Here is a 58,657-nt window from a genome sequence, read left to right as displayed (position 1 = left end):
GGCTCTGCTGTATCCAGAGATAGATTCCCAGGCTCTGAAAGAGTGGCCAGTTGCTGGATCAATTTCAGGGAGATGCTGGTAGCAGAGTTCACGGTGGCTTAAACGGAACAGCGGCTAATGCAGAACAGATGGGGGAGTGCTTTGTGCGTGAGCAAGCTGAGCAGGAATGGAAGTGATGCCCCTGCTCCCCCCTTTTTTTTTTGGCCTGCTCCACGCTACGGGAGACGTACACAGGTGCACACTCTGCATGCAAGCAGACAGTACAGGTGCCTGCTTGGGCTCAAATCCACCCAACCTTTGATGACGGACATAGAAGCTGAAGCCCCATAGGCTCAATGTGGCCTAAGTTGTGCCAGCGCTCACTGCTAGGAAGAGCCAGCCACCAGCAAAACAGGCTTGCAAGGACTCTTCCAAGGGTCAAGGGCTTCATTCACCACCACCCCTAGACAGATGTGCTTATATTCCCTCCTCCTTAGTCTTTGGGGTGTTGCAGGCACTGTACTTCCTTGGTTTACAGCTGGCCCAAGATCTGGCCATGATCTTGAGGCTTTGATGGGGGCACCGAGAGAAGGATCCAACTGGCCAATCAACTTCTCTCCAGCAGTTATCACAGAAAGGATAAGAACCACAGGCTGTCCATCAAATAGAGAGCACTTCCACAACATTCACCTAGACAGAAGCCCAGTTAAGTTGCAGTAGTCCCACTTGGCCTTGACATACGACTGCTGCAGCCAGGCCAGTCAAGACCCAAGTGGTCTGAGCTGCCTTCCCAGCCCTATGGGAGAGATGATGGTACTTCAAGATCCACTTCCCTAGCAGATGGGTCCCAGCAGAGGCTAACACTTCCTTGGAAGCAGGCCATACCTTTCCCTGGAGCAAAGAAACGGCCTAGGCAGAAGGCTCTATTCCAAAAAAATAATTTATGGGTGTGGATAATTCATGTGCATTAGAAATGATATGTACATAAATATTTATCTCTAGGGTTATGTACAGGGGACAGCAGGAGCCAGGAGGGAAAGGTCACACCCCGCTCAAAACGTCTGTCCTTGTGGTCATGTGTCCAGGTGCGGATGGGGTGGGCCTGAGAAAGCTGGCTGGCTCCTGCCAAATAATGAGATTTCATAAAAATATTATTAAATTGGGAATAGTATCAAACAAACAAGCAGGGCACCCCATGGCTGGGGGGAATGGTCCCATGGGTTGGGTGAAGGGGGAGCCCAGGCATGTCGAGAGTGCTGCTCTCCCTGGGATTAGGTTCCTCCCTGCTTATCTGGTCCTACTTCTCCCCAGACAGCTGGTAGCATCCAAGGCTCAGCTAGAGCAACGGCTTTGAGGGAACCTGAGATGATAGGGCAAGAAGGCACCAGCACGAGTGCTGGGAGCACCTGCAGAAGTTTACAAGGAAAGCATCCAGTCCTCGCCAGGGAACCTTTAAGTTGCGGGTGTCCAGCAGGCTCCAGGACCTTGAGATGCACTCTCAGCCCCTGCTGATATGGCTCCCAGCATTTTCTTCCACCAGGGACAATGTAAGAACTTCTGCTCCCAAGCTGCGTAATCCTCTAGGAATAGAGAGAGAGGAAATCCTGCCCTGGGGTCCACTGCCTGCTACTCTCCTCATGTCCGCACATTGTGGTAGGGGAAGAGGCAGGGGGTGATGGGCAGAGGGTCATGGGTGAAGACAGAGTCGTCAGAGGAGCAGGTGCTGGTCGTGTCCTCGCAGGATGGAGAATACTGTTCAAAGGGCATTGACAGGTCCAGATACTGAAGGGAAAGAGAGAAAGGACACCCAGTCAGCATTCACAAGGGACAAAGGCTTGGCTCCCTCTACTTCTGCTTCAGGGAACTTAAAAGGGTTTCTGAAACAGCTGCGTTCATGCCTCTTCCTGGTGGTCTGAACCTACCTCTTCAGAGACAGCAACCAAGACCTTATCCAGTCCCTCTACCAGCTGCTTGAAGGTGGGCCGCTGGGAAGGCACAGCGTGCCAGCACTCGCGCATCATCATGTACCTGTTTGGGGAAAGGGGAGGGGACATCTCAGGCTAGAGCATCCCATAATATGGATGCAGGTGCTGTGGTTAAGAGGCACACACACTTACAGTTCATGGGTGCAGTTGGAGGGCTTGTCCATCCGGTGACCTTCTCTCAGGAGCTTGAAGAGTTCTTCCACCGGGATGCCCGGATATGGAGAACCACCCAACGTAAAGATCTCCCACATCAGAATGCCAAAGGACCACCTGAAAGCACAGTTGAGGGTCAGGGCAAATAAAGGGACAAGAAAGCCATAAAGAAATTGGAGGTGGATATGTCCAGGTTAGCCCTACACTACCACCAAGCATCAGAAGGTGGACCTTGCCCCCGTGGAATGTGCACTACTTCAGCAAAATCTCACAAAGATGGATTTGTGACCACAGAGGTGGAATGTATTGAAGTTACATATGCTGGAGACCAGTTACAAAGGTGGACCACTTTACAGGGAGCAAGCAACTCTATGCTTCTTGTCATCTTTATGCAGGCAGGAAGGGACATTGCATCCTGGCTTTTCCATGCCACTTATGGTTCATCTAGTAGGACTGACAAATAGGCCCATTTATTCTCCATACAGCCAGGATGGTTGGGAAAGGGCTGTAGCTTGCATGCAAAACACCCCAAGTTCAATTCTTTGCATCTTTAAATAAAAGTAGGAAAGACCCCAGAGAGCTAGTGTATGTCAGTGTTTCTCAAATGTGGGTCTCCAGATATTGTTAAGAGTACAACCTCCATCATCCCTGACTAATGCTCCTGCTAATTAGGGATGATGGGACTTGTGGTCCAACAACAGTCAGGGACCCAAGTTAGAGCAACACTGGTAGGCAGTACTGAGCAAGATGGATCAATGCTCTGCTTTAGTATAAGGCAACTTCTCCCTTTTAAAAACACAGTAGCTCAGCTGCTCTGCCAGATATAGCTGTGTAGGCTGATGTGATTGTGAGAGCCTTGCAGAGTCAAACTTACACATCACTCTGGTGGGTGTACACCCTGTCAAAAAGAGCCTCTGGTGCCATCCATTTTACAGGTAGACGACCCTGTGGGGAGAAAAAAGAAAAGCTCTCAGTTCATTGACACTTTCCCTGGGCAATGTCTCCTCTTTTGAGTTCTACCCTCTAGCATCCACTGAGCAATAGCCACATATCCACCCCCATAGATGTGCTCATCCTAGTTTCCTACAAGACCCTGGATTCCTTGAAAGTAAACAGTAATAAAATTATCTCTCTTTACCAACAGGGTAATGCAGGAACGTGTGTATGCACACACAAAGGGCTATGAAGGTTTCTCTACTACTTTATACTACATTATTATTTAAAAGGTTGATATGCCATCTGTCAGGGTAGCTACCCTCCCAAGTTGCCTTCCATGCATTGTTAACCATTTATTGTTAAGAAATACAGAGCACAGTAATTGCTCTCCCCCAGTGCCCACGCTCCTTTTTCCCCCAACTGCATTGCGTATTTCCAAAGCCTGTTGACAATTCTGAGTCTTCCCCTCCCGTGCCTCTCAAATACCATCTCACTCACATTGCTGGTTTTCTTGTAGTAGTCAATGTCATGAACTCCCCGGGCCAAGCCAAAATCTGCAATTTTCATGACGTTTTCTTCGGTGACAAGGACGTTGCGAGCAGCCAGGTCCCGGTGAATGCACTGCAGAGAGAGAGAGAGAGAGAGAGAGAGAGAGAGAGAGAGAGAGAGAGAGATATGAATCCTCTCTTGAGGATCCGGAGAGCCCACTGCAGCCCAGACTGCAGTCCAATGGAAGACACATCTGGGCTAGTGGGTTGTTGCTGCATCTACCATGAGAGTCAGGAGTAGCTTCGCTGCCTCTCTGCCTTGCCATTCACTCCTTCATCACATGATGGCTGCCCAGGCCTGGTACATACGGCCCCTCTCCTTTGGTAGACCTAACCCTCATGTAGCTGCCCTCGCGGGCTAGTCAAGAGCCCAGCAAAAGCTTTAGCGTGCCAATGCTTGGCTTAGAGCCTTCACTGTTGGCACTCCAACAGAACCTGCCAACGCTTCAGATGACACTTGCCCATTGGCCACCAGTCATTTCTGCTTAAGTAAGGATCCTGCTAGGGTTGGTGAGGGGGCAAAGCCATTTGGGCCAGGCTGCTCTTACCCGCTTGGACTCCAGGTACTCCATGCCACGTGCCACCTGGTAGACACAGGAGACCAAGTCTTTGAAGGACAGCTGCTCCTCAGGCATCTTGGTGATATCAAAGGTGTAGTCTGGCGTGGGAGGGCGACGGGCGCGCAGGTACTCCCGCAAGTTCCCCTTGGCAGCAAACTCCACAATCACATAGAGAGGCCCTGCAGTCAGGAGTTATATGTGAGCCTGTGCTCTCAGGTGCAGTCTTCATAAATCCCGTACAATGTCTGCTCCTATCCTGGAACATCAGAGCTCCATTGTTCAGTTGCAGCATCTTCCTAATGGCCCCACGAAGTTTCTGGTCTCTCCTGACCTCCCAAACATCCCTGCCTCTTTCCTCACAGCACCTGGTACCCTCTGCTTCCCAGCCCAAAGAGGCAGTCACTTACCATCCTGCGTACAGACTCCTAACAGGTTGATTATATTCTTGTGTTGGTCCATCAGTTTCATCATTTCCATTTCTGAGATGAGGTCAGCCAAGTCTTTGTCAGTGGCATTATCTGGCAAGGCAACAGAAGGAGGTCAGACTGGGGTGTCCCATGATCTAAACTAGAATCCAACAGTGGAAGGACTGAAGTCCTTCCACAATTCAGGCTCTCTTAGCCCTGTATATTGTGGTTACCTTTGAGCATCTTGACAGCCACAGTGATGGGTCGCTCTGGCCGTTCTTGATCAATGCCGTAGGCTTCTGCTCTCACCACTTGCCCAAAGCAGCCCTCACCCAGTGGCTTGCCCAGCACAAGCCTGGGGAAAAAGAAGGGTACAAAGCCTCCTTAAAAGGACAACCTCATGTCGTCATGGGTACAGATGCATTTGGGTGGGTGGGACCTAAACTCAGGGCTGTATCCGAAAGCTGGCAGGTCCCCTGCAGTGGGGCAGAATCAGAGGTTAGCACCAGGTGCATCTGCAGGGCCTCAACCTCAACATAGAAATCTGACCCAATGTTCTCTCCCAGGCCCATGCATGAACTATCCCAAGTTGGGAGGTGAGGCGATACGTACAAGCATCATTGGTGGGCGTTCATCAGAAGAAGAAGAAGAAGAAGAAGAGTTTGGATTTGATATCCCGCCTTTCACTCCCCTTCAGGAGTCTCAAAGCGGCTAACATTCTCCTTTCCCTTCCTCCCCCACAACAAACACTCTGTGAGGTGAGTGGGGCTGAGAGACTTCAAAGAAGTGTGACTGGCCCAAGGTCACCCAGCAGCTGCATGTGGAGGAGCCGAGACGCGAACCCGGTTACCCAGATTACGTGACTACCGCTCTTAACCACTACACCACACTGGCTCATCAATGTCTATACAGTGCATTGACTAACAAATTCCTTTCATTTCCAAGAATTCACTAACAAGTTCATTTCCAAGAGACTGTAGCAGCTGGAGTGGGAAACCTTTTCCAGCACAAGGGCAGCATTCCCTTCTAGGCATTCTTCTGAGGGCCATATGCCAGAGACAGTCCATCTTGTCTTGAGTTCTGGAAGACCTGCTCCCTGCTCTGTCTGCCCTTTCCACCTGACCTGGGAAGGTGGGGCCCGGACTGACTCCAGCTACAAAAGCTCAGGCTGCTGAACAGACTCTTGGCCTGGAGTATTGTTTGGGAGGATGGTTGTTGCCATTAGTTTTTTGTATTTTATTTTAGATTTTGTTGTGTTTTATGTGGAAATTGTTCAGTTTGGTTTTGAGTTTTTTATTGTTTAATTTATTGTTTATGACTACTTTTGTTGTGTTGTAGTTATGTATTTTGTTCCGTGTTGTAAGCCGCCTTGAGCATGGTTTGAACTATGGAAAGGCAGCATACAATCAAATTATGTGTGTGCAAAAGTGAGTGAGGCAATGGATGTAAATTTTGCCATTGTATAATAGCTGACGTACACACACACCTGGCCCCTCAGTTTGAGGTTCCCCACCTTTGTTCTACAGGCAGCAATTCAAGAGACAAACTGCACGGCTTTTGATACCGGACAATTTTTATAGCTAGCCCCTTAGTCACAGAGCTAAGCAGGGTTACAATGGACTCCTCTCCAGTTTTGTTCTTTGAAGAAAGCGGTACTCTCATGCACTCTACTGCCTTCCCTCTTTGTGGTACTTGGCCACTCTACTTGCTGTGCTTGCCCTCGCTTGTGAGGGGGAAATAACATGTGAAACTGAAGCACATGCGTACCAGGTGGTATGTGATGGCTGTGATGCCATTTTTGGAGCCACTGTGCTGGTGGGAACAAGAGTCCTGTGCAGCCAGGCACACGTGAACTTCCAGCTTACCAGCTGCTTCCTCTGCGTGAACACAGGCAAGCATGGGTCTAAGGACACTGACAATCTGGCAGCTGGACCACATGTGGGAACTAGCCCTTTGTGTTAACAAACACACATCTTGATACAAGTTTGGTGAGCAGGCGAAGCTTTGCCATTCTGACACTGGGCTTGTGTGAGTCATGCGAGAGCCTGGCCAGCATCCTCAGCGGCACATGCAGAAGGAAGCTACGTTGCACCTCACAAGACTTACCTGTCTCGTGGGAATTCCCACTTGGAGTCCAGAGGCAGCTCCACTTCCATGACCCCGGCCAGCATGGGTGTGCAGCTTGAGGAGAGGCGGGTGACACGCATCAGGGATGTGGTGGACTTCCCCGAGGAGCTGGATTCCAAGGAGAACTGTGGACATATAAAAGGATGTCACATAGAGGAGGGAGAAAGGTTGTTTTCTGCTGCTCCAGAGAAGCGGACACGGAGCAATGGATCCAAACTACAAGAAAGAAGATTCCACCTAAACATTAGGAAGAACTTCCTGACAGTAAGAGCTGTTGGACAGTGGAATTTGCTGCCTGCCAAGGAGTGTGGTGGAGTCTCCTACTTTGGAGGTCTTTAAGCAGAGGCTTGACAACCATATGTCAGGAGTGCTCTGATGCGCTTGGCAGGGGGTTGGACTCGATGGCCCTTGTGGTCTCTTCCAACTCTATGATTCTATGATTCTGTGGAGACAGACCCAACATTCAAGCAGATTGCCCCATAGACACTGCTTTACTCCAGCGCAAGAACGGACTGGACAAGGGCACAAAGGACACAGTGAAACAAGGGACAGGGCAGAACACACACACCTAACACCAATAAGAGCCATCAACAATGCGAACAAGGTCCATCTAGCCAACCAGATGCTGCCCTGACAGTGAACAGGGAAGGGTGAATTTAGCTGAACATGGGAGAGCTGTTTTCAGAGATCTGCATGGTCCGACTGGGATTTTACTACCCTGAATAATTTGTTGTACTCTGAGGATCTGAGTATCTCACTTTATCCATTGCTGATTCTTGGTCCAAGCAGGCAGACAACATTGTGGGCCCTTGAAAACCACTGCAGTGGTACAATGGATCCTTCTGACCCACTTTAAGGTTAGTTCTGGGTCTCTCGGTACCTACCTGCCGAATGAGCGGGAATTTGGAGAGTTTGTGTACGGCCATGGGCTCCAAGGGCTGCTTGCTCGGCTGGGTCTGCATCCGGCACAAGACAACAATGACAATAGCCATTGCGATGGCCAAAGATCCCGAAGTGTAGATAATTATATCGGTATACTTGATTTCAGGGGCATTTGCCTCTTGCACTTCTTCTTCTTCTGCAATAGCAAATAAATCTGCAGTTAGCATGTTTCAGGGGGGTTAAACCTGCTTTGACCACAGCAGGTAGCCAGCTGGGCTGGAGGGAACATGGCTGTGCTGCACGGTGTGTACATTGGCCTGCAAAAACAGCCTGTCTGTACCTGGCTGCAGAGCCTATCAGTACCATAAACAAAATACATCCCACTGATTTCAATGAGAGAGCCTAACATACCGTATGTTTAGATCACTTTGACTGTCATAAATGGGGCGTAAAAAGATAACTCTGGCTAGATCATGCTCCCATCCTTGAGCTATCATTGAGCCATCACATAGCCATTTTAAGGCAGATGCCTTTCAGTGAAAACCTAGAGTTTTTGCTAAACAGAAATTTCCTAGCTCCTGGAATTTCATGCAGTATCTCTTCCACATTTAATTACATATACAGTACAATGTGCTGTTTTCAAAATCTATCCATTCAAAGCCTAGGCAGAATTCATTTCATTACCAATTCCCCACCCCACCCCTTAAGATGTACGTAGGCCTTTTTGTTTTTAATCAGTGGATTATGTCTAATTTGTGGATATTAAAAAACCACCTAGTCTCCACCCATTTATATTACCTGCATCCTTAATAGCTATGCAGGAGTGTTGCTCTACACAACTATTCAAGCTGCAAGGGCCCTGTCTGATTTTTCACCTGCCTGTCCTAATTCTCCATTCAAATCAAGGGATTTAAAAGTGGCTGGATTCTTCCTTGTACAAAGTGGGTCCAAAATCCAGTCTGTCTTTCCAGGATTTATACACTGAGAAGTGCAGCATCTCTTTTGATGGACTGCAGCTGTCATATTGTGATTGATATATTGACAAAAGACAACAGTAGATTGTTCTGTATAATTCTACAGTGAATAGATCTGTCATGTTGACTGATTGATTGGCAACTTAATGCAAGCGAGGCAGTGTGTCTTGCAATTTGTTTTCAGCCATTTATCTGTCTGTCTGTCTCTCTCTTTACCATATTCATCTCATTGGATATTCTACAGGGGTACGACATGCACAGTATAGTCCCACCCCACCCCCAGCGTCTCTATTAGGAAAGGTAATCTCTGCTTCTAGCTCTGCAAAGGAATACCCTACTACCATTATCCATCTTTTCCCCCATCCACTCATCCACCGTCCTTTCTCACCTGGAAGCACAGTGAGCCAAGCTGACTGGTATGACAGGCCAATGGAATTCCCTGCTAGGCAGGTATATTCCCCAGCATCTTCCATGGAGACATTGCGCAGGTACAGCACTTCCACCTCCGAGCTGTTAATATCTGCCGTCTGCCAAAATAAGTCGCCAGTGGGAGGCCGGGAGAAAAGCATTAGTTCTCGTTGACACAAAAAGGTTATTCAAGCTTCTTATTGGAAGGGGAACATCTTGCTTGCTGCCAATATATCTTTCAAGGGTGCATCTTTATCTTATAAATGGCTGATTGATGGTCATGTACCCCAATCTCTGATGAGGATGCCCTAAATAAGTGCACCACAGCCATTGCTAAGTTTTATTACTTCCAAGCAACTCTTCTACAGAAAATCATGTATGAAGCCTCTGGGCTTGAGACACAACAACTCTGCTGTGAGAATAAGCAACCCAACTGGGACAGTGCTAGACTGATGATGCAGCTCTTTGCGTTTGCTTGTTTTCTGGACATATACTCTAAGCCACAGCTTTCCAAACTGTGTGTCATGACACTCGACTGCAGTGTGTAGGTGTGATGTGCTAACACTCCCCATGCTCCTTCTGGGGCTGGAAAGGGGTTAGTTTAACTTCTGGTTTGTTAGTAAAACTGAATTACTTTGTCACATAATGATGCATGTCTAAAAAGTGTGTCACTAGCATGAAAGGTTTGGAAAGCTATGCTCCAAGCTTACAGAGTTGGCGCTATTGAAAGTAGCATCTCAGCCAGTCTTGGACCTCCTCTCTTTCTTTGCAAATAAACACAGCAATCACTCTTGTTAAAGCCTTCTTTTAAGATAAACTTTTGGTTTGAAACTGTTAGTTTAGGCACATATTGTAAAATGTGCAATTCTTAATATGGGTAATGGGCTATATGTGCCCTTGGCTCCACAGATGAGGGGTCAGCAACTAGGAGCCCCTGGTCTAAATCTAGCCCACTGAAATGTGCCACTTCCTATCCAGCCCCTGCTCCCCCCACTCCGTAACCTCTGTTGTTTGTCTAAAAGTGTGGGGGAAAGTGACCTTTCTGGCAATGGAAATCTCTGCAAAAAAAGGGGGAGCTCTGGTTACCTTAAGCACTTGCACATAGGGGACTCCATCTGGGCCGTAGCTGCTGCCATTCACTTCAATGTGCTTGAGCCACTGTATGTGGGGCTGGGCGTCGCTGTACACCTTGCAGAAGAACTCAACGTCGCTGCCCACCACTGCGGTGGTGTTGGCCGGCAGCCCAGCTTGCAAGATAGGCCTGTGCGGAGATCTCTCTGCCAGGAAGAGAGCAGGGAAAGTTGTTGTCCAGCACAGTTGAAGACTGCCAGGTCCCCCCCAGAGGAGCTAAGGTCATGCTCTACAGCACATAAATCACTGCACACGGAGCTGATAGTGCTATCGCAGCCGTCCGGGAGTGCAGAGGCGCAGCCAACTGTCAGGGAGTTACTCCATCTATCAAAGCGCAGCACTTTCTTCTCAAAGCTCCCTAGTACAGCAGTATATGCAGTCCTGCCTAAAGGCCTGGTGTCTCTCTCCCCCCCCACCCCCCACTGCCCGCCATCTCCTTCCAGCCCAGCAGATCTGATATTACTTAATGCCATGGGCTGAACTCCCACCCATGACTGGCTCCAGAGCCTCTTTCCGGTGATTACAAGTAAGCCCAGAGAAGACAGATAATGAGGGGCTGAGAGATAAGGGAGCAAAAGGCTTAGAGCTAGTCCTATAGATCTAGGCAGGGCTAATTAATTTCATCTGACTTTATGGCCTGGGAGATCTCCAACTCCCTTTGAAGTCAAAAGCGGGTTCGGGGCATTTTCCTTCTCTTTGGGGGTGCCTGAGGTCAGGGTGGCGAGGCTTGTTCCTTCCCACAGGAACCTGGCAGGCTGCCAGGGAACTGGGGTCTGGCATCCCACACAGACTCAAAAGCACTCATCGGCAAAGGAGTAAGGAGCTTTTCAGGCTGGAGGTGGGGGAGTGGGGGGGGCAGCCCACTTTCCTTGTCTTTTTTTCACATGTTGATGTCCACATATCTAGATTTGGAGCAGTATGGCAGGGAGAAGTTCACCTCACCTAGCACATCCAGGAAGTAGCTGTAGCGGATGCTGCCAAACTTGTTCTCCACCAGGCAAGTGTAGTTGCCTCGGTCCGAAGGCACCACACTCTCCATGACCAAGCTCCAGTGTTGATGCCTTAGCTGGGTGGAAAGAGGAAAAGGCAGGAGCCAAGGTTATCGCCTTCTTTTAAAAGAGATGTCCATCTCTCTCAGGGCCATAGCTGTCAACGTTTCCCTTTTTTAAAGGGAAATTCCCTTATTCCGTATAGGATTCCTCGCAAGAAAAGGGAAAAGTTGACAGCTAAGCTCAGGGCACAGCTGCTCACAGGCCAACAAAAGTCCCTTGTTTTAGACACAAATCCTTTGAGCTATATACTAAGGCCGGCAAATATTTCTTCATTTACAAAAATATTTATATACTGGTGTATCACATATCAAAGCTGTTTAGTATCTATATATTAAAAAACATGTAACAATTTAAAAAACAGAGACCATCAGCTAACTGTTGTGAAAAGATGTATAGTCATACCTTGGATTCTGAATGCCTTGGTACTTGGATGTTTTGGCTCCCAAATGAGTGTTCCGGTTTGTGAACGTTCTTTGGAACCCAAATGTCTGACAGGGCTTCTGATTGGCTGCAGGAACTTCCTGCAGCCAATCAGAAGCTGCGCTTTGGTTTCTGGACATTTTGGAAGTCAAACGGACTTTTGGAACTGATTCCGTTTGACTTCTAAGGTACGACTGTATTCTGAATTGCCTGTATAATCATGGCAGAATAGAAGTTTCCCACAGGTGTTTAAAGGCTGAGGCAGAAGCTGCCTGCTGAATCTATTGGCAGAACACTCCACAGGCCTGGGCTGATGACACTAAAGGCTGTATTTCATGTTGGTGTCAAATGAGCCTTGCCAGTGCAAGGAACAACTAACAAAACTCCTGTAGGTTATCTCAGTGATTGTGCTGACATATAAGGGTTTCAGCAGCCCCTAAGGTGCACTGGACGTACGTTCTTCAGGGCTTTGTAGATTAATACCAATCAACCTTGAACCTGGCTCAGTAGCAAATGGGTAGCCAGTGTAGCTATTTTAACAATGGTGTTTGCATTATGTGTTCATGCTCCATTGTTAAGGAATGGGGCACGTCCATAGGCTGACCTTTTTTAACAATGCACTGAATCAAGCTAGGGAGCAGAAAGAGGAGAAAGGCGGGCAAAAGAGGTGGAAATGTCTAGCAGCTGCTCTTTTGATGGAAGCAAACTTTTGCAAATTAATATATTGATCTGGCAAGGCTAGGGCAGCCAGAGCAAAAGGGGATCAGGGGCACAGCAAGTGCTGAAGAGGGTCCTGGAGTCTTTGGACAGCAGGCTGAATTCCCCAAACTCACTGCTGAGTGGCTTGTGCAATATTGTGGATTCCTTAAAGCATGCTCCCCTGTGCCCCCCCCTCTCTCTCTCTCTCTCTCTCTCACACACACACACCCCAAATCCTAACTCATAAAAACCTGGTGGGCAAGGCAGCTGCGGTCCCAGCCAGGTGGAGGAAAAGGGAAAGGAGGGCAAGGGGAGAGATGGCAAACCTGTAAGGGGCTGGGCACTTACCCTGATCCCTCCAATCCGGTGCTCCCCTCGGAATTCCCTCCCATTCTTCAGCCAGCGGATTGTTGGGTTGGGGCTCCCAGAGGCTGGGCAGCGGAACTTGACTGTGTTCCCTGCCGGGACTGCATACAGCTTCTTGTCCATTCGGTGAGGGTGCGTCCAGTAAGGTGCTGAAAAAGGCATCACCCTATTGGCTCCAGCTTTTAATTCAGGCTCAGGGGAGGCTCACACTTTAGGGACAAAGGTCTGTGCTCTAACTGATGGTGGGAGAGTTAAAGGGAACATCATAGGGACCCATGGATGTGCCAAAATGCACGACGGCAACCCTTCCACTGGGGAACCTCAACGTCCCATGAGAAATGAGTGTGCTTTGGGATATGCTCCAAGCTCAAGCAGAGCTCCCTAGTTTGAAGGCAACCATTATCAAACAATTTTGGGACACATCGACAGCAGAGGAGGCTTGGGAAGTAAGAAAGGTAGATGTCTGGCCACCGTGAGTCCAAGTACTTACTAAGCACCCCTTCTCCACCCAGTTCCCTCTCCCAGCATGCATCAGCACCCAGGACGGAGTGAAGCACAGCCAAGTAGGCATACTGACCTCGCCGGGTATGTATGGGCTCCTCAAGGGAATCGGCGTGGGCACTCTCCACACCGCTGTCTTCATCGTCATCACCAGATGCCAATGAATCTGAAAACAAAATGGTAATTCTTTGTGGTCTTGCTTCTTAAATAACCACAGGGCACTGAACAAGAGGCAGTTATCAAGGGAGCACCTGGCTACAGTGGACCAGCATTTTCTTAGCAGGAGTGTAGAGTAGCAGGCAAAATGCTAACTGGAGTATGTTCAAAGGTGACTGGGGGGAGAGGAGGAGAAGCACTGTTGGCTGCTACAGTCCTAGCTCATTTGTTGGCTTATTCTTTATTTAGTACATTTAATTACCTGTCCTTCACCAAAGGTCCCTGGGCAGGTGGACAATGCAATACGAAACAGTAAAATGCAATCAATTAAAGCAGCCACCAAACAATAAAAGCATATACAGAAAGTAATCACACTGCACATTTCCAAAAGCCTGCACAAAACTCCAGTGTTGATATCAGGAATACATCAGGAGGCAGAGAGTTTTGAAGTTTGGGGGCCACCACAAAAAAGGCCTTCTCATGTGACACTGTCCCCTGGACCTCTGAGGGTGTCAGCAGACCACCAGTGGGGCCTCTCCTGCTGATCTTAAATCCCAGGGCAGAGTATAAAGGAGGAGGCAATCTATCGGGGTTTGTTTTTGTTTTGTTTTTTTAAACCAAAGTCATTTGGGGCTTTACATGTTGAAGACAAAACCTTGAACAGGCCCGGAAGTGATTAAGCAGCTCGCGCAACCTTCACAGAAGGGGTGTAATCTGAGATCTACCAGCTGTTCCAGGGAACCGCCTAGTTTCATTGTGAAAACCAAGTCCTTTAGGAGGAGCGCCAAGTTAAATAAATCCTTGTTGCTTTGACCAGGGGACATGCAAGGCGGCAGTGTGGCAAGGTCTGTGTTGACTAGGAGCTGTAGCAGAGCAGATGCTTTGCATGCCAACGGTCCCTGGTTCTCTGGCATCTCCAAGTTAGGTGAGGAAGGACTCTGGAGACCCACTGCCAGTCACTATGAACCAAGGGTGGCTGACCTGTGAGTTGTGGGTCATGTCAAGCCTCAGAAATGTTTCCAAGTGGTCCCCTAAGACTTTTTGCCCTTTTTATCTTATTTTTTAAAACCCACCTCTGTTTGCTGCTTACTTCTCTTATGCACTAGTCTTTGCTAGCTGTTTGGGTTGTTTCTGGGTGTGCCTAACATTTCCGTCCCCTTCTTACTCTTAAAAAGGGACCTCTTCTCCCCCTGGGGGGCTGACATGGCAAGAATGTCATAGAGCTGTTTCCTCAGCTCTTAAGACCTTCTTCCAGTGACACCGCTTCTCATTTTTCCATTCCACATTGGACTAGGAGAAGTGTTTGCCCTGAGGAGCAGAAACATTACTGAGCAAACATGTGCCATGCGGCCTTCCCTCAAACAAAAAAAAAGGAGGGGTTGCCACCGTTCTGAAGAGAGGCTGGAACATCTCTTACCCACAACAGAGATGGTGAAGTTGCGCAGGCTTTCCCCGGTGCTCTGCGCTCGGCAGGAGTACAGGCCTGAATCTTCATAGGTGGCTTCCACAATCTCCAGCATGCTCTGCCGCATGTGGATGCGCCCGCTTGGGAAAAGCTGCTTGGCTTCCTTATACCATATGATCGCAAGGCTGTGGTTGGTGCTGCAGTAGAGCTTCAGCAGACTCCCAGGGTCCAGTAGCAGGTGCTCCTCCTCCGTCTCCACCATGTGGCTGTCAAGCATCTCTGTCCAACGCAAGAAGAGGGTCAGTGCAAATGACAGTGTGAGCTCACTTTAGAAACAGCGCGTGTTTAACACCCGTAACTCAAATGCTCTGGAATATGGGATAAGTAGGGACTCCCTTTACCCCAGGCAGATGCTAGAAGACACCAACATATAACCCCCATTTCCTCGCTGGACCACCAGAAGGCTTGCTTGAAAGTGTTGGAGCATGAGGAGAGTGACCCTCTGGGAGATGGTTGAATGAGTTGGGTCTCACAGGCTTCTGGTTGTCCTGTGCACAAGAAAAACCAGCCACCAACTGTGCCACCCCAAGGGCACCCAAAGGGCAAATGCCAGAGCTCAAGGCTGCCTGAATTCTCCATCCTCTAACCTGGAAGCTTCATCGACCTTTCCCACATGGAACAGGATTGGTTTCTTCATTTGGGAGAGGGAAGTACTCTGCATATACAAGGCATCAACCATTTTACGTGCATCCGATTGATGTGTGACTGTGCGCACACTCATTGCGGCAGACCCGGAAGTGGCCTGGAAATGGGGTGCAATGGGACACAACAGGGTGGGGCAGGCTTATGCTCGCTCTGTTGATGTACGCAGGCACCAGGAATTCAACACACACACACCCCTCCCCGTGGAAACAGAGAGTTGCCAGTATGCCCATAACTTTTGCTGTCTCACTTGTTCTCAGAACACAAGTAGGTCGAGCCCCTTACAGGCGGATCTTCAATGTTCCCATAGTGGGCTAGCACTTGGAAGCTGATCCAATTTGGGAGTGTCTGTGCACTGAGCAGACCTGATCAACAGGAAAGCAGCTTGCTCTGGAGCAGAAATGGGAAGGTCTGGAGTAAGGGGAGGAGGGGAAACTGGACTTTGCCTCAACCCCTGGCCTCAACTAGAAATATTAGTGATTTGGGCAGGGGAGCTCTATGCGGAATATTTTCACCTTCAACATGAAAAGTGAAACACTTCTCAAACTTGTGTTTTAAAATCGTTACACAGGCAAAATTATTAGATCCAAGATTCTAAAGGAGTGGTGCCACTTTCAACTGAATTACTAAAGAAGCAACACTGTAAGTTCAAACTCTCAAATGCTTCACAAAACAGAACGTGATCAGGTATTTAATGCGGGAGGGCAATCTGGGAACCTACGGAGCCCATTGCTTCTGCAACATGGTGGCGAGGCATTTGCACAACTAAGTATCTGACGTTTCCTGCTTCAGATTTCTGTATCTTCTACATTGGGAAATAAACTGCTGCTTGTATGCGGACATACACACAGAACTAGCAGCAAAACTGTTTTGAGCTTTTTGCTTCAATTCCTGCAATTTTTCTGTTTTCTGAATATGACACTCGAAATAAGGTCAGAATAAGAAACTATGGATCTTTCAGACATTGATTCTGCTTAGAGAGGTGAAGTTAAGTTGTCATCAATGATATGTTATGAAGTGGGATGGAAACTAATAAATAAGGACAACTTTTTATCTACAGTGACTATGACTCTTTTAACACAGCCCTGTACATATTTATTCAGTCACAAGCAAGTTCAAAAGGACTTACTCCCAGGTAAATATGCAAACAATTGTGTATGATAATGAAATAACATTAACTTCTTCAGTATTCTGGAAATTGCAGAATGTGTCTGTCCAAATATATTGCTAGTCCTCAAACTTCATGTTACGGGTGTTTGTGATCTCTGGAAATATGAGTTAGTTCTGTTTCTGCATGATAGCATGCATGATATTCTGCATGATAATATTGTTCAAAAGTCCAGATAATAAAATCTATTTTTCATTTGCTCAAATGTTGATGTCATCCATTAACAACTTTTCCTATTTTCCCAACTGACAAAAAGATATACTGTACTTGGTTGCAACAACTGCCAATGAGAGCTGTAACCTATAGAAAATACTATTATTGCCAAGGCATTTCATATATTTACCAAACAGCAGTATTTTACATAGCAAGGTATATACAATATATTTTACATCCTTACATCACAGTCCTATTCATGTCTACTCAGAAGTAAGTCCCAATGAGTTCAATGGGATTTACTCCCAGGTAAGTGTGTACTGGATTGCACTCTTGATCCTTGATGGCTAGGCTCAATATTAAAGTATCACATACCCTTCAATTTCCCCCCAAATTTCAGTTCCTCCCAAAGAAAGATCCAACTCTCCCTCCCCCAAAATATACACATGGCTTCAAGATTTCTGAAAAACTTGCAATTTTATTCGGGAGCCTTTGAAATAACTCTAGAACACCAAGTTTACCAAAAACCATGTTAGAAGTGGGGCAGGGGCTCAGAGGAAGATTCTCCTGTTTCATCCCTGACAACTACTGACTCTGTGGGGAAATACTCCAATTTTAGGGGGATTTTAGCTTGTGCTAGAAACATTTTGTGACTGGTTGAACATAGGATACCAGGTGCACAAAAGCCAGTGACTGTATGCAGATTCTACAAATGTTGATTTGGGCGGAGGAAGCGATATATTTGGGGCTGGTGCTCACAGGGTGTTGGCAGAGAGCGACTGCTTAAGACCGAGACAGAGAAAGAATGAGCGGGATTTCTAAGGACTAGGTAGGAATCGCTAAAAGTATGGACTACAGGTTGAGGGAAAATGCAGTCACAATGCGTGCCACCAGCCCCCCCACTTGCCACCTTCCTGGGGATCCTCTGAGCCCAGCTCACAAACCCTTTTGTCCAGCGCCCCCTCCTTCGCCTCCTGTTCTGTGGAGCAATGATGTCATCAAAGCCCCTCTCCTGCCAGTCCTGGACAGGAGAAAGGATCCTGGCGGACACTGATGCATGACTTCTCTGCTTAGCTCTCCCTCTCTCCCCCCCCCCCCCGGCACCACATCCCACCCCGCCCCTTCTCTCTCTGTGGGGGCCCTCGATTGAGTGGTCACTCTCAGCGCCCAGAGTGACTGTTTTGACAGATTCCAAAATGAACATGTCAGGAAGCCCGTGACCGCTGCCCCTCCCCCCAGAGCCCCTCTCCCCCAATCACCATTGTCCCAGCCATACTGCTCCTTTCCCGTGCTCTCTCTGCCCCGACTTACAATAGGGGCCAGTCCCCCTTTCAGCAGACGGGGCTCTGCCTTTGCAGGATTGGGCGAACGATCATGTGGGGGGGGGGAGAGCCGGAAGGATGGGAATGAGATAAGCAGCCTCCCCTCCACCCTCTTCGCCAACAGGAGACTCATTTCCCCTCTCCCCTTTTCATTTAGCTCCATTCCTCCTGCTCACTTCTCCCATGCTCAACACAAAAGGCCTTCCCTCCCCCCCTCCCCATGGCATGAGTGGGAGTGAGAGGTTTCACACTCAGCTGACTCCACAACTTCCCACCTCCCTGTTTGTCTAACCTGGATTTGAACTATAATTGCTTTGGTGACCCATCCTCCTTCTCCAAAGTTAGCCTGGGCTGCGTGGGAGCCCTGCCAGCTCCCCCTTCTCCCCACCCCTCCCCACAATGCCTCGAACCAGCTCAGTCACAAACCAGACCCGTTCTCCCAAGTTTGACTGATGCTAGGTCTTCCCAGCTGATGAATGCTGGCCTCCCTTCATGATGCTCTGGGACAGAACTCTGGGTGGGAGGTGGGTGGGTGGGGTACCCTGATAGGAAAATGCTGCCAACCAGAAGAGACAGCCGTGAGAATGCTGTTATCATAGAACTGGCTCTTTCTTACTTTACATCCACCATCACTGTCCCTCCAGCAGCATCAGAGGCCTAGGTAACCCTGCAAATCTTGGACAGCAAAGGTTCTTCTTTCCACCCTGAACCTTGTGGCTTCTTCATTTTAAAACAAACGAACAGCCATACCGGGCAGCTTCAGATGGCAGCTGGGTTAGATGCTACTTGGAAACTACTAAGAAAAAAATGGTGTGTGTACGGGGACTCCAGACACATCTATTCGCAATTTAGGGAAACTCTTGCACAACCAAGACTGGAAGGCTTTGAATCAGCAACTAATGCAACCTTGTGAATGTTACTACCTGGAGTGGACATCTCGCTTGCTTGCCTTCATCACTGACCCTGAGAATATGCTCCTGTGCAGAGACGGGGGGGGGATATGTTCCCCACAGCTGTTCTTTACTACCGAAGCACTTAATGTAATTGCCAAGGGTAATTTAAGAGTTTTCTACGAATATGGCTTCAGACCGAGAAAACCATTCTGATTGGAAGGGAAGCAAGCCCCCACCTTTAGGAGAGCTTTAAATAGATACAGAGCCCATTTGATTAGGAGTCTTTTAAGAGACCCATAGAGCAAGCAGAGGCTGTTTCCAGAGTGGCATTTCAGAGGGCGAAGAGTGTTCAAACAACAAAGTTTGCATCCTGAACAAATCTGGAAAAGATTTCCAGCTGGATACCAGTTGGATACCATCCTTTCTCTACCTTTTGTCAAAATCGCACTTGAGAATAGCTCACTTTAATTCACTGAAGGGTCTGCATCCTTCTAAACAGTTTGGTGGGCCTCTTGCCCCCATGAGAAAAACCAGGAACAAATATGAAGCCTCCCAGTTCCGCAGGTATAACTTGCACAAAGGGTGAAGATACGCTAAAGGTATCTTCTAAAGGTTGCATGTTTAGCCCTGCCTCCTATGTGACACAGCTCCTCCTATCCCTGGGGATAAACATCAGAAGTGGGGGGAGCCTGCCCTAGGACCATGGGGTTCTAGGTCACATGGGAAGCCTCGCACACCAAACAGGCTCCCCACTTCAGAAGCTTATGACTCAGCATGGCAGGAGAAACCACAAAACATTAGGGATGAGGCTAAACATGCAACCCTGTAGCCACTTTCACAATGCTTCCTTCCTTCACAGAGTAATATCTGAAGAGCGCTTAAGAGAATCAAATACTGACACCTGGGGAAAACACCCAGCCAAATTGACTTCAAGGAATTTCAAGTGCTAATGCATAGGATAGGCATTTGAAGCCCCTGTTCAAAACAACACCCCCACTTTTCATCGCCCACCTTTTTCTCTTGAGTTTATATGGTGCCCTCTTAAAACAGAATACAGAGAATAGCCTATATGCCAACTGCTACAATAAGCCTAAGCCCACTCCCCAGGTAGCCAGGTAGGTGATGGTAGAGCATTACAATGCTCAAGGTGACAGCAGGAGCAGGGGCACCAAGGCACAAATAACAATATCCCCATCTGTTTGCTGGCAGGGCCAACAGCAGGATAAACGCCTTTTCTCAGGCATGAGGGATGGTGCCAAGTCCCTGGCATGGCATTTTACCCTCACTCTGCCAGGGGATGCTGAAAGTACAAAGCTAGACCGAAGGATCAGCAGTCCTAGCAAATTTGATTACTCGGAAGGGGCCAGTCATAAAAAACGCAGACTACATTGGCCAAATAACAAAACCAAACTACACAAATTCCAAATGTTGCCTTTATTACAGGGTTTATCTGACAAGCGGAATGCCTGCATTGTGTGTCTGGCTCCCTTGCAAGGGCTCCACAAGCAGAACAACTGCAGTTATTTTGACAAAACACCAGATCAGTCAACTTGTACAAGCAACATCAACCCTGCTATATATGTCTAACAACGTATTTGTACTATACTCCCATCATACACAAATCCATACACAGCTGTTCGGCTGCGCTTAGTTCCGTCTTCTGGTTACCTACTTAAAACTGATAAACAGAATAAAGGACTAGACAATCAGGAGGGGGAAAATGAAACTAGACCCAAGGGAGAACTTTTGTAAAGCAGGAAAGCACATGACAGAGACACCCAGGGCAGCCAAGGGGAAATTAGGCCCTATCAAAACCTTGCTCTCACAGGCTGGTTACTATGGCAAAATCTTCCCCTTCCCTGGCACAAAGTGTTCCCAGGGAATTTGGGCTAATCTGGAGGAAATTGGTATTTAGATTGTGCCTTAATGTACAAGTAGTCTCTGTTTGAGGCTGGGATCTCTTATACGCTGGAGCACAAAGCAAACACCTATGTGAGCGCTCTTTGTGCCCCCTCCACCAGCACAAGGACAGCCTTTCAAACTGTACTTTCAACTCTGCAGCCATCACCGCTGCCTGCGCTCTGTGTAAATGCAAGGAAGGGGTGGAGGGAAGGAAGAAGCTAGGAACTCAAAAGCACAGTGAGCCATTCCGATTGATTCCAAGCTGATGCCGCTGCCTACACACACCACACCAGAATAGGGTGGACGTGTTGATCACACAGAGAAGTTAAGGCTAGCAGGTTAGAGGAGAGCAGGCTTGCAACACATAGAGGCACTACACGTATAATATGGCTTAGGCCAGTGTAGATGGTGTATTGGATGTGGAAGGGCTGGTTTCCATCTCTGCCACGGATGGATCTCTCTCTCTCTCTCTCTCTCTCTCTGTATTCCCATGTCACGGCAAACACAGGAGAAGACCATACAAGCCTCAGAAAATGAAAAGTGTCCTATAAACACCAAACAGTCATAGCCCCTGAATAGATGGCCACCCTGACTCTTGCACCCAAACACACCCATATCTTTCTGCTCACCTGGTTCCATCATTCCTTCAGCAGAAGCAGCTGCCCAAGCACATGTTGTTGCCACTGCCAGGAACCTGAGAAGGCCACACAGCAGGGCTGTCATCCTGTTGTCTCTTCTTGTCCCACGGCTCCCACTTGGATCCTCCAAGCCTAGATTGAGAAGGGAAAGGGGTTGTCACGCCATCGAGTTTTCCATTGCAATTCAGAACGATGGTGTATCCTATGTCCACAACCATCTAGAACTCCCAATAATACATTGGGGGAGAGGTACAGTTATTAAGACAGCAGCATCTGTAGCCATTCCAGGCTGCTGGACATTTTCTTTGGAAGGAGGGAGTTGATTTGCCAATCAGCACAGAAGAATCTGATTGCAACAATCCCAGAAGATGCCCAGTCCTGCTCGTGAGTGAGCCATTGTACCTCAGTGGTAAAGCCCAGCGGCACCAAGTAGGGCTAGGAGAGATTTCTGTCTGAAACCCTGAAGAGATGCTGCCAGTCAATACTGAGCTAGAGGAACCAATGGGTCTGACTTAGTAAAAGGCAGCATCCCATGAGATGCTGATGTGAAACAAATTCATTTCCTGGATAGAACACTGCCTGCAGCATTGCACTATAATTCTACAACCCTCATCTTGAGCATTAGGTGGCCTCCCAGGGAGATGCACCACAGAGGCTGGGTGTCACCTAGCCAGCTCTTCATGGCCAAAGTCCACCAGATTATCTTAAGATAGTTCCTGCCTGGAAAAGACAGCCCCCATGGATAAAAAATGTAAATAAATAAATCAGGATTCTTGGCCTTTGGCATGACCCTGCCACCCCAACTTGCTGTCCTGCTCCTATTCCTTTCTTCCCCCCAAATCTCAATGGTACAACCTTCTCATGCACTTTGATAATGACCCAAGGAGCAGAACAAACCATGGGGTGGGGAGGAGAAGAAGAAATACAAAGTGGGGCAGCGAAAGTAATTCTCGTGCAGGACGAAAGCGAGTTTAAGTTTGAACACGTGGTGCTTATTGGTACTAAACTCACGGCCGGAGAGTGCGTGCGTAAAGGCACTTCCACTGCCCAGCCCCAGCTGCACACAGCATACAGTCCAAAGGAAAGTTAAGAAGCCGATTTAAAAGTGCCGCCGAAAGCCACGAGGTTCGAGGGCACGGTTAGGAGCACAAGCCCCGTTCAATTAACGCAAGATTTCCAACTGCGCTTGCGGCCGTGGATTGGCGCGGATGGGCAGGCGCGTCCAGGGTGCGCGTGTCGGTGTGAACGGTGTGAGTGCGCCGCGCCTATGGACTCGTGTCTTGCGCGCAGCCTGCATATCTGGGCGCCTGTTCCCTGGGAAAGGAGCGTACGTGGTGCGAGTGGAGAGAGCAGCGCCCGAGAACAGGCTCCCGGGGGCAGCTTAATCTTTAATCCGAGCGACAAAAGAACCTCTGCGCGCCCGGACAGTTTGGTAACAGATTTACAGACCCTCCCGGTCAAAGTCCACCGCCTCCCCGGGCGCGGGGAGAGCAGCCCTTCGCCCCGCCACACCCCGGGGAGCCTCCGGGGTCGCGGCGGACAAGAGACCCGGATCTCTCTCCCCGGGGGCCATTCCTAGCCCCGCAGCGGTCAACGTAGACGGAGCCCACCTCACCTCTTGCCGCCGCCGCCGCTTCAGCGCTGTCCCGCGGCTCCGTGCTGCGGCGCGCTCCGCCCGGGCTCCATCCCTCGCTGGGCAAGCCGGCTGGGCAAGCGAGGCTCCTCCACTCCCTCCCTTCCTCGCTCGCTCCCCGGTGCCGGCGAGTCGCGCGGAAAGTGGCCGAAGAATAAATCCGACGGCCGAGCGCGGCTGGCTCCACAAAGGTTCTTCGCCGGCTTGGTGGGAACGATCAGCCCGGCCGCGCTCGGCTCTCTCCGCCTGCAGCCCTCGCGCCTTCTGTCGGCTCCAGCAACAGGCGCGGGGACTTTGTAGCGAAAGCTCTCGGGTTACACCCCCGCGCCGCGCACCGCCGGCCCGCTCGGAGCCAACAATGGGCCGCGAAAAGAGCCAGGGCCGAGGGGGAGGGTCGCAGGGGCCCCGCCCCGCCCCTTGTCCCCTCCCCTCCCCCTGCGCCCTCCCCCGCCCGCGCCAGGGCCTTTTCACACTCACATTAGCTAAATTCTCTCCCCCAAAGCTCCGGCAAAGGGGATTAAGCGGAGTTCATTCTCTGCCGGGGCTTTGCTTCCTCTCTGCTGGCAGCGGTAACTGGAGACACCACTCATTAAACTCCTGCTCACAAGGAGCGCGTCGTGGAGAGGTGGGGGGGGGTCCTCTCGGAAGACAGAAACGCTGTGCGGGGATGTGTGTGAAAATAATTAAAACCCCATGGAACCCGACGGGGCTGGGGCGGGGAGAGGCAAAAAAAGAAAAAAGGATTGTGCACTGGTGTACATTCAATAATGCGTTTCTTAACTGGCCGCCAAAAAAGCAAGAGCTTGCATTTGTAGGCAGAATGGAGTTCTACCTGTGGAACTCACGGCTGCATGATTTGTATTAAGCAGGGGAGATAAATTCAATTCTTTTTCTTTAAGAGGGCTGGTAATATCCAGATTCCACCTACCAACTCCATAAAGTTTCTAGGTCTGATGGTAACCAGGATCAGAGTTACACCTGTTATCTGCTGCTTGTGAGAGACATGAGTGTTATCCATATGGAGAGATAGAGGCAACACAGAAAAGAAGCTCCTCAGCTTGATGCCAGGAGGCCAGCATGTCTCTGAACGCTGCATAAAGTTTGGACCCAATTAACTACATCACTTAGCTTAGTGGGAGGATGTGTCAGAGATGACTTGTCGCATGTTAAGCCAAAAATCATTATGGGAACTTGGAAGCAGCTGCAGTTACCGGGAAGCAAATGGTTAATATGTACGCAGACAGCTGCACATGGACACAGCTAACTGATTCTTTCTGCAAGACCCTCTGTAACCCAACCAGGAATTCTAGGCTTTGGCAAGGAAGGGCTGGGAGAGTAAGTTCTGGTGGAGAAAAGATGCATAGAAGTTGTTTTAGTGCAGAGCTCAACACACAAGAGCATTGTGTGTCAGAGCATGTGAAGAATGCTTCCCCATTATTACAGCTACAATATAAGCGACTGTGTCTAGCTGAGCTGGAGTAGAAAGTGTGGTTTTTACTTTCAAGCTTTGGGCCTTCTTTCTTAAAGTGGTGTTGTGAGATATACCTCTAACCGACATCAAGACTCTCAGCAACACTTGCCATTTGGCCATGCTAGCTGGGGCTAATGGGATTTGGAGTCCAACATCATCCAGAGGGCCACAGGTACCCCACCCCTGATCTAAAGGATCACAAATTGAATAATAGATTTGTAGAGTTGGGACCTTAAGAACCATCTAGTGCAACCCCCTGCAATGCAGAAATCTCAGCTAAAGCATCCATGACAGATGGCCATCCAACCTCTGCTTAGAAACCTCCAAGGAAGGAGAGTCCACAACCTCCCGAGGGAGTCGGCTGAATAATACTTCCCTTGATCTGGACACTATACATTGGTTGACAAAGTCTAGAATAGCATTAGCTTTTTTTGTTGCTGCATCACACTGTTATTTAAAATTCATTTATTGATAAGTACATCACATTTCCATACAACCACATCACCAATCTCTTTGTTTCTGGCAGCACACATTATCCCCTCATTCAAAAATCTGGATTGGGCAAAATTTGTTTTGATTCTGATGGGCATGTACTGAGAGGATGATGCTTTAAAACAGAGGTCGGCAAGGTTTACCGGCCATGGGATGGATCACTCCCATGGAGATCGTCCCTGGGCTGGACTGGTGCAGCGTGATGCCGGAAATCACTTCTGCACATGCCCAGACGCAGGAAATTGCACCTGCACAGAAGCGATTTTCGGCATCTGGACATGCGCAGACGCAATTTCTGGTATCTGCGTGTGCGCAGATGCCATTTCCGGTGCCACTCGGCGAGTCCCCGCGCCGCGCTGGTTTAGTGCAGTGCACGGGGGACTTGCTGAGCGGGCAGCTCAGTTTTAGGGCGGCTTGTGGGCCGGTAAAACAGTTCTTCATTGGCCGCATTTGGCCCATTGGCTGCACGTTGCTGACCCCTACTTTAAAAAGAACATAAGAGCCTACTGAATCAGGTCAATGACCCATCCAGTTTAGCATCCTCTTTTTGCAGTGGCCAACCAGATGCCTATGGGAAACCCCAAAGCAGCCCCTGAGCACAACTGTCCTCTTCTCACTTGTGATTTCCAGCACCTGGCATTCAGAAACATAGCGCATTCGACAGTGGAGGCTGAACAGTGCCTGCATGGTTAGCTGCCACCAAAAGCCTTCTTTTTAATGGTTTCCCACCCCACCTTTTGGAGAATATACCCTTCCAAGGCAGATTCAAACAAATCAGTTTAAAAAACATTACTATTCCTGTTATACAAAATAACGGGGGGGGGGATTACAATGTTAAAACAGCAATGGAAAATAGTTCTTTAAGCACAACCACCATTAAATCATCCATGCGTAGACTGGATTTTTTTACATATAAAAAGTATTATGTGTGGTCCTAAAGGACAATGGAGATGTGTGCATATAAATTTTCCTAGAAAGAGAGTTGCAGAGAAACTGGGGCTACCAGAAAGAAGTCCCTGTCCGTGGGACTTCTGGAATAGCTCAGTCAGTAAAGCATGAGACTCAGGGCATGGGTTCAAGCCCCAAGTTGGACAAAAGATTCCTGCATTTCAGGACCCTCATGTTCCCTTCCAACTCTACAATTCTATGATTCTCTAGACTCACCAACCTAACCACTTTCAGCAGTGGACCAGAGAGATACCTACATTAGATGACCCTTATGGTCCCTTCCAACTCTGGGATTCTATGGTACTCACCAAACTAACCACTTTCCGCGGTGGGCCAGAAAGATGGTCTCAGATGCTGAGCTGTAAGAACCATCCTACACTTGGGGTCTATGGCCAGGTGCTAATAATCTGGGATTCAGATGCATGTTTGGAAAGGGAAACAATGGGATGACAGTGAATTATCAGACTCTGCCCTCCCCCACCACACACAATCGTTTCAAAAGAAAAAGAAAAACACTAGCAGAGGCTTTCTCTGATGCTCTATCACACCAGGAAGCCTCCAGAGGAGCCACATTGTCTGTGCTTGTTATCACAATGTGGGGACGGTTATCCACATGAAGGAATTTGCCTCATTGCTCTTCCCAAACAGCTAAGCAATGAACCATCCCTATTTCTCACCCCATGTCTTCCTTGTGTTATAAAAATTTAGGTTGCAGACATATAGCAGATACACACTCCACAGAAAACCAATCCTTCACCTGTCAAAATTTAGGGAATACACCCTGAGAGAAATTACACTTTATTTTAGCACACAGAACAATCCCCAAAAAAGACATATTGGCTCTCCTACTGACTCTAAATATTTCTTCCACAGAAGGAAATACCTTGGAGAAACCTTTCCCAATAGTTCTTTCACCCAACCTTTCCCAATAGTTCTTTCATTCAAATCCTGTCTTAAGAGCATATTTTGTGTATGAATAGGGTGGGCCTGTGACTTGGATTCAAGAATTAAAGTATTTATCATCTCAAAACAATGGCCAGACTGCCCAGGTAATGCAATCATTATCACATATCTTGGCAGGCTGGAGAGAAGCCTAACTCTTAATTTTTTGTGGTTGACCACTTCTTTCTGTGATGCATGTATGATGCTTTTAGGCAAAAGGGTTCTTGGCAAAAGGGTTGGGCAATGTCTAAAACCTTTAAAGGTTCCTGCACACTTTGTTCTTGTTTTCTCACCTCCTTGCAAGGAAGGGGGGAACTCTATTGCAACAGAAAAATAAAAATCTGCTTTGCTTTCACTGGATCCTGCCTCCATCCATTCTTCTCTGACCAATCATGGACCTGGGGGACTCAGAGTCCCTTGATGGGGAGTTGGGCTGTAAAAGCCCACCCCCATTTTTCCTACAACACTCGCACTGCATTGCTTGGCAAGCACAACTTGGATGGATTCACCCAGTTTTGGGATATATATAATCTATCCAACAGCAGCTCCGAAGCTTCCAGGTTGGCTGTAGGAAAACCCTTTGGAGCAACTTGCCAATATGCTCTCTGCTGCTGCCTTTGCCCATTAGCCATTGTCTCTTGGTGGCAAACTGCAGATGGAAGCACTGGTGGGGACAGAGGGAACAGTAAGGCTGGTTAATATAATGAGCCAGGGGCAAGCTGCCCCTCCCCTGCCCTGTTTTGTCATGGAAAAGCTATCACAAGATAGCTAATTAATCAACAGCAGTGGCAGCCTCCCAACTCAGTTTTCCATGCTGAACAGGGGCTATTGAAACTGCTGATTAAATCTCTCCCTTAAAGTGAAGTTGCATCCAAACAAACTCACATTCCAAAGCAACTACTCCCCCCTCCCTCCCCAGCTATTCTTCCTGGGCAGATCTTCATCTGTGGAGCATCCTCCTTTCAGGCAAAGCTTTCCATATCAATAGGCTCCCAGAATGGGGGGATTAGCTATGGCTCCCCAGTCCCCAGGTAACTGTGGCCTTTGGGCTTAGTGGATGAGCTTGCTTGCCGCACAGCCTTCCTTGGGTTTTCTTCCTTTCTTAAAGGGTAAGAGCAACTGGCTCAATAGTTTTACCTGGGGTATAATATGGGGAAGATGCCCTCCACCCCTTTACACCCTCCTGAGACCAGGGAAGGGTTGTATTCAGACAGAGATAGCTCAGTTGGTTAGAGTGTGGTGCTGATAACCACCAAGGTTGCAGGTTTGATCCCCATATGGGACAGCTGCATATTCCTGCTCTGCAGGGGGTTGGACTAGATGAATCTCAGGGTCCCTTCCAACTCTATAGTTCCATGGTTCTATGAAAGAGGGAAAGTGCAAGCGCCTCCATCACATTATGGGTTACAAATTTTAGGTGTGTCTCTCTGTGAATTAGCATAAAACGTTAATGTTGTTGTTGTTGTTTAGTCGTTTAGTTGTGTCGGACTCTTTGTGACCCCATGGACTTGAGCACGCCAGGCACTTCTGTCTTCCACTGCCTCCAGCAGTTTAATCAAACTCATGCTGGTAGCTTCGAGAACACTGTCCAACCATCTCATCCTCTGTCGTCCGCTTCTCCTTGTGCCCTCCATCTTTCCCAACATCAGGGTCTTTTCTAGGGAGTCTTCTCTTCTCATGAGGTGGCCAAAGTATTGGAGCTTCAAGATCTGTCCTTCCAGTGAGCACTCAGGGCTGATTTCCTTAAGAATGGATAGGTTTGATCTTCTTGCAGTCCATGGGACTCTCAAGAGTCTCCTCCAGCACCATAATTCAAAAACGTTAATACTAAAACGTTAATACCGAGTCTCAACTGCATGTGTAGGTTATGGCTGTTGTTGTTTCGCTGTACACACCCTAGGAACGTGAGGTCATTTGTGCCTTTCTGTCACATGTACAGCTTCATCACCATAAACAATGACATCTTGTGTGCTTTTCCAAGGGAATTCCTATAGTACAGTCTGCTTTGACTGGCAGTGACTCTCTGGGACCGCTGGCTAGAGGAAGGTCTTTTCCATCACCTGCTACCTGAGATCCCTTTACCTGGAAATTGAACCTGTGGACATATAAAAGGATGTCACATAGAGGAGGGAGAAAGGTTGTTTTCTGCTGCTCCAGAGAAGCGGACACGGAGCAATGGATCCAAACTACAAGAAAGAAGATTCCACCTAAACATTAGGAAGAACTTCCTGACAGTAAGAGCTGTTCGACAGTGGAATTTGCTGCCAAGGAGTGTGGTGGAGTCTCCTTCTTTGGAGGTCTTTAAGCAGAGGCTTGACAACCATATGTCAGGAGTGCTCTGAAGGTGTTTCCTGCTTGGCAGGGGGTTGGACTCGATGGCCCTTGTGGTCTCTTCCAACTCTATGATTCTATGATTCTAAGGTGGCTAACAATCAGAAACAACAGTCACAAAATATAAAGCAATTCACAATAAAACATGAGCAGAAAACCCAAAACCCAATAATAATTACAAAACAGCCATCTGAACGGAAAGATCCAAATACTGTACCCTAAGGAGGAAATATTCAACCAAAGGCTTTTTTAAACAAACACGTCTTCACCAGCCATCTAAAGGTGGAGCTCACTTGGCAAAGGCTTTCTACAGGATGGGGAAAGGACAGAAAAGGCCCTAACCAAGTAGGCCTCATAGCTGTGAGGGGTGCAGAGCTGGGGCAGGGTATCCCAAACTTGGGTCTCCAGCTGTTTTTGGACTACAGTTCCCATTATCCCTGACCACTGGTCCTGCTAGCTATGGATGATGGAAGTTGTAGTCCAAAAACAGCCAGAGACCCAAGTTTGGGATACTCTGAGCTGCGGAGTGCTTGGAGCAGGAGGAAGAAGGCTGACCTTCAGTGAAACAGGTCCCAAGTGACAGAGGGCTTTGAAGACTAACAGCAGCACCTTGAAATAAGTGCAGAAACATCTCAGCAGCCAATGCAGGTCACAGAAAACTGGTGCAATAGACTCAATGCCTAACACCTGTCAACATCCCACCTGCAGCATTTTTCACTAGTTGCAGTTCCCAAAGGGCAGCCCTATGGAAAGTGTATTGCAGGTCACTAGGGCATGAATGACTCTAGCAAGGTCTGACATTGTCAGGAAAGGTCACAGCAAACTGGCCAAAGCTTGGAAAAGGCACCCCTTACTACTAGCACTACTGGCATGCCTAACAAGAGCGCCAGGCCAAGGAGTATCCCCCAAGCTATGAACCTGATCTTTCAGAGGCAGCAGAACCCCTTTCGAGAGTGTAAACGCAAACCTATGGCAGATGGTTCTTCCGCCAACAGCATTTCAGCTTTGTCTGGATTAAGTTTCAGCTTGCTCAGTCCCATCCAGTCCTTCCTAGCTACCAAGCAGCCATTTGGCTTTTGACTGACTCCCTCAGATCAAATGAAAATGAGAGATAAGAGCTGAATGTCATCAAGTCACATGCACTGAAGAGCCTGCAGGTTCAGCCCTGACATGTTGTGCAATCCACGTGTGGGCTTTAACCTCCTTTCTAAGGAGAATTGCCTTCCATGGTGGAATTATGGAACATATGAAGTGCTTTTATCTGAGAGGAAGCCTGTTGGGGGAGAGGAGAGAAGGAAAATAACTCCCTCCCTTCTTCTAGACCCTCCAGCCTAAATGTGTGATATTGGCCTCCCTGAAGGGGCCAGAGGGCTTAGCCCTGGAATCTGCGGACAGGGCTTAACTCTGGAACATGTGTAAAAATCGTAATAATGCCTATGAGTGCCCACTGTTGTAATGTGCTTCTTTCACCATTGAGTAAATAAGAGCAGTCATCTGGGATTAAGAGGGAAAACACTTCCAGGTGAGACCAAATTGACTTGCAACCTCCAGCACTAAAACTTTTTTTTTTTTTAACCCTCTGTCTGGAGAGTTATCTGTTCCTCATAATCCTTTTGCTAGTAAAAATATGCTGCTAAACATGGGCTATGGAGTTAGTGGCAAAACTGCATTGCATCTTGTGCTGTCCCCATCAACTGCTTCTAACAGGTCTAAGCCCTTGCTGCTGCTGCTGCTGTTTTTAAAAGAGCAAAACATTTCTGGGTCTTCTGGAAGTTAAGCGCTTTCTTGATGCGAGTCCTGAACCGCAGCAGCTGCCTGATGGACATGGATAGGAGGCAGAGGGGATTGTGTAATTAGGCAGAGAAATAACAGAGGCAGAGAAGCGTATAATGTGCTCATATTCATCTCCAGGGCTTGTGTTTGCCGCTGGAAGTTCCATCGCGTCCGGACAGCAAAGCTTGCAGGCCTTGTTCTGAGGCTGCCTTCTGCATTCCAGCGTAGCCCTGTTGCTTGCATGCATTGTCCACTAGCTCTGAGAGCAACCTGGATTTACAATGCAAATTAGCCCACGGGTTATGCAAATCACGTTCTTCATAAAAGCCACATACATTGCCCTGGGGCAATCTGAGCCCATGCTTGGTTTTGCTCTGATCCCACAGGAAGTGCTGCGCTGCCAGTAGGGGTCTGACACACAGAAAGCAATTCAACACAAGCGGCCCTTTATTATTATTAACAAACATTATGGCAGCTCCAAGGGGCCTCCGCTGAGATTGGCACTCAAGTGGCAGGGCACTGCATGCTACAAAGAAAGCCAAACACAATCCCTACCTCAAGGATCACGCCAGCAAAGGACAGAAAGGGGGAAGGGCAAGGGCAAGGGCTGAGCATAAAGTGCGGCTCAGGGAGGGGACACACATGGGTCAGCGGACACAGGAGGTTGGGGATGGGATCCAGAAGCAAATGACAGTGGAAAAGGTGGAGGGAACACCAGCCTGCAGTGTTACTCCTCGGCTTAAGCAACCCGGGTGGAAAAGCTCAAGCTATATAAACTGTTTGACACTGGCACGGCACAATCTCTCAGCAAATGCATGTTCCAAAACAAAAAGTTTATACAGTGCTAAGTGCTATAATTACTTTGAAATTCAGGAACTCTTAGTCGCACGCAGACATCGGGTGCGCACATGCTCTGCCGCTCTCTCCAGAATAGAAGCACTATTTACGGAAATGTCCCAGACCCTGGGTGTTAGATAGGAGAGTGATCTGTGCAATCTCTCCGCTGGGTAGATGGTGCATGGTGGGTTGTTTTTCCTTTCTGTGATCTTTAAAGTGCTGTGGTCTGACACGCCAAAAGCACTGCAGTAAACAGCCCCTGCTTTGTTATTATTATCAGACATTATGACAGCACACAGGGCGCCATCTGGGCTTGATACACTGCATGGGCCTCCAGTGAACTACTCTGAGGCTAAGCACAGAAGGGCAGGAGCACACAAACAGTCAGTGCCAGATGCAGGAATGGAGATATATATCTCCATATATATTCATATATATATCTCCCTGCATATATATATGCGCACATGCATGCCTTTTGGGGCCATAGCTTCAGCATTCCAGCATGCTTTCATCCCTGCAGCACACTGCCCGCTTGCAATTATTGTATCAGTTACAAAACCATTATGAACTATGTTTGTATGTTATCTTACATCACATATTATTGTCATTTCATGCATTTTGTTATATTTTATTGTACTGGCATCATGGTCACTAGCTTCCACTGGGTGGAAAGGTAGGATACAAATTTAGCAAGCAAATACTCAAATGCATGGCTTCAACCGTAGCTCCTGTCCCTGAACAATACCCAGCAGTATCCTGCAAGTGCTGCCCTTTTGGTACCTATCGCAATCCTAATCTCAGACTCAAGGCTATATATATTTCCAACCCTTGGCCTGCTCATGATCATATAGTTCTGCAAGATTGATGTGTGTAATGCATGCTGAGTGCCAAAAGCATATCAGTCCATGGATTGGGGTCATAGTTAAACTATGGAACTCGCTCCCACAAGGAGGCAGTGATGGCTGCCAACTTAGATGGTTTTAAAAGAAAACTAGAACCGTGTATGCTGCCTTCAGCTCACTGGAGTAAAAGCGGGAACATAGATGCAGTCAACCAACCAACCAACCACTCCAAGCGCCATCAGGTAAAGCAGAACACAACCCTGCTCTTTGTCCCCTGAACATCTAGGAGAAAGGCTGTGAACACAGGAGGTTGCTCTTCACCAGATCAGCCTGCCTGTCCAGCTAGGCCAGTATCATCTCCTCCACTCTGACAGGCAAGGTCTTAGGCTGAAGAAGTCTTTCCTCCCACCACCTGATGCCAAGTGCTGAACCTGGGACCTTTTACTTGCAAAACATGGGCTCTGCCAGTGAGCTATTTATTACTTGCAAGGAAATCTCCCTGCCCCAGTTTTGTTATATAGGAGCATTCAGAGTGTGATTCTCCCACTTGCATTCCAAAGTGGTACAGTCTACTGCTATATGACCATGCAGTGTGTAGACCAGGGGATGTCTCCTCCTTTATCTTTCCTTGCTTCCCTTTTCCAGTGGTGGACTTTGGGGTCTCAAATTTCAACAGTGCCCTGTGTGACACCAAAATTCAGCACTCATCCTGCCTCGTGCCTTCCATTCTCCATCATAGTTGTGGTGCTCCCAAGGCTCTGCGCCCAGTGCAAGCAAACCAGTCACACACCCCTAAATCCGCCTCTGCCTTTTCACTTTCTCTGCTCTGCTCTTGGTGTTCTGTTTTGTCCTCTATTGGGCAGGGCAGAGAACCCTATTTGCCTTATTCTCAGTGTAGAACCCATCTGATTCAGCAGCACTAAGGAATTCATGGAATAAATCCATTTTTTCCAGCTCCTCCCAGGACAGCTATCCCTGGATGGAGGGTGGATGGGCTATGGACAGTCCATGCTGATGGGATGAACTCTGCACATGCCTAGGGGTCCTCTCTCCACATATTTCAGGGCTAAGGCCTAGCTTTGAAATTACATTGTGTGTTAGCTGAACTGCAGGTCACCTTTAGCTCTGCTCTAACACGTGAGCATTTCGCTCCACAGCCAATACAGTTTTCTCCAGCCTGGGAAAGAAGCTGCTGCTAGCAGAATAGCAAGAAGGGTGATCTGGGAGGGAAAGCGCGCACTGCTCACATTATATCTGTCTCTTTGCCTTTGCTCTGATTCAAGGTCTTGCGCATGGGGTCTACCTATCCTTCCTGTCCTTTATGGCGTGCCCTGTGGTGGAGGCAGCTTGTTTGCAAATTGCTGTTGTAAGTAGCTGGGTGTTATCACTGCCAACAACACCATAAAGTGGCTGTGACCCTCATTAGAGGGTCTTTAAAGACTGCCATAAAAAACTAGGCAAATGTGGGAGCCTGGGGTTAAACAGCTCTAATCCCCCCACAGTAAACACATCGAGGCGGGTTTCCTGTCATTGCAGTTACAGCTGGGAGCTCTCTGCTTGGGCTAATTGGACGCAGCAACCCCCTGGACACCACCCAGTACCATCAGGCTCGTGCCTCTACTCCCACCACCCAGACCAGGTTTCCCTTCCATCCTGCAGCATCACAACTGCTGCCATGTAAAGCAGGGAGAAGAGCTTGCTACTTATTCTAGCACACATGCAAGGTGGCAAGAAATTTCTGTTTGGGGGTTGCTGGGATTCACATAATCCGATCCCATGAATATTTCCTCGGGGGGGGGGGAACCTCTCTGGTTTTGTTCAAGCTAGCATTCTTGGAAGACACCATCAAAGTGATTGCTTTCTACCGGTTCCTTTTCAGATGCTCAAGACTGGAGATCTCCACACTATCCGTCCCTTCTCAGTCTCCTCTTTTCCACTATACCTTATCAGCAGCTTAAGTTCAGGTCTTTGACATCAGCAGCACCGTGGCCTGCAGGCAAGCTTCACTCAGACTTTTCTAGCTCTGTCCCCTTGGGGGTGGGGGTGGAGGCAGTGGCACAGGAATGTCTGCCCTGAACCAAGAGCCCCGTAAGATGCCTAAGTATTTCTGCCTCCATAGAGTCAGAATTTCGACAGCTGACCAGTTTCCATCCGTACCAGGTAACAACACAACAGTCTGTGTCGAATTTGTGTCAGTCCAGGAAGTACAGTCAGGATATGAAAGACCAGCTGGACAGAATAAGAGGAACATGGAAGAGCTGCACAGGAACAGCTCCCAGGTGGAGGATCCAGTGGAGGATCTGGACGTGCACATGTTACACCTGATTCCAGCCACTTTCTGCACACCATGCATAGTCTTATACACCTTATACACCTTTTTCACTGTCCCCTGTAAACTAAAAAGTCCCACATGTCCTCAGAGGGGAGTTAGTTCCTCCAGTTTGGATATGCTAGGGCATCTCAATCAATCAGTCAATTTATTGTGCATAGCCAAAGGCCTTTACAATGTACTGCAGAGGGCAAGACAAGGTTTTCCTCTGAAATTGCATGACATACTCTATAAAAAAATTACAGCATAAAAAGTTCACAGTATGAAATTTTAAAATTAGAGAGCATTAACATATTCAGAAAGGAGCTTCTTAGCTGCCAGAGCAAATTTGGCTTCCAGGTGTGTAATCTGTAGATCTTTATCAGCTATATGAGCTAGGTGCTTGACTGTCACCTCCTGGGGGGAATTGGCCTGAGAGGCAGTCAAGAACAAGTGATAATTCCCCCCCCCCTCTGGGCATTGAATATAAGGGGCAAAGGAGCAGGTAATGTAGGACATCCTCAACCTTTTTGCATCCATAAATGCACCCATATGGGGAATTCCCAGGTATCTCCCCTCTAAATATGCTGAGGGCATCTGTTGGAACCTTAGTTCAACAAACACCCTACGCAGCTGTGGGAAAGTCTGTGTCTCAAGGCAATGGTGCCTTAAGTGGTGGATCTTGATTTGGGGGTACCAACTAGAATAATGGGCAGCCATAATGTGCTCTATCTTGGTTGGTTGGTGTACTGATCAAAGATCCAATTTCTTAGGTCATGGGGACTGAGGGAAGGGCATCTCAGAAAGGATCCTTTCCAGGAGGTGTGGCTGTTTAAACAGAGATGTCCACGCTCATCTTATGACGGCATGCATGGTGTGGGTTGCCAAATTAAAGGAAAGCAGCAGCCTTGTTTTTCTCCCTGAGAATCCTGTGCATTTTGAATATCTGAAGTCACTGGTTCATGGACTTCTTGGGAATCAAAGAAGCGTAGCTAGCCGCTTGGTCGTGATGCACGCCACGTAGCCTCCAAGGAGTCTGTCCACCGCTTCCCCCTTAGCTGTAGGACGGCTGAGGTGGAGATGGTGGGCTGATGCAAGCCTCACACTATCTCAGGCAGTGCGGAGCCTGCAGGCACCGGAGCCACCGCGTCACTCCCAGGAGAGATGTGTGGCTTGGGTGCACTGCATGACCCATGAGAAGTGCCGCGTCCTAGTGTTCCCACCCCCCCAACCCCTAGCTACGCATCTGGGTATTTCAGCCTCCTAGCAGAGGATGGTTGTCACAGGAGAAAAGCGCTGCGTGAATGCACCCTAGAGACATCCAGCTCCCTCATTCTTTCCTTCCTTGGTAAATTCTTTATCATTATACTCATTCTTTGTGGTGAAGTCTCAAGTAATCAAAACGTTCAAAATCTGAACAGAGTACTGCAGCTGTGGTCTAACCAGTGCTGAGCAGAACGGAACAATCTTATAGGAGGATTATATCCGTGGGGCCAGAAGCAATAATAATAATAAAAAAACAGCCTCAGAGTGGAGAGTACAAGGAATTATAGCAAGGATCTAATGGGATCAAGCTAGCGTTCAAGATGTTTTAGTCCTGGCTAGTGCCTGTGATGTTTGTACAAAGGGGAAATAGGCACATCTTTTTTGCACGTCTGGATATTTCAACTTGAGCTAGTCTCTCTCTGTGTAATGTTCACCTTGAATCATCACCACACCAGTTGTAATTGCATTTATATCCCACTTTTCCTCCAAGGAGTTCAAGGTAGCATACAAGTTTCTCCTCCTCTCCATTTCTGTATGTTGTAGGTTTCACAGCGGCTCCATTCATACTTGTGGGGCTGCGTTCCCAGACTAGCACTGTCAGTTATGTTGTGGGGTGCCTCAGGCCACTATTTTGACTCCAATGCTATTTAACATATACAGTATAAGAAGCTGTTGGGAGCAGCCATTAGGAGATCTGGGGTGTAATGTCACCTATGACACTCAGCTCTATTTCTCAGAGTCAGTAGAGGTTATGCATGACATGAGCTGTTTTCTGGGTACAGCGGTGGGATGGATGTGGTGAAGGGAAGCTGAATCCTGGTAAGGCTAAATGCTTGTGGCTGGGTGGTTCATAGATCTGGAATTTGGGAAGACTGTTCAGGATGCGGTTACGCTCCCTCTGAAAGCGGGTGTCTGAGGGTGCTTCTGGAACTATCACTGTCACTAGAGGAACAAGTAATCTCGGTAGCTGCAAGGGTCTATTACTAGCTTCAGTTGGTGTCAAAACTCTCCTCTTACCTGGACAGGAGTAGCCTAGCTGCTGTGGTTCGTGAACTAGAACTTCCCATGTGGGTTACTGTCACATGCTGTACATGGGATTGCCCTTAAGACTGGTTCTGAAACTGCAGCTAGTGCAGAATGCAGCAGCAACGGTCCTGTGTGTTGTACCTGGCTGTACTTGCATGTTATACTGTGGTGGCTGCCTGTCAGCTCCTGAGCCAATATTCAGAGGAGGCCCTGTTAGCGGTACCGCATTTTACAATATGTTGCTTGGCGACGACACAGAAACAGGCCTTCCTGTAGTGGTGCCCACTCTCTGGAACACGCCCCTCACTCCCACTTTACAGGAGGCACCCACAGAGAACACACTTGTTTACTCAGGCTTTCCCAGACTAGGTTATTGGCCCATTTTACATATAGGCTTGTATCGAATGCTGGCCCTACTCAGAGTAGACGTGCTGAAGTTATCATACATGAGAAATTTAATGTCATTAATTTCAGTAGGTCTACTTGGATCAGATGAGAATAGAAGGCGACTCATTGTGCATCTCCCTGATTGCTGTTGATTTTATGTATATTTCAATACTTGTTTGATTTGATATGCTTTTAACATGTTAATGCTGGAATTTTATTTTGTAAACCATTTCAGGAAGTGGTCTGCCATCGAGCTTAATAAGCAAATATATATATGAAAGATGCAGGCCCCCCCCCCACTGCTTTATGTCTCCGAACTGGCTTCTGTTTCATCCTTGATATACAGAGTAATTTCAAATGGGCATACTTTCAAACTAGTTAATTGGTACAAATGTCCCTATGGCATTTCCCCTATTCTACAACAGTTCAGTTGTTAGAGCAAGAACCTCTCAACCTCAGGGTTGTGAGTTCCAACCCCACGTTGGGCAAAAAGATTCATGCATTGCAGGGGCTTGGACAAGATGGTCCTTGTGGTCCCTTCCAACTCTATGGCAACTCTTTGAGACGGCAAAGAAGGCTGTGGAGAGTGGATGTGTTTCCATGCTCCATTTCAAGTTTCAAATGCAATATTACGGGGGCGGGGGGGAATGCAATATTACGAGGATGTTATGTGGGATGGCTGCAGGAGCAAACATATGTAGGAGGAGAGGTATATACACACGCGTTTCAATAAATAAAATAAACAAGAAGTTCATGACTGGGGGTTGGCTCGTATGCTCTAACAACAGAAGAAGAACTGAATATCAGACCAACTGCTTGCTACTGAGACATCGTAAGACAGGGCTGCCTAATGGAAACCTGCAAGTGGGACATGGGCACAAGAGCCTTCTCCCTACTTGCTCTTTCCAGCAACTGGGATTCAGAGACATGCAGTCTTTGACAGTGGAGACAGAACATAGCTATCCTGGCTAGTAGCCATTGGCAAACTTATGCTCCATGGATTTGTCTAATTCTCTTTTAAAGCCATCCACGTTGGTGGTCATCACTATGTCCTGTGGCGGCAAATCCTACAGCTTAATGCACCCAAGAGGAGGTCATCACTTTTGTTGGGATACTACAAGAAGAGTTGGAGAAGTGAGCACCACACGGACATAGAGACCCATCTCTAAGTTCTTCACTGTCAAGTGCTGTCCACTTTTCAAAGCTTGACCTTGGCAAGCATTTTTCATGGTCCAAATTCATCTTAACAATCCAATAGGTCCTTCACAGGACCTATTTTCTAAAACCTGGTCAGTTCGGTGAAGTCCTGGGAAACTGGGCCCTTCTAGGCGTTCCCAAAGGCCACGCAAAGCTTGCAGGAGGCCTCCCTCCTGAGTGTTTAACAGGCGATGGGCAAGTAAGGCTGGGTGTTTGCTGAGGGGCAGTGGGAGGGGAGTGTCTTAAGCTGGATGGAATTTGTTTGATTCCGACAGCTCAGTGTAAACAACCAGGGAGGGGGACATGGGGGGGATGGGTAGGGAAAGCACACTACTTTAACATCTCTCTCCCTGATCTGTATTTATCTATACCCCATTGGGATGAACATGAGGGGACAGAGTGTGTGAGGGAATGCAGGGCCTAGTGGATAATCCCAGGGTTCAGCTGGTTCTACAGCAAAAAAATAAATAAATCAATGGACCTCCCAAATATCTATGTGGGGCGGGGAAGATAGATAAGATAAAAGGCTTATAGTGAGTCAGACCATTGGTCCACCAACTCCCTACTGTCTTATCTCTCTGAGGTTTCAGGCAGGAATCCTTCACAACTTTACCAAGGTTGGACCTGGGGCCTTTTGCACACAAGGCATCAGCTCCGCCACTGAATCAGTCATTCCCAGCAAAGTTGAGCCAGTTTAGGAAGCTAGCATGCCACTCCCAAATGGGAACAGAAGCCTTCATAGGTATCTGGGATGAGCCACATACATGTTAGATGTAACTAAGTTGGAGGGATATTTTTTTTAAAGCAGCCTCAAGAGATGGAGGAGTACAGGGGAAAGCTACTCATAGAATCATAGAACTAAAGAGCTGGAAGGGACTCTGGGGGTCGTATAGTCCAACCCCTGCAATGCAGGAATCTCAACTAAAGCATCTGTGTACAGTATTATTCAACCTCTGCTTAACATGATTCTGCACCGAATGCTGTCTCTGGATCTCTTTCCCCCACCCCACCCACCATGAGTTACTGGAAACAGTTTTAGGAATATAGAAAGCCGCCTCTCACAAGGTCAGTGGTCCATCTAGCTCAGCAATGTTCACACTGACTGGCAGTGGCTCTCTAGGGTTTCAGACCCGGCGCATTCCCCGCCCTTCCTGGAGATGTCAGGGATTAAACCTGGGAGCTGCTGTGTATGCAGAAGGTCCCAGGTTTAATCTCCACTGAGATGCAGCCATTCCCCAGACAACTAACACCCTTCAGAATGTAAGGGGAAAAGCCCTGCTGGATCAAGTCAAATGCCTGCTTCACCCAGCATCCTGTTCTCACAGCAGCCAGCCAGATGCCCATGTGTTAAAGTCTGCAAGCAGGACCTGGGCACCACGGCACTCGCCCCACTTGTGATCCCAGCAGCTGGTATTCAGAGGCAGTCTGCCACCAACAGTGGAGGTGGAACAAAGGCATTGTGGCCAGTTGCCATTGATAGCTTTTATTCTCCATGAATTTGTCTACTCCTCTTTTTAAGTCAAGTTGGTGGCCACCGCTACTTCTTATGGGAGCAAAATTACGTGCAGCTGTTAAGCAACCTTCCCTTTCATCCCCGCTCTCAAAATGGCAAGTTTCTGAAGCTGCTTTTAAGTCAATACTGTATATAATTTGCCCCTCTTGCTCTCCCCTTTGCATTATAGTCTGTTGTGAGTCCCTTCATCAGCCCATTCTATCCAATGGAGCAAATTGGTCCATCATGGCTCCCCCAAAAGTATAAAGCAGGATAGTATGCACTAAGAAGAGTTAGTGAGCCAGATCCCCACATCATGGGTGTGTTTTAAAACCCAGATTCCCCCCCTTTTTTTTGAGGATAAAGATGTGGTTTCTCTTAACACTCCTTTCTTCCACTGTTCCAAATGTGGGTATCAGTTACAGTATTATTAAATCTTCCTGATTTAATGTGAGGGAGGTGTTGCTCTTTAGTTCAGCACTTACTACAATAAACATGTTTTCTTTTCTTTTTAAAATTCAGCTTAACAGAGCGAGGCTTCTGCTCCGACTTTTTTCCAGCACTCGCTTGATGGGACAGTAGCACTCAGTCCCAGAGAGACTCTGCTACTGTTTTCCTGTTGGCAAAGGTTGGGAAACAGTCAGAAAGTGGTAAGAAGCAGGTTCCCCTCTGTTCGTCCAAAGTTTCCCATCTGCTGATCCTTGTTGAACATAAGTGTTTAACGAGCACTTTGTTCCTGTTGCCAAGCAGCAGATTGAAAGACGATGTTATTTTCATGCACCATGATGTCATCATGGTGCAATACTGGCGTTGCAAACTCTTGTGATATTAGCACACGTCTAGAGTAATTTAATGTTTCTGTCTTTCCTGGTTAGACAAGCTGAACACAAATCAAAGGAGCAGAAGCTCAAAGCCAAAAGCAGCATCACCCTAGTCATTAATTCCCAGTTCTGAATGTGAAAGGTTTTCAACCAGTTTCCCCAAAAGGTTGGGATTGTTCATGCCATGTACATTTTCTGGGGCTGGAACTCTTTTCTTTTTTTTTTTTAATAAAATTTTTATTGGTTTTACAAAAGTTTTTATAACAAACAAACATAAAAGAAAAACAGACAAACAAACAAATATAATTTCAAAATGTCCTTTCATAAACTTCTTTCCTCGGACTTCCCCATACCTCCCCTTTCTGCATCCTCATGTCCAAGTTTTATAGCAACATATAAATGTTTTTTCCCATCCTAATTCATCATAGTCCTTTCTTAATCTAATCTTATATTACTGCAACCCTTTCTCTCTGTAGAATCTCGACATTCTAAACTTCATCAAGTTTATAATAGTTCTTAAGATAAATCTTAAATTTCTTCCAGTCTTCTTCCGCAGTCTCCTTTCCCTGGTCACGAATTCTGCTCGTCATTTCCGCCAATGTCATATAGTCAATCACTTTCATCTGCCATTCTTCCAAGGTGGGTAAATCTTGTGTCTTCCAATACTTTGCGATCAGTATTCTTGCTGCTGTTGTTGCATACATGAAAAAAGTTCTATCCTTTTTTGACACCAGTTGGCCGACAATGCCCAAGAGAAAGGCCTCTGGTTTCTTAAGGAAGGTATATTTAAATACCTTTTTCATTTCATTATATATCATCTCCCAGAAAACCTTAATCTTCGGGCATGTCCACCAAAGATGATAAAAAGTACCCTCAGTTTCCTTACATTTCCAACATTTGTTATCAGGCAAATGGTAAATTTTTGCTAGCTTAACTGGGGTCATGTACCACCTATAGACCATTTTCATCACATTTTCCTTTAAAGCACTACATGCCGTAAATTTAATACCAGTGTTCCACAACCTTTCCCAGTCAGCAGACATAATATTATGACCAATGTCCTGTGCCCACTTAATCATAACTGATTTAACTGTTTCGTCCTGTGTATTCCATTTCAACAGCAAGTTATACATTCTTGACAAATTCTTAATATTGGGTTCTAACAATTCTGTCTCAAGTTTTGATTTTTCCACCTGGAAGCCAATTTTCCTGTCTTGTTTAAAAACCTCCATTATTTGATAGTAGTGGAGCCAATCTTGTACTTTGGGTTTTAATTTTTCATGGCTCTTTAATTTCAGTTTCTCTCCATCCTGTTCTAAGATCTCACAATACTTTGGCCATCCGACCTCCATATTAACTTTCTTGTGGGCCTTAGCCTCTAAGGGTGACAACCATCTAGGGGTTTTTGTTTTCCCCTTTTCTGTCCCACAGATGCTGCTGGGCTACAAAGAGAACTGGGTCCAGTCCAGCTGCAGGACAACAAACACCATCCTCGGTTGCTTCTCCCCCGCTCCTTTTTAAAATAAAAAATAAAATCATTGCTTCACTTTCTTTCGGGCCACGCAGAGAGCAGCAGATGTGGCCATCATCGCCCTAAGCCAGCACTCTGACCTCAGCAGAGCAAAGGGCAGGCAGCTGCTGTGACAAGTGGACGGGATGGGGGTGGGGGGTGGGGATAGTGGGAGGCACTTCAAAGCCCTAAGTTGTTGGCGATCTTCAGAGGCGAGTAGGGCCAAGAGGAGGACAGGCTGCTCAGGGAGGGTCTGGCTCTGCATCCTCTTCTGGGGATTGTGCTCTCAAGCTGCGGCATAAGGGGAAAGGGTTTAGAAAGAGCCTGGCCTGTACTCTGCCCTTATCCCTGCCAGCCAGCATCCATTCAGAGCAACCCAGATCCCTTTGCAACACAACAGCAGCAGCCTTCATGTGCTCAAGAGCTTCCCAAGGCACCTTTGTCCATCAGGGATCCCTGAGAGAAGACCCTCCTTTCCACAAAAATCTTATGGCAAAAGGCAGCCCATACATCAAGCCATGTGAACAGAGAATGAAACGCCACAGAATAAGAGCGAGGGGGGGGGAGAGAGAGAGAGAAAGTCAGTCCTGACCAGGTCAAACCACAATGCCTTTGGAACTGAAACTACACTAGGCTACACCCCTTGGCAAGAGATAATCCAAGGAGCTTTGTTAAACATTAATCAAGACCTGCACATCTAAGCACAACCCCGTTCATTGAGTCTAATGGGTGCACTGGCAGCTCTCAGTCTCTTTGCTCTGAAGCAGGCTTTTAGAAAACAGTAGGCCTGCTCTGGAAGGGTTGGTTTGATGATCACAGCTGGACTGAGGCTCTGCATTTAAAAGGATGTCATGGGGAAGGAGGGGACACTGTTTATCAGGCCAGGAAAGAAAATAATAGGTTTAAACAGCAGGAATGTAGATTTAGCGAGGGGGGACCTCACTAAATAAGGCAGGTTAAGCTGCAGAAAGCTAAGGCAGGTTTAACTGCAGAAAAAGCTACCTAAATGGTGGTTGTGGGATGTCTTTTCTCAGGTCTCGAGAAAATGCTGGACTCGCACTGACATTGGCATTTTACTTAAGAAACAGAGCCAAGCGAGATGACCACTGTAATTGGGCTTGACATCATTAAAGACATCACATGGAGGCTTTCAACTACACCATCCTGAGGCATCAGTTTTCAGAATTAAAATAAAATAGATGCAGCCCGTGTCCTGGTCTCTTGAACGTGTGGCTCTGGATCAAATGACTTACTGGGATAGCTCCCAGCTTTTCACAATTGATCCTAAAGTCACCTTTTAGTCGAAAGTCACCTTTTACCAATGCTGTCATTGTGTGATGGAAAGCTGATTTTTACATGCACATATGTACATTATAGTCAGAAGAGCTGGTGCATTCATCGGATGGCCAAAGTATTGTGAGATTTTAGAACAGGATGGAGAGAAACTGAAATTAAAGAGCCATGAAAAACTAAAACCCAAAGTACAAGATTGGCTCCACTATTATCAAATAATGGAGGTTTTTAAACAAGACAGGAAAATTGGCTTCCAGGTGGAAAAATCAAAACTCGAGACAGAACTGCTAGAACCCAATACTAAGAATTTGTCAAGAATGTATAACTTGCTGTTGAAATGGAACACACAAGATGAAATAGTTAAATCAGCTATGATTAAGTGGGCACAGGACATTGGTCATAATATTATGTCTGCTGACTGGGAAAGGTTGTGGAACACCGGAATTAAATTTACGGCATGTAGTGCCTTAAAGGAAAATGTGATGAAAATGGTATACAGGTGGTACATGACCCCAGTTAAGCTAGCAAAAATTTACCATTTGCCTGACAATAAATGCTGGAAATGTAAGGAAACTGAAGGTACTTTTTATCATCTTTGGTGGACATGCCCGAAGATTAAGGTCTTCTGGGAGATGATATATAATGAAATGAAAAAGGTATTTAAATATACCTTTTTTAAGAAACCAGAGGCCTTTCTCTTGGGCATTGTCGGCCAATTGGTGCAAAAAAAGGATAGAACATTCTTTATGTACGCAACAACAGCAGCAAGAATATTGATCGCAAAGTATTGGAAGACACAAGATCTACCCACCGTGGAAGAATGGCAGATGAAAGTGATTGACTATATGACATTGGCGGAAATGACGAGCAGAATTCGAGACCAGGGAAAGGAGACTGCGGAAGAAGATTGGAAGAAATTCAAGATTTATCTTAAGGACTACTATAAACTTGATGAAGCTTAGAATGTCGAGATTCTATAGAGAGAAAGGGTTGCAGTAACATAAGATTAGAATAAGAAAGGACTATGATGAATTAGAGTTGGAAAAAACATTTATAAGTTGCTATAAAATTTGGACATGAGGATGCAGAAAGGGGAGGTATGGGGAAGTCCGAGGAAAGAAGTTTATGAAATGACATTATGAAATTATATTTGTTTGTTTGTTTGTTTTCTTTTTTGTGTTTGTCTGTTATAAAAACTTTTGTAAAACTAATAAAAAATATTATAAAAAAAAAAAGAAGAGCTGGTGCATTCAAGTTACAGAAGCAGGAAAAAATGCTTGAAGACTACAATCCTTTGTGAACACTTAAGTGGGAGAAAGGCCTGCTTTGGAGTACATGTTCACTGGATCAAGTGGTGCATGCCACTTGTGAAAATGACTTCAGAGTATACTAGGTGGCAAATTTGGCTCTCTGGTTCCAAGAGCAGTGTTACTCATACCTTGAATATGCTGGAGACTTCCACCTGACTCCTACAAAATGCAATCCTGGTTGACACCAGTGGAAGGAAATTTAAACCAGTGGCAGATCGAGCACTTTGCCAGCTACCTGAGCAATGGCAATTTGGCTAGGCATTTCAGCTTATTGAATCCCTGGGCAAAGCTGCTTTGCACCAGGTGTGATTACAGCCCAACTGACATGAGCTGAAGATGACAAGCCTTTCTTTTAGGTAAGCAATGACCCTCTATTCATTACAGAGAGAGCACTCCCTGGCACCAGAGGGTGGTTTAGCCTGCCTGCGGATGTAGCCATGCACTTCTGGATTACAGCAGCTGCTGGGTATGAATGTTATCTGTGCCCCTGGAGACAGCATTGCATCCTGTGATTTGCAAACTGCACAGTTCGCAGAGAGGCATCCGCAGCCAAGCCGTTATGTTCAAACAGATAATTGGGGCCTTTACACGAAGGCTCCCAGTGCAACCGCCAACTCAGGAGAGGAAATTAAGGGAGCACAGCTATTTGCTGGGGAAAGCCAAAACACAAGCCAGCATCTTTTCCATTGCAATTGCCGGCTCAGTCACCCTGTGGCTGGCTCCGACTCTGCCTAGAGGAGGATCAGAGAGTCTTCCTTCTCCTTCGGGAAGCTGCCAGCAGCCCTTGTCTCTCTCCCATCCTGGATCCAAGTGGCTCTCAGCAGGCGAGCCCCTCCTTCTTCCCCCTATCCAATTATAACCAGCTTTCTAATCATTTGTTTGGAGCTGAAGCCAGGCGCCTGTGGCTGAGCTCAGGGGTGGGAGAGAAAGGGGGGCACGCGAGGAGGGGAATGGGGGGGTGGTGCTTTCCCCCATCTCTTCTTTTTCCTGGATTGCTGCTGCTGTTGCCCGCAGAGTGGCTGAGTTTTCTCTTGCCTGTTCCTGCATGGCCTATGCCTGCCCTTGGATGGGTACTGCCACTCTGGCTGGGGAGGAGCAAAGGGTCTGCTCTTTGGGAGTGGGAGACGAAGGCTGCTTGTGGCCCTGGAGTCTTTCCTTGGACCAGCCAGCTCTGGCTACTGCTCACTACCCTTAGGGCCTCACCCCAGTGGGACATGTGGGCTCCCAGCCCAGCTGCTTCCACCCTTACTAATTTTTCACTCTGTGATGGAGAGCCTGTTCTAAGGATTGCTGCTGGCCTCTCACCCTGGCTTTACAGCCAGCTAATGGGCCATAGTCAGAAGCAGTGGGTGATTTTAGACTTTTTTAAATGAAAAAAATAAATGCCTCCAATTTAATAAACACCCATGCTGGTGGGGGTGGTGTAAAATAGGAATGGAAGTCCATATTCCCCACACTGTTTGTCCATGTGACTATTAGGGCTTGTTATTCCCCTTCCTGAGCTGCATAGCCCATCGTGGAGGATACAGTCACTGTAAAAAGCAGACTTAAAAAGAACATCATGACTTTGCAGGGTTGCCAGCTTTTTTATTGGCCTCTGCTCCTGTACCATTAACAGCAGCTTGCCCTGCAAACATTAGCAGGAGGTCATGCTTAGCTCTTCACATTTCTGCAGATCAAACTGCTGCTAGAGTACAGGAGCTGTCTAGGCAAATTATGCATCTGATCAGTTGGCAACCTTAACTGCAAGAAATCTTTTGGGGATGGAAACCAGTCTTCTATATATTGTTAGTAGTAATGAATCCATAAAGAAGTAAAGCAAACTTTCCAGGTGGGGGAAGACTCTTCAAAAGGGTGTGAGACACCACTGGCTTTAGTATGTGTGAACGAAGACTTGCTGTGCCTAATAATGTGGGTGGGTGGAACAAGCTCATAATGTGACTGATACTGAGCTACTGTATGAATGCCATGGGAAAGAGTGTGCAGATCCCATTCCCTGCAGTTCCTGAACTGCCACTTGACTTGCCAACCCCTGGCATATAGGGTTGCCAATTTTTTTGACTGGTCCCTGATCTTGTGACATTAACGGCTGCTTGATCTGCAGACATTAGCAGATTATCATCTTCAACTTTGTCTGCTAGTTTTTGGCAACCCCACCAGCATACTCCCTTTTGGTATAGTGCCAACAGAGTCCCTCTTAATGCCATTTCCTCAGCTCTGCAATGGGTTCTCCCTCAGCTTAGGCATCCCATCTGTCGACAGCACACTGCGTTGCCGAGAACCTCTGCCTCCAGGCCACCCAGCGAGGGTCTAGCAAAGCAAAGGGCCTAGCTCTAGATGCTGCAGGCTCAGGGCTTGGATGTGGTCTCTTCCTCTCTCCTCCCCTGCAAGAGGGGCCAGGGCTGGGGCATTGCTCCTGATTTATAGTACATAACTGCAGTCAAACAAAAAGCCCTTCATGGCAGCGCGGCAAGCTTGCTGCCTCCCTGGTTTCAGCACATACCAGCATCACCACATCCCTCTGACCACAACCCCCTTCCCGTGCACCCCCTGCCGTGTCCCACAGCTCAGCACAACAGGGAATTGTGCACTGAGACCCTCCATCTACTCTCCGCCCTCCCCAGATGCAAACAGCTAACCCCACCTCGCAAACAAAATACTCACTGCCGCTACACAAGCTCCATATCCCACCCAAACATCAGCCCTCAAATACCAAGCACTCTCCTCTGACTATCCAAACACTTTCTAGGTTGTCAGACCTGCTACTTCCCAAGATGCAGCCAATCCTGCACTACAGCCTCACATTTCCTCCTTGAAATACAAACACAAATCTCATATCCTGATCTATCATTCCCTCTCCCCCCCGCCCACCTAAATAACGTTATGGTCCAGCACAAATTCTATGCACCTCTGTCCCCAAACATCTCATAAGTACCTCTGCTCACACACATATTCTTTTCAGTGAGAACTCTCTCGCTGCCATAAAAAACAAACAAACATAAACAAATAAATATTTTCAGATCTGAAAATGCAGAGCCAGGGGGATCATAACTTTATTGGGACTAAGGCTGCAGTTCTATTCCCACTTGTCCTGGTAACTCAATGGAACTTTCTTCTGAGTAGACAAGTACAGAGTTGCCGTAAATAATGTTGACAATACAAGTAAACTTTAAAATAACACAGAATCCTTTGTTTAGCAGGATTTCAAGGAAAAGAAAAAGTTACAAATGAATTTTTATGTGAAAGGATTGTGCTTGGCTTTGCAGGCCAAGGTGAGATCTCTTGTGGGTTCCATAGACCTTAAGTGTCCTGAAATCCAGTACATGATCAATATTTTATTTCCAAAATGAAAATTGCTGGGGCTTAAACCTACCTTGACACCGCTCCTTTGACCTTGGATGTATGGAGGGCAAAGTACTCTGCACAGGCTCAAAGACACTCCTCATAACTACTTCACAGGCTCAAGGACTGATAGGTTCTTCCTTTTCTCTACTAGTTAAAGGTACACCCAATCAGAAATGTGCCCACAAACTGCTTTAGTCACCCTGTTGTTTTACTGGGAAAAGTACAGGGCAAGTGTGACCGTGTACTCTTTGACAATAGCTCGTGAAACCATCAGGCATGCTATTTTTCTGCATAGGTTGTTTGGACTGGACACACAGTCCTACCTGCAAGCCAAATTCTAGAACGTGATGCTAGGTGGTTGCTGTTTGGCTCTGTAGCATCCCACAGGGTTCCATCTTGTCTCCCATGTTTTACAACATCTACATGACAATGCTGAATGAGGTCATCTGGAAATTTGGAATCAGGTACCATGGAGTATGTAGCTGATACCTATTTCTCTTTTACATCTGATTTAAGTGAGGCAGTGGAAGCGCTAAATCAGCATCAGGCATCAGTAATGGGACTGGATGTGGCCTAATAAACTGGCAGAGAGAGCATTATGGGCCATTGTCTCAGAGAATATGCATTCTGGACAGTGTTTGACACATGAGTGTTTGATCAGTGTTTGACAAATCCAGCTGGGTCACTGGAAGCTCATGTGCCTTTCATGGGATGGAATGCCTTCCACCATCTAAAGCTGGTACAGTCCATCCCAGATAGAGAAAACTTAGGCAAGTTAAGCCATGTGCTGCAAACCTCCAGATCAGACTACTGTAATGTGTTGCAAATGCCTTCTTTCCTCCCTAGCTAGAGCTCAAGGTAGATAGTTCTCCATCCTCTTAATTTATATCTGCAACAACCCTGTTGGGTTGAGATCCTGCGACTGGCCTAAGGTCACCCAGTGAACTTCATGACTAGATGGGGATTTGAACCTTGTCTCCCAGATCCTAGTGTGACACCAGGGGTGCCAACCTGAATAAAATATTGGGGGCGGGGAAGCAAGCCCCACTCCACATAAGTGTTCACATGCCACACTGCATGCACACCATTTGAATGGCAATGCCTATAAACTGGGGGGCAACCCCCCAAATATTTTTTGGGGGGACGCGAAGGGACCTCGACTGCTAGGACTTGGCTCCTATGTGTGACTCTCTTAATTACTACTCCTTTTAAGCCTCTTGAAGACGGTATGTTTATTTCTCTCTTTCCCCCCCCCAAACGCTGCTGTTGTACCTGCTGTTTTCACTTCCGACATCGTTTCTTTCTCGGCTTTATTGATTTCATTCGCGATTGCTGCCTGTGGGCCGCCGCTCTGGAAATGCTTGCATTGACTGGAGGCCGACGGGGAGGAAATAAATCTGCAAAATAAATACCTCAGTCAACGAACCATGCCGGCGCGCCTGCCTGCCTGCTCGCTCGCACATCCCGCCCACGCCTCCTCCTTCCCCCTCCAGGCGCCCGGTCCCCGCGCGAAGGACGAGCCCTTGCTTCCCCTCCGTCCCCTCCTCGAAGGCCTCGGCCGGCAGCCGCGCGGGATTCCCCGCGCTAGGGACGCGCTTGGGCCGCGCAGGCGGGAGGCGGGCTGGCAGCGTCTGGCCGAGGCCTAGCTGAGGATGCTGAAACGCTTGTGTCACTAACCGCGAGAGACACGGCGTCTCCGGCACCGGAGGAGTCGCAGCCAGGCGCCTTGTCGTGCGGGATGGGGGTCGCTCGGAGGGGACTGGCTTCGCCTGCCACACATATGGGGAGGAGGAGGAGGAAGGCCCAGTGCGGGAAAAGCGGGGCGCCAAAGCGGAGAGATTTGGCGTGGGGGCTCTTGATGAAACCCAGACCGACGGTTCTGAAGGACAAAGTTGGGGGTGTTGCGGGTAGGTGGGTAAGGCAGATCGGGGCCCTTGCCCACCACCACTCTATTAGGGCTCCGTGTGCATCGCGCAGCGGAATCCTGTGCTCAGTGAGGCTTTTCTTTCTAGGAAGTGTGCTTAGGGTTGCAGCTTCTGCAGTGATTGATCTTCTTGAGGGCGGGAGTGGGAGCGCATTAGGATTTCCACTCGCTCACAGTGGCGTAGCGTGGGTTGTCAGCACCCGGGGCAAGGCAAGTAATTTGCGCCCCCTAACCCCCAGATGTTGCGCCCGGTGCGGCCGGCCCCCCCTGCACCCCCCACGCTACGCCACTGCTCGCTCAGCTCTTCCCTCCCGCTCCAATCCCCAGAAAACAGCTGCAGGCAGAAGTTCAACATATGGTGCAACTCCAGCTTGGGACAACTACACATGACCATTTCCCCCCTGCTTCAGTTTTCGGATGGGGGTGGGTCAGGGAAGGCTGAGTGAGAGGTATCTGACACTGCATGCTTGCAGGGTGAATTGTCACCCCAAAGTAATACAGGGTCCTGGATCTGATCCTCCTCAGGTTAAGCTGTGCTTTTTCTTTGGCAAAGACATTCCAACTCCAAGGGTGTAACTGCAGCTAGGGATTCCTGCAGGCTTCACCTGCAACTACTTTCTGGTACCTTTCCTTGTGAAGCTATTCCGAAAGGGGTGCCTTTGAACATATGATGAGTGCTTCCCTACCACCACTGGGTTCAAAGGGTGCCTTTGAACATGTGATGAGTGCTTCCCTACCACCACTGCTTAAACACAGCCAGCCGGTCCCACATCTGAGATGAAACACTCTCAAGGATGACTTTCTCAGTCTTACCAAGTTACGCCTGTATTGGCTGCCTGCCCATGGTGTTCTGGTTGGGTGCTGGCATAAAAGAGCACAGGGTTTAGCTGTGCATGCCAAAGAGAGCTTGGCAGTGGTGTGTTAAAAGCGCCAGTGTATGGTGGCAGTTACAGACCTGGCTTAACCACATTAGAATTCTCTTTAAACAAAAAACAAAAAAAAAAAAACCCTGGAATTGTTAAAGTAATGAATTTAACTGGATTTTTTCTTTTTAAAAAATCAGTACAGAATAAGGATATGGTCATTATTCCACTTTAACTAAAACATAATTATAAGAACATGACCATGTACATATATGAGTATCGTAAGTTAGATGTGGTTTTATGCTGGTGTTTCTGTATGTATGCATATATCTCTATATAAATGCTCCTGTGTATCATCACGAAAAGGAAGTGTTTTGTGTGCAGTTGCGTGTGTTTGTTCAAGTGTACACATACAGGGTAGGTAAGCACAGCACCCTCTGTGGGGGTGTATAGATGTGTGGTGGTGGCCTAAGTTAGCTTGTATTTGATGGAACGGCAGAGGGGTGTGTGTGTGTGTTTTATTCAGATCAGTATGCAAGGGGAAGGCAGCCTGGAACAGAGTACTGTGTGTGGGGAGGGGGCTAACCACTCAGCCCTGCCCCTGTACAGTAGTGCCTGCCCCCAGCTATGAAAGCCCCCGTGTCTGGCTGCCAAAGTAGCGAGCCTGCCTGGTGCCAACAATATTTCTCTTGGCCAGTGGCCGGGCTTGAGGGAACACAGAGCCCTTGTAGTAGACTCACTCCGGCTGCCTGTGTCCCTGAATCCCACCGGGGTTGCACCTGTAGGTGGAACAGCGGCACTAGAGGGCTCTTTCCTTCTGGAAGTTTCTCTTGGCCTCTTCTGAAACCCATTGTTTTTAGGTGCAGGCTCTCTTTTTTGGTACCCAAGTCAGCCTCCTCATCCCCCATCACCTCATGCCTTTTCATACAGCATGACATAGGGCAGCCACAGCCCTCTGCGTCCCAGAGAAGAGACAGCTAGCTCAAACCCCCTGTTGGAGTGGCCAGCACTTTTTCCTGGCAGAGCTCCTGCCTCTAGGCCCGGGGGGACCACCTTGGTGTGCCCTCCAGATGTTTTGGAGTACAACTCCCACCATCCTTGGCTATTGACCATACTGGCTGGGGCTGATGGAGGTGCAGTCCACAACAGAAGAGGAAAGGGTGCAGGGAGGGAGGAGGAAACAGCTATCCCTGCTCTAGCTATATTTGGAAGTTGTTTGCTTCTGTATTGAATGATGGGGATGGAGAGGAAGAATGTATTTATTAATTTATTACATTTGTATACCACCCTTTATTCGCAGATCTCAGGGCAGTTCACAACATAAAAATACAATATAAAAGCAAAAAATCCTTTACAAAAACAAGGACAAAGCACACAAACAAACCAGTAACCCCTCCCCCTCCCTTCCAACAAACACATTTAAAAGGGGTATAAGATGCCTGGTTGAAGAGGAATGTTTTCACCCAGCACCCAGAGATAAATAATGAAGGCACCAGGTGAACCTCTCTGAGGAGAGCATTCTAGAAATTGGGAGCCACTACAGAAAAGGCCTGTTCTTGTGTTGCCGCCCTCTGGACCTCTTGTGAAGGGGACACATGAAAAAGGATCTCATATGACAATCTCAGGGTCTGGGTAGATTCATATGGAGAGGTGGTCCATGCGGTATTGCTATCCTGAGCCAAATGGGGCCATGCTGAGTAGCCCCTGCTGTGCATGCCTTCCCAAAGTCTGCATGTCTGACGTAAATGGAGGAGGCTCTTGTGCATATAATTGTATGCAAGAAGGCTTCATATTCCAGGGAGGACTTTGAGTGTACACATGCGAAGGGTCCCTGCTTTAGTAGACATTCTTCTTTGGTGACCACTCATAGCCAAGTAAGATTGTCTTCCATGAATATGGTCTTAGCAGTGTGTCCGTAAAAGATTGTGGATGCCAATTCTGGATCCGCACATCCTTCCACAGTGGGGAGACATTAGCACAGTACACACAGGTCTGGGGGACAGGACCGCTTGGCGTGGCCGCACTCCTTGCTCCTGTCTTGTTCAGAATGATAACGCCCCAATAGGGCTTTTATAGCAGCTGCATGACAAGCTGAAACCCAGCAGGTGATGCTTTGCATCTCCCAACTGAATTTCTGTTTACAGAAGAGTCCTACTAGGAAATAAACAAAAAACAGTTGGCAACCATATATGCTGTTCTTCTGGGAACCCAAAATGTTTCTCCACATCCTGTCCTTGAACATTTCCATACTTTCTGTCGCTTTGTTCCTTTGGGTTGCTGTAAAAAGTCAAGCCGTTCCTAGAAGCGGCTGTATTTCCATGCATGGTGGTCAACAGGGCTGCCAACTCCCCCCGCCCCTGTGGCAGGCTTCTTGCGCCATGACGGAAACCCCTGGATATTTTTAATACTGACAGTGCTCCCAGTGACTCCACCTGCACAATTTGAAAGGCTGAAGCTCAGGGGTAGGACATCTGGTTAGTAGGCTGAAAGTCCCAGGTCTCTAGGTTGGATTGGGAATGTTCCCTTGTCTGAAACCCTGGAGAGCGCCTGCCAGTCAGTGTCAACAGTACTGAGCAAGATGGACCATGGTCTGACCTGGAACAAAGCAGCTTCCTAGGTAGGCCCTGCTCTGGGTCCCACCACTGACTGAGATACCATGGCTGGACATTCAAAAGAAGGACCTTCTTGGTGACTGCACCCGTCTTCGTGAACTCTTCACCTCCAAGTATCCATTTGGTTCCTTTCTTATCGGCCAGTTTGGAAGATACATTACTATTTGAACATTCTTTTGACATGTATGGAAGTTGATGGTTGGATTAATTTTATTCTGATTATTTTTACCCCAGCTATCAGGGCCAAGATCTTGGGTTATGCTTGATTTTGCTCCTCCTGCTGCAGAATTGTGATTTCTTAAAATTATTTTTGTTTTTTGCTGATTGGTATTTTTTATATGTAAGTGTCTTGAAAATGTTTTTGTGAGAGGGAAAGAAATATATAGAACATGTTAGTTTGATTCACTGTTAGTAGTCTCGAGAATTCATAGACAAGGTGAAAGTCCAATATGGTGGAGTGGTTAGCGTGTCAGCCCAGGAATGTACTCAGCCATAAAGCTAATTGGGTGACCCTGGACCACTCACTCAGCCTAAACTAGCTCACAGGGTTGTTGTAAGGGTAAGAGTGGAGGGCAGTGGGGGAAGAATCATGCACAGTGCTTTGAAATCCATGGGATGGACATGTAAGTAAATAAAGAAGCGAGCAAGCTGCTCCTTCAAAAACTGTGTGATAGATATTCAACAGCTCAATCTCTTCCTGGTTTGGAGATGCAATGATGGGGAGAGCTTCACCTGTTGAAATCTACAACCACGTGATTGTTCGCTTCATCCTGAGTCTTTTTCACCCAAAAGCAGTTGAATGTGGGTGCAGTCAGTGTGGGCTGAGTTGCAAACTATGATGCAGTCACCCCACTCATTCAGATCTGTTCAAATCATTTCCCCATCAAGCTGGTCTGCACACGTGAACCGGATCTATTCCTTCCAGTTTTCGTGTTGACATTTCCAAGCTGAGGAGGAAGACAAGGTGAACAAAAATTTAGCTATAAATCTGGATCCAGAGTTTGCACCCACTGTTTGAACTGTTCTGCCACAGGGACTGAGGCCAATAAAATTCGGAGTCTGGTCATGCGTCATGAAAAAGGAAAATGAGGGAAATAGATCTGGCATATCCCAGATCCCCTACAGAGATTAGCTGTCCCTACCCACTCGAGCAATCAGGAATGACGCAAAGGACAACTTAATAGAATCAGGACTACGATCTTTTCTTGGGTCTGCACCCGAGAGATGCCCCTTTGTCTGCTGGGGGCTGTGTGCCTTTGGCTGCCCATCTGTGGGACCCCTGCCCCATCTGTTATGGCTGAGGAGACACATTTGCTCCTGGGATGGCCTGGTCCCCCTGGTGGATCCTTCATGGACCCAGCTCCTTATGATCCAGGCAGGGCCCAGCTCGGGCTGCACGGGTGCCTGTAATTAAAGGCTCTAATCACAACCAGGCGCCCTCCCCTGCACACACATCTGCACGCAATTTAATGCTGGCGACGATGAAGCCACAAGGGACAGGAGTGTTTCTGGCACACTGTCCCGTCTGCAGCCCCCGCCTCTCTTTGGGCCCCAGCTTTGTCTGCCAAGAGGGGATAGTGTGGTGGGAGGGCTTGCTGCCATCTCACAGGAGCAGCAGCGGTTGTCAGACAATGAGCCAGAGAGCCCACTCTCCCTGCTGGGGAAGCTTCACAAGGCCGCCTGGGTCCTGGGTGCAGCATGTTTCCTTTCCTTTCTTCTTCCTCAGGAAATTGGCAATAATCTATTCCTGCAGGCCTGAGGAAGGGGAAGGAAGCCAGGATGGGGACCTGGACCAGATTTTATCTGCAGGGAATTTATTGGTTGGCTCAAATTGTTGACTTTGCGAGCTGGGTTTGTCATTTGTAAAGGCGAAGATCCTATTGCTTCGCAAACTAAGCTAACGAGCAGCGTGCCCCTCCCATCTTTTGATTGAGTACTGTAAAACTTTACATTTTTATGGAGCATTTAATGCAAAATACTCTACAAGGTTCACTCTCATGACTCCGCCTCTGACAAAGGTCATCAATATTCCCATTGTGCAGATGAGATGGGAGAAACAAAGGCAGAGAGACAATGACTTGCTCAGACTTGCCTAATGAATTGTGAAATGAGGGAAGAATTGAACCCAGCACTTGTCCCGCCTGGTCCAGGTTCCTACCCATCAGAGTCCACTTGTGCGCTGAAATCTATCTGGCTGTGGACTCCCGCCTAGTGCAACCTGCCTTCCTGCTGCACCCCACAAACCCAGGCCAAAGTAGTGTGGGGTTTTTGCCCCTCTCACAGAGCAAGGCTAGTCATGTTTACTCGGCAGTAAATCCAGCTGTGTTCAGGGACATACCTATGATTACAGCTATAGTCAGTTTTGATATCATATTCAGAGGGAGAGGGAGAGAGAGAGAGAGAGTATTGCATTGTCCTCCACAAAGGAAGCCGTATTTCACCACTGGTCCCAGAGATAATCCTAGGGTCAGTGTCATCAGAAACGGCCCTCCTCTCTTTGATGGATTTAGCTGTCAATAGTCAAAGAGAGTAATTTTCCAGAAGCCACTTCTTCCAAGACGCTTCCCGTACAATATCAGGATCAGCCCCGACCCATCTCCCCCCACACTTTCCCCTCTATTCTTTCCCCACCCACCCCAACCTCCTGACCCATCTCACCCATCTCCAGGTCCAGGCCCCATTAAGCACAAAGGCGCCTCTCCCTATCCAGGCCTGACAAGTGTGTGAATTCCCTGCCCAGACGACCAGCTGAGGGAGTGGGGAGGGGGCTCTAATCCATGACGAATGGCTGCCCCAAGGTACTGAAAAGCTCCGGGGATGGAGGTTGCTGTCTGCTCCCCAAACAAAGCTGGGCGCGGGGAGAGTTGAGGGGGCGGGAGGGGCTCTCTCTCCATCTCCTGCTCATTGAGATGTCAAGCTGAAAAGCCCCCATTGTTCACCCGTCGCTCTCACCGGAGATGGGACCAACATGCCTTGCAACTCAATTTAGCACTGGGGTGAGAGGGGGTGAGAGTGGGAGAACCTATCTCCCCCCCCCCCGGCCCTGCAACCATATATACACGAAGCAAATAGTCTCCCATGGGTCCCAGGCCTGACTTAGGTATTCCTGCATTGCTGAAAGGAGCTTAGCTCCCACAGAAGTGTTAATCCTGCATTTGTGGGATACCCACGAATTGGAGCACGGAATCTGCTATCACAGTGTGCAAGCCTGGCTGCTTGCTGGAAACCAGTTAGCACAGAAGGCTGCAAGCCTTTCAACTTGGGCAACTCACTGGGCACGTATCTCTCATGCCAGTGTTAAAGGGATATTCGTTGGCTGGTAGTTCATATCTGAGCAGGTACTTTGAGGCTGTCAAGCATCTGGTACCAAAAAGAATTGGAACCCTGACTCCCATATCAACCAGCTAATGTTCTCTCTCTCTCTCTTTTTTTTTAAAAAAAGTTTATTTTCCAGTTTTCACAAGATTACAAATACACACTACAAACACATATTTCAAATACAATTACATATTTGACTTTCCTCTGACCTCCTTTTGTGGGGACTTTTCTACTTTAGATTTTTAACACTGCATATTCCACTTTATTCCAAGTTATTCTTCCTTTTGTCTTGGTAATATTTTTAACTGCTTGTTTTAAATTAATCCTACTAATGAACTTATTTGTATGCCAGAACATTCAGATGTTCTACAATTTCCCCCCATTCTTTCATATTCCTCCCCCTCTTGGTTTCTTATTACACCTGTCAGTTTTGCCATTTTGGCATAATCTTTCAATTTAATCAGCTGATCTTCCTTGGTTGGTATAGCATCTTCTTTCCACCTCTGGGCAAACACGATTATGGCTGTTGTTGTGGCATACAATTCACAATTTTTTAAGGTCCTTCGGAATCTCTATGTTCACAATTCCTAAAAGAAAAGCTTCTGGTTGTTGTAAACATTTTCTTCAATTCATTATAAATCATTTCCCATAAGGTTTTTGTTCTTTTACAGGACCACCATATATGAGAGAAAGTGCCTTCCTTTTCTTTACACTTCCAGCATAAATTGTTTTTTATTTGTACATTTTCGCAAGTCTCCTAGGAAATAGACGCGGGTGGCGCTGTGGGTAAAACCTCAGTGCGTCGGACTTGCCAATCGTATGGTTGCCGGTTTGAATCCCTGTGGCGGGGTGAGCTCCCGTCGTTCGGTCCCAGCTCCTGCCCTCCTAGCAGTTCGAAAGCACCTCTAAGTGCAAGTAGATAAATAGGTACCACTTTATAGCGGGAAGGTAAACAACGTTTCCGTGCGCTGCGCTGGTGCTGGTTCGCCAGAGCAGCTTTGTCACGCTGGCCACGTGACCCGGAAGTGTCTTCGGACAGCGCTGGCTCCCGGCCTCTTAAGCGAGATGAGCACGCAACCCCAGAGTCGGTCACAACTGGCCCGTACGGGCAGGGGTACCTTTACCTTTACACATCATTTTCATATAGTTTTCTTTCAGTGTGCAACATGCTGTGAATTTTAAATTGATATTCTACAACTTCTCCCACACAACCATTTCAATATTATAACCAAAGCTGATGTTCTCCTTC

The 58,657-nt window shown here is 47.7% G+C and overlaps 1 protein-coding gene across 5 annotated transcripts; it reads right to left on the bottom strand.

Moving 5' to 3' along the window:
• Positions 1-901: 901 nt before the first annotated feature.
• On the bottom strand, positions 902-50,471 carry FGFR4 (fibroblast growth factor receptor 4). 5 transcript variants are annotated; one of them, XM_082213152.1, is made up of 19 exons: positions 50,369-50,471; positions 49,964-50,088; positions 21,459-21,599; positions 14,702-14,968; positions 13,205-13,294; positions 12,610-12,776; positions 11,033-11,156; positions 10,046-10,236; positions 8,940-9,078; positions 7,580-7,773; positions 6,675-6,820; positions 4,802-4,923; positions 4,569-4,679; positions 4,150-4,340; positions 3,552-3,674; positions 2,992-3,062; positions 2,097-2,234; positions 1,902-2,007; positions 902-1,761 (listed from the first exon to the last, which is right to left on the bottom strand). In XM_082213152.1, exons 2-19 carry the CDS (start codon positions 49,983-49,985, stop codon positions 1,615-1,617), a joined length of 2,490 nt encoding a protein of 829 aa, XP_082069278.1. In that variant the 5' UTR covers positions 49,986-50,088; positions 50,369-50,471; the 3' UTR covers positions 902-1,614. The 5 variants fall into 5 exon arrangements, with proteins under 5 accessions (XP_082069278.1, XP_082069277.1, XP_082069274.1 ...); XM_082213151.1 differs by lacking the exons at positions 49,964-50,088; positions 50,369-50,471 and adding an exon at positions 50,104-50,123; XM_082213148.1 differs by lacking the exons at positions 49,964-50,088; positions 50,369-50,471 and adding an exon at positions 48,720-48,807.
• Between the last annotated feature and the right edge of the window lie 8,186 nt (positions 50,472-58,657).

Source organism: Podarcis vaucheri (genome assembly GCF_965113315.1).
Source record: "Podarcis vaucheri genome assembly, chromosome: 2".
NCBI lineage: Eukaryota > Metazoa > Chordata > Lepidosauria > Squamata > Lacertidae > Podarcis > Podarcis vaucheri.
The sequence above is the reverse complement of the archived record's forward strand: the minus strand, read 5'-3'. Positions and strand labels throughout refer to the sequence as shown.

What these genes read in the sequence shown, in the direction of transcription:
- FGFR4 (XM_082213148.1), bottom strand. Translation starts at nt 48,792, where the DNA reads ATGAGGAGTGTCTTTGAGCCTGTGCAGAGTACTTTGCCCTCCATACAT. An exon ending in CTTCACCATCTCTGTTGTGG is followed by an intron (nt 13,295 to 14,701) that starts GTAAGAGATGTT and finishes TTTTGTTTTCAG; the next exon opens with ATTCATTGGCATCTGGTGAT. An exon ending in GGCTGTCAAGATGCTCAAAG is followed by an intron (nt 4,680 to 4,801) that starts GTAACCACAATA and finishes TTGCCTTGCCAG; the next exon opens with ATAATGCCACTGACAAAGAC.